The sequence below is a fragment of the Tyto alba genome, unplaced genomic scaffold, assembly GCF_018691265.1.
Source record: "Tyto alba isolate M040663 unplaced genomic scaffold, T.alba_DEE_v4.0 Super-Scaffold_2, whole genome shotgun sequence".
In the NCBI taxonomy this organism is placed as follows: Eukaryota; Metazoa; Chordata; class Aves; order Strigiformes; family Tytonidae; genus Tyto; species Tyto alba.
The window spans coordinates 54,708,270-54,780,358 of NW_024881282.1; positions in this window are offsets into that span (position 1 = coordinate 54,708,270).

Sequence of the window (72,089 nt, forward strand, 5' to 3'; positions counted from 1 at the left end):
AGTTGTTGAATTGTAAATAATAATTTCTTGCTCCTTTGTTTGCACTATACAAGAAATCTTTGGGGTTTTTTTGGCTAAGTAGTAATAATATGAGAAGCAATGGGGGTTCCCATTGCAACCAAAGTAACAGGGACTAATAAAAAACACATAGGATTTCTTCAGAGAGATTTAGTAATTAGACTGGAATAAAGTAGGTATCTCAAGTTTGTATTCATAGTTATGACCTCTGATCTCAAGGTAGGTTCCTAACACAGCTTGCTTTTCTGCTTAAAAGATGCGATAAATGTTGGGTCATGTAAAAGTCCAAGGCTGAGGACAATGGTGGTTAGTGTAGTCATGTGTGGGACTGGCTCCACTCCCATTTCAATTAACTTTTTTTTCTTTTTGTTTTGTAAATGCATATCAAAATATCAACAGGAAAGGAATAGAAAATTCCTTCAGGAATACCTTGGGCATACCAGTGGCTGTCTGATACTCTGGGAAGGCAGGAGACACAGTTTCAGATCACTGCTCCAAACTGGGCCAATCCAGAAGATTTGAAGTGGTTTCATTGGTCACCCGTGTGAGTACTCAGCTATAGAACAGCTTGCTTTGTTGGAGCACAGGTAGGTAGAGCAGACAGCTATGCAACTATTAGGTCATACAAGCAAGATAGTTGATGACTGCATTTGATTTCAGAGCCTAAATCCTTTTGATGACTCTGATTCTCTCTTCACAAGTGTTTCCTCTTTTTCTCATCTCCTGTGTGGTCTATTGGCTGATGCTATAGTACCTAACCTTTCAGCTGATGGGCACAGATAGCTGCTTCTAGTGTCCATTGGTAAATACTTAGGTAGACTGAGCCATATGTCTTCAGATGAACTAAAGCAGCACTTTGGTGAATAGGTTCCATGTATTTTTCTTACCCCTTCCAGTTTGCTGTCTGTTATGTCAAAGCCAACTCTGCCTGTGGAACTTATGATCCTTGTTACCAATATGAGTGAATGATCATGCAATAATACTCTTCTCCATTCAGCCTTAACAAAAGCTGACAAGCTTCTTTAAAATTAGCCAAATACTTTGCAGAAGATTAATTCTGAAATGTCTTGGGAAAATAAGAAGATTGTATATGAGTGCTTGCGATGCAAAAACCTTAACAGGAAATGGTGAAGGCAGCAAACAAAACAGAGTGAGGGAAGATAGATCGCTGAGTACAGAATTTGATGGTTTTCCCTTTATTCATGCATTAATGGAAAAAAATAAGTTTTAAGAGTTTGTCCAAAAGGACTGACTTCAGCTTATGACACAAAAATATGTAAGCACAAATTAATCCTGGGAGTTGCTATCAAAATGCAATTTATTATTTTCAAAATTTGGTGGATTTTGTTCTCATTGGTGTACTTGAATTTTTAATTAACTGTATGTAATAAATGAGAAAATTATAATAAGTTTGAGATGGAAAGGATCTAAAATAGTGCCTACATCTATCTTCCCAATTTAGAACTGTTTCTGTATTCTTGTGTATGCTGTCCAGTGCAAAATAAATGATTCCTGTAATGGGGACTTTAATTCTCCCTTTGAAAGAATGTCTTCTGTTTAATAGTCTGGACATTTTGGGTATTTTAAAATCATATTTAGCTCAGATTTTCTATATTCAGTTTCATTTTGACAGTCTAGGATAATTCAGTGGCATTAACTTTTGCACCAATCTTAGAAATCCAACAGTTTTAGAAATCCGACAAATTACCATCCAACAGAGGCAGAAGAGGAGAAAGGAAAATATTCTTTGTGAATATCTGTTATCTACAGTCTCAGAGAATTAATGATGAAATTCCTCTGAAACACTGCTGAGCAGCAGCAGTAGTTGCTTGTTTGCCATATTTTGGCTACAGCCCTTTGGATCAGGAAATATCATCTGAGGTTGCAAGTTCTACTTTATGCCTTTACAGAAAAGCATGTGGCATAAGCCATGAAAAGAGGTATAATACTGCAGGGAATATAAGATCTAAGGATGAGAATGCATTTATTTCTACAAGAGTATTAATATTCTGGAACACAGTGAGAGATCTATGCACTTAGAATAAAATCCTGATCTAAGGAAAAGCAATAGCATATTTTAAGGTAGGTTAATAAAGGATTTTTGTCCTTAAGATAGCTCTTTTAACCTGTTTTTGTTTTGTTCAATGGTGCTACAATTTTCAAACATGAAGTCAAGAGATGATAAGTGTCTGTCAATCTGTCAGGCCTCAATAAAGAGGTGTCAAAATATGAGTGTAACATTTATTGAAATTAGTGTCCAATTTTTTTAAAGTACTTAAACATTTTTTCTCAGTTGTCTTGGTAATAGAAGTTGTATGAACTTTTGTTTAGATAAGAAGATGATTTTGAACTATATATATTATATATAACTTTTTAATTTAGATTCTCTTATTGGGTAATAAGTCATGTTCAGGACAGGTTGGTCATAGGTTACATTTATGTTTATGATTCTATATATGTGCATGAGAAATGTACTTTGAACTGGCAGACACTTCTGCTCTGGACTAAATTTTTTCATTATAGATAAATATAGATAGATGATTTTTTTTCTTCCAGTATTTCACAGTAATATTGAATTTGTTCATTTCTTGCAAGATGCTCATGACAGAAGCAAGAAGTGAGTTCAGATCCATTTGGGGATGTTTCTTAAAGAATTGAACTGTGTTTTTTACCTTCAACTGTGCTGCAATTTCCATTCCAGGGAAATTAGAATTCCCCTACCCACCTCTACATGTGATCACCAGTATTCAGTATTCAGTCATGGAAGAATTTTAGTAGAAAAGGAAAAGGGAAAAAAAATCCAAATAGGTATGTAAGCCCCTAATCTTAAGTATATTTGCAATTTTGTGGTGCAATTGGATGTTAGTAGAATGGGGCATGTCTGGTTCTGGCTAACAGGGATGCATTGTTCCAAAACACATAGCATGCAATTTTCCTTACATAGCTCTGACAATGAAAATCAGCCCCAATTTTCTGTACTCCTGATGTTCAAAGACTGGGGACCAACTTTAAGCAAAGACTGGCAATCATGTTTAGGTGTTTGGTTGTTCAGACAGGTGGAAAATGCCCAAATACTATTTCTAAATTTCCCAGGTGAAGTGCATCATGTCAAGTAATTTTGTATCACATTGTCTAACACAATGTGACTGATGCTATGCATCAGAAATAGGAGTAACTGACAGTGCCTAATCTAATTCATGAAAACATGACCTTCAGAAGATGTACCTTTGAGATATATGCCAAGTAATTTTTTCACATACCCTTTCCTTTAATTTCTGTTGACCTGACTGCAGACTTTTCACAGGGGCTTGTCCCTCATGACTCATAACCTATTTGGTGTCACTCCTTTTCAGAAGCCTTTGCTAATTTCCACAGCATTTGAACCAGGTCCTCAATGTTTTTCCATCTTGCAATCACCTGAACAGCTTATCTATGAATATTTCAGAAATTTGGAAGTGGACTTCTTCATTTTATCTTTGGAATGATAAGAGTTTAGATGTGATAAACTATGCTCATAAAACCATCAAAATACAAATATATACTCTGCACACAGTTTTCTTTCATGCATACTTATAAGGTGCTATATCTTTAAAGAGCTCAGTGAGTGCGGCAAATCAATTCATAAGCTGTAAAAGCTTTCTAATGATTTGCTTCAAAGGGAAACTAAATAAAAAGTCTTGGATAATATATTTGATTCAACTGCATTATCCTTACCTATTATCTTCTCAGTATTTTTTATTTCCAAAAAAATATTTTAAACTATGTGCTGACACTTTACATAAAGTTATCAATGGATATGAGTTATTCATAAATTGAGTTAATAAGCACACAAATATTTCATTCATTCTGTGTCCTTAAGTTTAGTCTTTGACAGAAGATGATCAGTGCGACTGATTAGTTGCAAGTTATTTATCCAGTTTTTCATAATTATGACTAATAAAATTTAAAATTATAAGAAAAGTTTCCACTAAATGACCAAAAATATTAATATATTTTGGACTTTAGTGTAACTTTTTTAATGTGAACATCATATAGTGTCAAGAAACTGAAAACTTTCTATGATCGCAGCTTGTTGTTTTGACAGCTGAACCAAAATACTGCATTTGAGCACAAAAAGGAAATCTATGATTGCTTTGTTGATCTTCCTAAGAGAGAATTATTTTGCTGCATTGCTCTAATCTGATATTGTACATTAGTTAGAACTAAGCCATATGAAACATCACCCCGAAGGTCAAAAATAACTCTGTTATGAATTTAAACCAAGTGTTTGAAGGGAGGAGAAGAGGTTTGCAAACACACAGCTCTGTCTCCTGCAAATCTCATGGGGATTCTCAACTGCTGATTCCTTATCTTAACATGTAACATAATAACCAATTACTGTCAAAGTTACCAGACCCATCAGACTCCTATTGCATTAACCTTATGCACTGATTCAGGAGAAATGCAATCAATCCTCTGCTAAATTAATTACTAATTTTAAAGTTATCATTAAACAATATGATTCCAAAATTGGCATAAATCATGTGGTTAAGTACAAAATTAGGTATCAAGAAAGGCAAAGGAGTGACAAGTCCTATTCAAAGGATTTCATTATATTCATTTGCTCAGATCACTGAGAGGTCATAAGTTTAACCTTGTATGGGTCCAAACCATATGAAAATTACTCATGTCACCAAAGGCCAGCAGTAATTCTTTTAATTCCATGGCATATTAATGACCAACAGCCAATGAGCCCCTTAAGTGTCTCATTTATTGTCTTAAATATGAAAATGTTTTAGAGATTAGAGGGGAAATTGTTTGAATTAATTAACTGAACTGACGCTCAAGGGAACTGGTACAAGATTTTCAGACAAAGGCTGAGAATTTACAATAATGACATTTCTTTCATGGTTAGAAAATATAGTACCAGGGGGACTTTGAGGCACTCTTAACATTTTAGATGATGTCTGTTGAGGGCTTGAGATTCCTCTGAAAGCATTTATTTTATTCATTGGAGACTCCTCTCAATTACGGGATGAAAGGCATCACATTAAAATAGCCATGAGGCCCACAAATTTCACCATTTAAATGGGATCGGATAACTGGCACAATGAAAATTCAGAAAGTAAATGGAGACTATTAAAGTAATAAGATCATTTATAAAAAAATGGGTTTTTTTCCAAAAAGGTAATGTTCAAAAGATAAAAAACAGTACTGTGCTGAATAAGGCTAACAATCAAACTGTGTTGAAGTGGGTTAACTTTTTTTCCTTCTTTTTTATGATACCTATTAAGAGAAATCCCTTGATTCATAAATGCAACTCTACATCTTTATATTTTACAGTTGCCCAATTGCTGGGTAGGACCACAGTGGATGCTTTCAATTAGTTTGAGGTTCTAGCTCATATTGTTGCTACTTTTGAACATAGAATCATAGTATGGTTTCTTCCCTGGTTCAAAGTCTTAATGAGAATACATATATATATATCTCAGAGGTTTTACCCATAAATTAGTTAGGAAAAAAAAAGATACAAAGCTAAGGCAGATAGTGCCTATGTTGATTTCAGTTTATATTATGGTCAATTATAACTTAGAATATCAAGCAAGTGATTTACAGGGATTTTTAGTTTTTATTATTACTCAGCTGAAGGGATCAGTTATACTACTGTTGTGGTTTAAGCTCAGAGGGCAACTGAGCACCACACAGCTGTTCACTCACTCCTTCTCCCTCAGGTATGGGGAGGAGAAAACAAAAGCCTCAGGGATGGAGACAGGCACAAGGAGGGATGACTAATCCATTTGAGGTCATGGACAAAAGACATACAGTTGGGGGAAGAAAAAGAACATCAATTTAATTTGAACACCACCACCACCACCACTACTTGAGTTACCAAGCACACAGAGGAGGACAATAAGAAGTACAACAACATCTTAAAAACACCTTCCTCCCACCTGTCCCTTCTTTCTGGGCTCGGCTTTGCTCCCGATTTCTCTACCTCCTCCCTCCACTGGCACAGGGGTCAGGAGATAGGGGTTGTGGTCAGTTCATCACCCATTGTCTCTGCCGCTCCTTCCTCCTCAGGGAGAGGACTTCTCATGCTCTTCCCATGCTCCAGTTTTGTGTCCCTCTCACAGGAGACAGTCCTCCATGAACTTCATCTGACATGAGTCCTTCCCATGGGCTGTAGCTCTTCCTGAACTGTTCCAGTGTGTGTCCCTCCTGTGGACTGCACTCCTCCCAGCAGCAAACTTCTCTAGCACGGGCTTCCCTCAGAGTCCTAGCCTTCTTTGAGCATACACACCTGCCCCAGGGTGGGGTCCTCCACAGGCTGCAAGTGGGCTTCTGCTGCACTGTGAACCTCCATGGGCTGCGGGGGGACAGCCTGCCCTCTCACCATAGGCTGCAGGGGAATCTCTGCTCCAGTGCACTTCTCGTTCCTCCTCCTTTCTTCAGCTGGTCTTGGTGCTTGCACAGGTATTTACCTCACAACTCCTCCTCTTCTCATGTTTCCCTTCTTAAATACATTACCACAGAGGTGCAACCACTGTCATCAGTTGTCTCAGCCTTGACCAGAGGTGGATCAAACTTGGAGCCGGGGGATCTTCTAGAAGCTTCCGACAGGATATACCTATGTAATCCCCTCTCCTCCTACCAAAACCTGCCACACACAATCCCAACACAGCTACATAATAAAATAGATAATTTTACTCACATTCTCTCTCTCTCTTTTAGTTTTTTCTTTTTTTTTTTTTTTTTTTTTTTTTTTTTTTTTTTTTTTTTTTTGCATTTACTCACCTGTTTATTTATTCAACAAAAAGAAAGCGTAGAAGTTAAAGGCTACACTGAAGATCAGTGAATACTTTTCTGGTCTGATGAATTCTATCTGATGTTCAAGTCTTAATATTTTTGGTTAAAACTTTTCTTCTCAGTGGGAGATAAAAAATTAAAAATTTATTTAAGAAGAGTCATACCTGAAAATGTGCAGCTACTATAGGGTTCTATGGTTTTTGGATTTTTTTTGGGTAGTGTTTTTTTCCTGGTTTTGTTTGTTGGCTGTTTTTTTGACTTGGAATAAACTTAATAATGCAAAATTTTCACTTCAGTTTTATTTCTATAAATTATATTTTGCTGACACTCAGACTTATCAGTACAATATTTTTCCGAACCTTAGCAATGAACAGAGAACCCTAATCCACTTTTACAGTTTTTTTAGCATATCATGAGAGTGATTACACTGTCTAAAAAATGGCTGGAAAGGCATTCCTGGAGACTACATGGCAGAGAATACTGGTCCTCATTCCACTGAGGATAGGTGCTAATAACAACAGAAGCTTTAGGCTATGATATAAACATCAGAAATGAGAGGATAAAGGTGAATCTTCAGGTCTGAAACTATGCTTAATGATGTCCATCTTGCTCAGCATCAGGTAGGAAGAGAAGCATAGTTTTCTTAACTGTAAAAATAGATTTCCCTTAGATATTTTACATACACAATATTCAAGAGAAACATCATTCTTCTTCTCTCTCTCTTCTTACAGCCCTGTTCAATGAACGTGGTCATCTGGCTTATCTTGGACCTATCTGGTTAACAGAGTCAGAGCTAGTACTCTGAATTAGGTGCCTATGCTTTACATATAGTTAACAAGAATAAATGTGCATTAACATGGTCTTTCATACTTGCCACTCTGGGGCCTTGTTCTATCTAAAATGGACAGTACAAAACTATGAGAGGAATCACAAATGTCTCAGAGACATATGAACCTAATTAAAGGGCTCTGAAAGTTGCATCTGCATCCTTGAGGGACAAGAGTTTAGAAACACTCCTTTTTTTTTTTTTTTTTTTTTTTTTTTTTTTCACAGAGGAGACAAACACAATGCCCTGTTCAGCTTAAAAAGTCTCTTCAGCTCTTCAGTCCTCACACACTGTGCAGAGTGGTCTACTGAGTTGCAAGGGAAGTCTGTAGGGTCATAACAAGCTTTCTTAAAACTAGAACACTAAGTTAGGGGATGTCTCACATTATAATTTTTGTTTGTTTTGAGAATTATCATCCACTTATATTTATTGGTATTAATTGTCCCACATAGAGATCACTGTGATTAAGAAGATGTAAAAATATGTAAAATATTCCAAAATGGCAAGGTATATACATTTTGGGAAGAAATGGATTGCATAAATGTTTCTACAATGCAGAGAAACACTCTCTATTGCCTTACAAAGATTCCACCTACTTCCACATGCTCTGCTTTTCAAACTGTATGACATTGCTCACTTTGCCAAACTATTAATATACCTGGTGATTTTCAAGGATATGTAAACATTTCTACCAAGTGCATTAAGTCAAGATTTCTTTGACAAATATGCCTGCTTCCTTGCCAGGTTTTACTTATGAAGAAAATAGCCTATCATTCCTGTTTGCAAACACATTTATGATTAAAGCAACAATATTTTACAGAAACTCCTCACTGTTCATTGCTTATGCATCTTTGGCTTTGGCTGAGCTTCTCTACTATGTTTTATTAATTATAATGAAGCTTACTTCAGGTTTTCAACTAGTAGTTTTCCCAGTGGACACCTATATTTAACTAACTGTTTATTCCTCTTCTGTGGAGAGAAAAAGTTGCATGGTCTATCAAGATACATGCACCTAAGTGTACCTAGACTTAGGCAGGTCTCAGATATCCAACTTAAACCTAAACACTGGAATGTGGAAAGCTAAAAATGAGTATTATACACTTCAAAAATAAAAAATCTACACTGGTCTGACTTCCTTAAGTTAAAATCCTTTCTAATTACCTGTTTATTTGATGAAGATATTAACTGCCATAACTAACTAGAACAGCAGAAAAGGCTCTTTCTTAGCCATTTGTCGTGGTTTGAGCCTGGTCAGCAGCCAAACACCACGCAGCCACTCTCTCCCCCTTCTATTCTGGCAATGAGAAGGGAAAAATAAGCCAGGCTTGGGGTTCAAGATAGGACCGGGAGGGGAAAATCACCCTTTATGGTCATGAGCAAAAGGTAGACTCGTTAGGGGAAGAAAAAAGAAGCATACGTTTATTACAGACACAGACAACACTTTACAGATTAGGACAGTGGGAAGCACTGTCACATCTTGAGAACACCTTCCCCCCGCCCCTCCCTTTTTCCAGGGCTCAGCTCTGCTCCCAATATCTCTACCTCCTCCCCGCAGCGGCACAGGGGCAGGGAATGGGGGAGGTGCAGTCAGTGCTGCTGCTTCTTCCCATCTTTGGTGGGGGGAGCGTCTGGAACTTGTTCCCCCTGCTCCATCGTGGTCCCCCTCTCACAGGAGAGAGTCCTCCACAAACTTTCTCTGACATGAGTCCCTCCCAAGGGCTGCAGCATTTCCCTACACTGCTCCAGCATGGGACACCAACTTTCTCCAATGTGAGTCCCTCCCATGGGCTGCAGCCCTTCCCAAGCTGCTCTGGCGTGGGACACCCCCGCATGCTAAAATCCTCCCAGCGCTGAACTGCAACAGTGGGGGCTACCTTTTCCCATAAGACACCAGCCTTCTTCGGGCACAGCACCTTGATCAACCAGGTGAAAAAAAGAGGCCATAAATCAGTGTTTGCTCCACCGTAGATCTTCATGGGTGGCAGGGGGGGGGCAGCCTGCCATCTCGCCACAGGATACAGGGGGGTCTCTGCTCCGACACACCTCCCCCCTCCTTTCTTCTTCCGTTCCTCCACTGACCTTGGTGTTCACGTATCTGCCGCTGCTCCTCCTCACAAGTCCCACTCCTCTTCACCACATCCCTTCTTAAATAAGTTATTGCAGAGGCGCAGCTGATTGGCTTATTTTTTGTGCAAAGGTGGAGTTGACTTGGAGCTAGGGGAGCTTTGAGAAGCTTCTCACAGGGGGTCACCCCTATAGCCACCTCCCGTGCTACCAAAAAACCCCACCACTCACTCAAACCTAGGACAACTGCTCTTAAAAATCTATAAACACTTGATAAAATGGGATTTTTCCCAGTTACAGATCTATCATAACATATTTTGGAAATACATCTTCTTCTTAGTGAAAACCAAGAAACCTGAGATATATTCAGCTGAGGGCATTTCTGTCTGTAGTCTGTTTAATCTTTACTTTTGTTTCAATGTAGTATGAATAACATCACAAGCATTCACTGTGGCTGAAGTGAAATAACCAATATTTTTGTCCTTAAAAAAAGATTCAAAATCTCACTGTCATAGCTAACAGTAAAAAAAAAAAGGACAAAAGAAAAATAAAATGAGATAAAAAACATACATAAAGCCAAAGAAGTTGTCTTAGTTTGGGCTGAAATAGAGTTAATATTCCTTTTCAGGGACTAGATGAGTGCTGTGTTTTGGATTTAGCTTTGGGTTTGGTATGGGAAAAATGCTGATAGCACACTGATGTTTTCAGCTGCTACCGAGACTTCAGGGACTCTCCAACTCCCCATGTCCTGCCCGTGCACAAGGGCACAGGGAGCAGGGAGGGAGCACGGCCAGAGCACCTGACCCTAACTGGCCGGTGAAATATTCCATATCATGGAACGTCATGCTCGCTATATAAAGGAGGGGTGGTTGGGAAGGAGCTCTCTCTCTCTCTCGCTTCCGGGATTGCGATTGCGGGACCTTGGTATCTCGGGGTCGCTGGCCGGGAACGGGCTGGGGATTGGTCAGCGGGTGGTGAGCAATTACGCTGTACATTGCCTGTTTATTTATTTCTTTTTGTTTTCCCCCCCATCATTGTTATTGTTCTCGTTTTATTGCCATTATTAAACTGTTCTGATCTCAGCCTGCGAGTCTCCCTTCACCCCTCTAATCCCCTCCCTCATTCCCAGGTGGGGAGGGGGAAGGGAGGGTAATTAGCTGCGGTGGTTGGTTGCCGATCAGGCCCAAACCACAACAGAAGTGAAAAATCTTTTGCAAAGGAAATTCCAAAACCAGATCTAATAATTTGTTTATCCGACCTGAATCTTGTATGAATATGTTTTTGTCCTGTTGGGGAAAAGTTATTTTGAAATCAAAGGAATGCCAAACTTCAGGGGTAATGCCTGAGTGACACAGGGAATTCACAGGGAAGGTAAAGATTTTCTTCACAGTATATTCAAATCTGTGAGGACCATGGGACTGAAAAATGAAACCAACCTAGTCTTGATGACAATATTAAGTTAATGGAGCAGAAAGAGATCCTTGCTCAGTATTTTGTTAGAGGGTTATGTACTTAGTCTCTAACGATGTGCATCGCTCATTGCTATGGATATATGTCAGCAATTTTTCCTAAAGACTGATGTAAGAGAATAATTAAATTGTTAATGTGTACAAATACTTAATGTATATAAATATTGAATGTTCATATTGATACATTAGTTAAATGATGATACTTTACTAAGTATTTCTTTAACTGCTTTACTGCTTGTCTCTAGTATTTACTATGAAAAGATTAATTGTTACAGATTATACCCTCTTTTATTTGATTCTGAATTCTCTCTTCCTTTCCCTCTCTTACAACAAAGTGTTTTGATTTATTAAATTGTATCTTACAAATAGATTCAATCATCTCATCAAAACATATTCCCTGTTTAAACTCATCATGGCAAAGCACTGTGCATGCATGATCAGCAGCACTCCCCACCATTTACTATGTGAGTGGATACAGCTATCATATTCATAACTATTCACAGTCAGTGGCTTGACTATGCAAGCAGTGCTAAATTTTATAGACTATTGTTTGAATAATTTATATTTCAGTTTTCTGGACCATCTGAAAAATGGAAATAGAAAACATGGAAAAAACTTAAAATCTGGAGGACAATAGGAGCAGATGTCTAACAGAATCCCTCTTCTATAAGGAAGTAAAGACAATACATGGCATGATTAAAATTTGGAATATATTATAAGTTTCTACCTCACATTGGAGAATTTATGTTATTTACAGTAATGTGGTGTTTTCATTTATTTTTATTATGTATCTATTCCTTTAGTATTATTCATTTTTCAGTGTAAAGTAGATTAAAACTAGATGGGTCCCTGGGATATACTAGTCATCAGACACCCAGTCTCCAGCAGCAATGGATTGGGATCTTTCCAGTAGAAACTATGTCATTGATGCTTCTCCCATTCATGTTAGATGCTTTCTCAGCCAATAAACCTTCTAGCACAGAGGAGCTAAACTTACTGTAAAGTTTTTATTTGGGCTTTGTCTGTCTTTCCTTTAAATTCGGAAGAGACTGGATTATCTGCTGGCACAAGAGTGGTACAAATAAAGCTTGCTCCTGTTTCAGTAGCTAATTCCAGTAAATACTAGTGACCAGTGGCTGGCCACATTGGCCAGTGCTGTCTTACAAGGGGGAATGTCCTTTTAAAGGGGGATGGATCAGAGCAAGAGAGCAAGGAAGTGCTATCTGGAACACAGGAAGGTGTGCTGATGAGAGTGAAAGAAAAATGTATTAGGTACAGAAGAGGTCCTGTTTTACAGTCTTCAAGATTTGTTTTAATTTATTCTGTTGGGGATTTTCTTCTGAACTGTCACAGCAAACTCCATTTTTAAAAGTATTATGTAACTACATGTATGACTACATGAACACTGAAGACCTTATCCTTTGGAGACACCAGTTCAAAGACCACATGGGACAGCCAATAGTGAGACACAGTTGACATAAATTCTTGTTTGTTCACATCACAGAATCAGGACAAAGTTCAGAACATATGGTGATCTCTGCTACATGGACAACCAAGGAAAGATAGCAGGCCGCAATCAAAGGCTGTGAATTCACATAGACCTGCCACAACTTCGGATGGTGATTGTCTCTGCTATTCATGACTCATATTATTTCTACTTCCCCACTACCTTTGGGAGAGTACGTTCATCCAAGGTTAAAGTGCAAACTCTGTGCTTGTCTGTAGCTCAGTGCTGCATATGCAGGTAGCTTGTCTGTGGCTGGCTTAAATGGGATGGTGATGTATCTCATCATTTGTATCTGATGCCTCAGTCTATTATGAAATGTAGCTCAACCTGTGAATCTGAAAGACAGAATAGATATTGTCATTGTTAATATCAGTAATTTAAATATGAGAAAAGTTGATTGAAATGCTTGTTTTCCACTCTTAACAAAATTTTCAGAATCCTTTGAGGAATAATGAGGATAAAAAATGTTCAGTTCAGAACAAGAACTATAAAGAATCATAATGTTTTACTTTTTTTTTTTTTTTTTTTTTTTTCCCTCTCTGAAAAAAGATAGTGTGGAGAAGTTATCCAGATGAAATCAAGACAGGGTACCTTCATTTTCAAGATCCAAATTACAACAGAATTGTAATGGGATTCTAAGCATCTGAATACTCACTTTTTTCCAGTCTTTCTGAGCTCTTCACAGGAAACTGTTCACAGTCAATATTGATGATCTCATTGAGCTGCACCTTTAGTTTTGGGTTTTTTTTTTTGAGGGGGGGGAAAGGAGGGAATGGAAATAACTTCCTCTTCTTTCATCTGTATAGGATCATACTTACATAAAAGTAATTAATTTTTTTTGGTATATTCTTATGTATCACCCTTTGATAATACTTTACAAGAGTCAAAGAAGGAAATTGCATCCAAATTTGTTCTTCCTTGTATACATAAATCTTTTATGTCTTTAAAAGGGGTATGTCTTTTATGTATTTAAAAGGTCTTCTCTGGGCACAGCACCTTGATCAACCAGGTGAAAAACAGAGGCCATAAATCAGTGTTTGCTCCACCATAGATCTTCATGGGTGGCAGGGGGAGGCCGGCCTGCCATCTCGCCACAGGATACAGGGGGGGTCTCTGCTCCGACACACCTCCCCCCTCCTTTTTTCCTCCGTTCCTCCACTGACCTTGGTGTTCACGTATCTGCCGCAACTCCTCCTCACAAGTCCGACTGCTTGTCACCACGTCCCTTCTTAAATACATTATCGCAGAGGCGCAGCTGATTGGCTTACTTTTTGCGCAAAGGTGGAGTAGACTTGGAGCTGGGGGAGCTTCGAGAAGGTTCTCACAGGGGGTCACCCCTATAGCCACCTCCCGTGCTACCAAAAAACCACCATTCACTCAACCTGGGGCAGTTGGAGACGGTTTAGAGGGCCACAGAAATAGTCAAAGAGCTGGAACACCTCTCCTGTGAAGAAAGGCTGAGAGAGCTGTGGTTGTTCAGCCTGGAGAAGAGAAGGTTCCAAGGAGACCTTACTGCAGTCTTTCAGTATATAAAGGGGGCTTATAAGAAAGATGGAGGTAGACTTTACCAAGGCCTGTAGTGACAGGAAAAGGGGCAATGTTTTTAAACTGAGCGTAGATTGAGATTGGACATAAGGAAGAAATTATTTAAATAAGGGTGATGGGATGCTAGAACAGGTTGCCCAGAGAGGTTGCAGATGCCCCACCTTTGGAAATCAGCTTAGACAAGGTTTTGAACAACCTGATCTAGTGAAAAACATCTCTGCATGTGTCAGAGGGGGTGGACTAGATGATCTTTAAAGGTCTCTTCTAACCCTTCAAACCCAAACCATTCTATGATTATATCAAAAATTTAATAGACGGACAGCTAGAAAGTAAGGGGTTTCCACTATTTTTTTCAAGACCGTCTGTTTTTACTTTATTATTTGAGACATATTTTAAATGAAATATTGAAAAAAATAAACATTAAAAGAAATAGAACTGAATGACTGACAACAGAGCCACCAGGTTCCCATGAAATTTTCAAGCCCTGCAGTACACCATGTTACAAAAGGTAGTTAAATCTGTCGCTCAGTGAAATAAAAGGCAGCAGATCAATATAAAGATTTATGTTTTTTTTCCAGAAGACATACTTTGTATAGAGGTGCATCTGCATCAGCTTTTAAATGCTCACACAGCACTGCCTCATTGACATATACTTAAAGATACATCTGCTTTATTTACACAGACTACCATTACATATTTTGTAATTGAAGACCACACTTGCTGATATGTATATGTAGGGTGAGGAATCTTTATTATTACTTTTTTATTTAAGAGGCTGTAATGGACCAGAAAATTAGAGCTTAAGTTTACACCCTTTTTTATTTGGTAAGTGAAGATGAACCAAAGTGATAAATGCAGGTGTGTACTGACCTCAAACTGGTGATATAAGAATGATGGATAATCAGTTTTTTCTGTTTCTGCCTGGTTACAGCAGCCAAGTCAAATCTCTCTGCTTTAAGTGCACTATTGTTTCAGGTGAATAGAATGGCCCATTTTTAATTATTTTAAAGTACATATTCAAATAAAATTCTTGGGTACAGTGATGTAATACATTGCAATATACAACACAGGGTGTGATCCAGGTACCAGCCATACCAACATTGTCAGGAATCTGTGGGTATAATGGTGTCCTGGGTTTGAGTGAGTGTTGGGTTTTTTGGTAGCACGGGAGGTGGCTATAGGGGTGACCCCCTGTGAGAACCTTCTCGAAGCTCCCCCAGCTCCAAGTCTACTCCACCTTTGCGCAAAAAGTAAGCCAATCAGCTGCGCCTCTGCGATAATGTATTTAAGAAGGGACGTGGTGACAAGCAGTCGGACTTGTGAGGAGGAGTTGCGGCAGATACGTGAACACCAAGGTCAGTGGAGGAACGGAGGAAAAAAGGAGGGGGGAGGTGTGTCGGAGCAGAGACCCCCCCTGTATCCTGTGGCGAGATGGCAGGCCGGCCTCCCCCTGCCACCCATGAAGATCTATGGTGGAGCAAACACTGATTTATGGCCTCTGTTTTTCACCTGGTTGATCAAGGTGCTGTGCCCAGAGAAGACCTTTTAAATACATAAAAGACATACCCCTTTTAAAGACATAAAAGATTTATGTATACAAGGAAGAACAAATTTGGATGCAATTTCCTTCTTTGACTCTTGTAAAGTATTATCAAAGGGTGATACATAAGAATATACCAAAAAAAATTAATTACTTTTATGTAAGTATGATCCTATACAGATGAAAGAAGAGGAAGTTATTTCCATTCCCTCCTTTCCCCCCCCTCAAAAAAAAAAACCCAAAACTAAAGGTGCAGCTCAATGAGATCATCAATATTGACTGTGAACAGTTTCCTGTGAAGAGCTCAGAAAGACTGGAAAAAAGTGAGTATTCAGATGCTTAGAATCCCATTACAATTCTGTTGTAATTTGGATCTTGAAAATGAAGGTACCCTGTCTTGATTTCATCTGGATAACTTCTCCACACTATCTTTTTTCAGAGAGGGAAAAAAAAAAAAAAAAAAAAAAAAGTAAAACATTATGATTCTTTATAGTTCTTGTTCTGAACTGAACATTTTTTATCCTCATTATTCCTCAAAGGATTCTGAAAATTTTGTTAAGAGTGGAAAACAAGCATTTCAATCAACTTTTCTCATATTTAAATTACTGATATTAACAATGACAATATCTATTCTGTCTTTCAGATTCACAGGTTGAGCTACATTTCATAATAGACTGAGGCATCAGATACAAATGATGAGATACATCACCATCCCATTTAAGCCAGCCACAGACAAGCTACCTGCATATGCAGCACTGAGCTACAGACAAGCACAGAGTTTGCACTTTAACCTTGGATGAACGTACTCTCCCAAAGGTAGTGGGGAAGTAGAAATAATATGAGTCATGAATAGCAGAGACAATCACCATCCGAAGTTGTGGCAGGTCTATGTGAATTCACAGCCTTTGATTGCGGCCTGCTATCTTTCCTTGGTTGTCCATGTAGCAGAGATCACCATATGTTCTGAACTTTGTCCTGATTCTGTGATGTGAACAAACAAGAATTTATGTCAACTGTGTCTCACTATTGGCTGTCCCATGTGGTCTTTGAACTGGTGTCTCCAAAGGATAAGGTCTTCAGTGTTCATGTAGTCATACATGTAGTTACATAATACTTTTAAAAATGGAGTTTGCTGTGACAGTTCAGAAGAAAATCCCCAACAGAATAAATTAAAACAAATCTTGAAGACTGTAAAACAGGACCTCTTCTGTACCTAATACATTTTTCTTTCACTCTCATCAGCACACCTTCCTGTGTTCCAGATAGCACTTCCTTGCTCTCTTGCTCTGATCCATCCCCCTTTAAAAGGACATTCCCCCTTGTAAGACAGCACTGGCCAATGTGGCCAGCCACTGGTCACTAGTATTTACTGGAATTAGCTACTGAAACAGGAGCAAGCTTTATTTGTACCACTCTTGTGCCAGCAGATAATCCAGTCTCTTCCGAATTTAAAGGAAAGACAGACAAAGCCCAAATAAAAACTTTACAGTAAGTTTAGCTCCTCTGTGCTAGAAGGTTTATTGGCTGAGAAAGCATCTAACATGAATGGGAGAAGCATCAATGACATAGTTTCTACTGGAAAGATCCCAATCCATTGCTGCTGGAGACTGGGTGTCTGATGACTAGTATATCCCAGGGACCCATCTAGTTTTAATCTACTTTACACTGAAAAATGAATAATACTAAAGGAATAGATACATAATAAAAATAAATGAAAACACCACATTACTGTAAATAACATAAATTCTCCAATGTGAGGTAGAAACTTATAATATATTCCAAATTTTAATCATGCCATGTATTGTCTTTACTTCCTTATAGAAGAGGGATTCTGTTAGACATCTGCTCCTATTGTCCTCCAGATTTTAAGTTTTTTCCATGTTTTCTATTTCCATTTTTCAGATGGTCCAGAAAACTGAAATATAAATTATTCAAACAATAGTCTATAAAATTTAGCACTGCTTGCATAGTCAAGCCACTGACTGTGAATAGTTATGAATATGATAGCTGTATCCACTCACATAGTAAATGGTGGGGAGTGCTGCTGATCATGCATGCACAGTGCTTTGCCATGATGAGTTTAAACAGGGAATATGTTTTGATGAGATGATTGAATCTATTTGTAAGATACAATTTAATAAATCAAAACACTTTGTTGTAAGAGAGGGAAAGGAAGAGAGAATTCAGAATCAAATAAAAGAGGGTATAATCTGTAACAATTAATCTTTTCATAGTAAATACTAGAGACAAGCAGTAAAGCAGTTAAAGAAATACTTAGTAAAGTATCATCATTTAACTAATGTATCAATATGAACATTCAATATTTATATACATTAAGTATTTGTACACATTAACAATTTAATTATTCTCTTACATCAGTCTTTAGGAAAAATTGCTGACATATATCCATAGCAATGAGCGATGCACATCGTTAGAGACTAAGTACATAACCCTCTAACAAAATACTGAGCAAGGATCTCTTTCTGCTCCATTAACTTAATATTGTCATCAAGACTAGGTTGGTTTCATTTTTCAGTCCCATGGTCCTCACAGATTTGAATATACTGTGAAGAAAATCTTTACCTTCCCTGTGAATTCCCTGTGTCACTCAGGCATTACCCCTGAAGTTTGGCATTCCTTTGATTTCAAAATAACTTTTCCCCAACAGGACAAAAACATATTCATACAAGATTCAGGTCGGATAAACAAATTATTAGATCTGGTTTTGGAATTTCCTTTGCAAAAGATTTTTCACTTCTGTTGTGGTTTGGGCCTGATCGGCAACCAACCACCGCAGCTAATTACCCTCCCTTCCCCCTCCCCACCTGGGAATGAGGGAGGGGATTAGAGGGGTGAAGGGAGACTCGCAGGCTGAGATCAGAACAGTTTAATAATGGCAATAAAACGAGAACAATAACAATGATGGGGGGGAAAACAAAAAGAAATAAATAAACAGGCAATGTACAGCGTAATTGCTCACCACCCGCTGACCAATCCCCAGCCCGTTCCCGGCCAGCGACCCCGAGATACCAAGGTCCCGCAATCGCAATCCCGGAAGCGAGAGAGAGAGAGAGCTCCTTCCCAACCACCCCTCCTTTATATAGCGAGCATGACGTTCCATGATATGGAATATTTCACCGGCCAGTTAGGGTCAGGTGCTCTGGCCGTGCTCCCTCCCTGCTCCCTGTGCCCTTGTGCACGGGCAGGACATGGGGAGTTGGAGAGTCCCTGAAGTCTCGGTAGCAGCTGAAAACATCAGTGTGCTATCAGCATTTTTCCCATACCAAACCCAAAGCTAAATCCAAAACACAGCACTCATCTAGTCCCTGAAAAGGAATATTAACTCTATTTCAGCCCAAACTAAGACAACTTCTTTGGCTTTATGTATGTTTTTTATCTCATTTTATTTTTCTTTTGTCCTTTTTTTTTTTACTGTTAGCTATGACAGTGAGATTTTGAATCTTTTTTTAAGGACAAAAATATTGGTTATTTCACTTCAGCCACAGTGAATGCTTGTGATGTTATTCATACTACATTGAAACAAAAGTAAAGATTAAACAGACTACAGACAGAAATGCCCTCAGCTGAATATATCTCAGGTTTCTTGGTTTTCACTAAGAAGAAGATGTATTTCCAAAATATGTTATGATAGATCTGTAACTGGGAAAAATCCCATTTTATCAAGTGTTTATAGATTTTTAAGAGCAGTTGTCCTAGGTTTGAGTGAGTGGTGGGGTTTTTTGGTAGCACGGGAGGTGGCTATAGGGGTGACCCCCTGTGAGAAGCTTCTCAAAGCTCCCCTAGCTCCAAGTCAACTCCACCTTTGCACAAAAAATAAGCCAATCAGCTGCGCCTCTGCAATAACTTATTTAAGAAGGGATGTGGTGAAGAGGAGTGGGACTTGTGAGGAGGAGCAGCGGCAGATACGTGAACACCAAGGTCAGTGGAGGAACGGAAGAAGAAAGGAGGGGGGAGGTGTGTCGGAGCAGAGACCCCCCTGTATCCTGTGGCGAGATGGCAGGCTGCCCCCCCCCTGCCACCCATGAAGATCTACGGTGGAGCAAACACTGATTTATGGCCTCTTTTTTTCACCTGGTTGATCAAGGTGCTGTGCCCGAAGAAGGCTGGTGTCTTATGGGAAAAGGTAGCCCCCACTGTTGCAGTTCAGCGCTGGGAGGATTTTAGCATGCGGGGGTGTCCCACGCCAGAGCAGCTTGGGAAGGGCTGCAGCCCATGGGAGGGACTCACATTGGAGAAAGTTGGTGTCCCATGCTGGAGCAGTGTAGGGAAATGCTGCAGCCCTTGGGAGGGACTCATGTCAGAGAAAGTTTGTGGAGGACTCTCTCCTGTGAGAGGGGGACCACGATGGAGCAGGGGGAACAAGTTCCAGACGCTCCCCCCACCAAAGATGGGAAGAAGCAGCAGCACTGACTGCACCTCCCCCATTCCCTGCCCCTGTGCCGCTGCGGGGAGGAGGTAGAGATATTGGGAGCAGAGCTGAGCCCTGGAAAAAGGGAGGGGCGGGGGGAAGGTGTTCTCAAGATGTGACAGTGCTTCCCACTGTCCTAATCTGTAAAGTGTTGTCTGTGTCTGTAATAAACGTATGCTTCTTTTTTCTTCCCCTAACGAGTCTACCTTTTGCTCATGACCATAAAGGGTGATTTTCCCCTCCCGGTCCTATCTTGAACCCCAAGCCTGGCTTATTTTTCCCTTCTCATTGCCAGAATAGAAGGGGGAGAGAGTGGCTGCGTGGTGTTTGGCTGCTGACCAGGCTCAAACCACGACAAATGGCTAAGAATCATCATCTGTAAGTATAACAATCTGATGAGTCTTATAATTTTCCTGCAATATATTATTCTGAAATAAGAACATCTGCCCTACCTGGTCTCCTTAAAGGGTCAAATACCGTTCTTATGTTACACCAGCATAAATCTGGAATATGTCTCCTGAACACAGCAGAATTTGCTTTTGTACATACAAGGTAGGACATACCATGTTTTCATAGAGACTTCTGTAGGCTTGTGGATAAAATATGGAAAAGTAGTATTCAAACTTCTCCTTTTTATCTGTCTCCAAGACTCTTATAACTGTGCTGTATCACAGCAGCAGAGTTTAGACTAAGAAGATATTTTGACTGTTGACAGAGTTGATTGAATACATTTGCATTTCCAAGATACTGCTTGCAATTCCCAGAAGTGTGCTATTAATGTGGTGAGTTATGTTTTGATCCAGTTAAGTTCATCCATTTTCTGCATATGTGACACTGATCATATCTTCCCTCCACTCTGCTCTAATACTAAAAAAAAAATAGATTTTAAGAATTCTATGACTCTTAGGACATAGCACATAAAACAAATGATGCACACCTTACACAGAAAAAATAAGAGCTAGAAATATATGTAACAGAAATGGCAATTAAAAAAAAAAACAAAAAAAAAACAAAAAACAACAACAACCAAAAAAAAAATAAAAAAACAACAACAACAACAACAACAACAAGATTATTTGACTCTATTTTCCTTACCTGGCCACAGGAAGGCTTAAGTTTCTTATTATCTACATGAAGCTTCACAAGACAGGGTTTCATACCTAGAAGTTAGATCTCTGTTAAGTCTGTTCCCCAAGACGTTAGCTTGATCCCAACCTACTAAAATGCACACAATAAAAAGTGATTCAGCATTCAACAGGCCATAAGTCTCAGACAGGCCTTTTTAACTTTCTGATATTAGTTTTCTAAAATATTTCCCACGTATGAGTCAAGTCTTTAATGGGCATAAGCCATATTCTCTCTGCTCTTTGGAGTTTTTCTTTTCTCTGACTGGGAGTTATCCCTATACACATAAACAATGGAAGTATTATGTGTCTTGTGAGTTTCAAAATTTGAACTATTTTTCTGCAAAACATAGATGGAAAGGGAAGAAATATATCCCAGGCTCCTTTTTTCTTCTGCTTGACTTAGAAAGTAGAAACTTAAAAAGTGATCTTAATAACAAGAATGGGCTCATGTTCTGTTTCATGCAACTAACCAGTGTACACAAAATCTTATGGTGCTAAGTACAAAGACGCTTTCAAATTATGTATGTCTTTCCCATTTTCTTTCTTGAAAACAACAAAAAAATCACAGTGATTACAGAATCTTTGGTATAAACTACTTTGAATACAGACTTAACCCATCTATTGAGATCCAATTCTGTCATAAAACTGTAAATGTATGAAAGATTGAACTGAATTTACATTTTCTGCAATATGGTCTTCATACCCTACTTTTATAGAATGAATTAATACATTTAAAAAGCATCCATCTCTGAATGAATTATTTTGGACACATCAATTTTTTTATTAAAACATGAAACAAAACCTGAGCTTGATGACCAGAATAGTAACACTGATTCTATCAGCAAGTCTGCATATGTGTTCATGTACATACATATGTGCATATACGTAATCAGTGAAATTACAATTTCATACATATTTCTTGGTTGTCTGCAAAGCTTCATTACAGGAATGTTTCATCCTTAGCCCATATAATTATTTTGTACATATGTAGTATAAGAAAAGTGTATGCAAAGCATACCCTTCATAAATATGAGCTCTTTTGTAAAACAATTCACCTGCATTAAACTTCAAATGCTCTGAGTTTTCTCAGAGAAGTCAATAAGATTGTACACAGACATACAAGTATTATTGGGTGTGTAGGTAAAGGTGTACAATAATTTTAAAAGATAATAAAAATGTGTATCTGATTTTTCACAGAAGTAATTATTTTAGTCAAGTAGCTATTACAAGAAAGTATCATAACTCCCTGGTAACAAGAGACCAGAATACCTGCTGTCAATCTGTGTTTAGACTGGCATTAATATGAAAGTAACTTTAAAAATACTGTTATTACGGAAGCAACAAAGGACTATACAAATTCCCTGTCACTGAATTAGTCCCTTATCTTCATACTTTCTTCAGTTTCTATATCCTTTGTTTTATGCAAACTCTGTTTCCAAGTATGGAAGGCTGATCTGGGAAAAAAAGTTAGAAAGCTTTGTGTTGTTAGAGTTTCTTCCATGTGGTACCATTACCCACTTCAAGAACTCAAGATGTGAAGTCTCTGGAGCCACATCTGTGTAAGATCTGCATTTCCACACATGTCTTAGGTGCTTTTTTGCCTCTGTGCTTGATCTTCTAGAAACATGAATTTCCCTCTGCTGTGACAGATGTACAGAAAGCAATCTGTACTACCTGGTTTCTTGTTGTTATTAGATATCTTTTCCCCACCCAGATGCTTCTACATGAAACAGTAGCACGCTGATATTCAGAGTACTGGATTTGATATTAAGTGACTTTTTTCCACCAACAACTTGAGGATATCTTCTTGTTTTATTAGGAGATAAAAGACAAAAAAAAAAAAAAAAAAAAAGAAAACACAATAATTTGCAGAAGTTCCTCTTCACAGTACTACCTGCTTATTTGAGAGATAAAAAACAAGTCATGTTGTTCTATTCCATATGCTATCTAGACACGGGCCTGAAAACACAAGATGAAGGTATTACTCAGATTTTTGCATAGCCACTTTCAGTGTAGAGCCACAGTTTATCCAAATGGTGATCCAAGAGAGACGTGAAAATATTGTGTCTGAGTCTCAGAGATGCTAACTATTTGTTCTGGATTTGCCTAACATAAGATATTCAAATAAATTAGCTTGACAGTAATGCGTTCAGGGATCTCCTGTAATTCGTAGTAAGTCATTAAAGTACTTTACTGAATCAGAGCCATTGGAGTTTAGCATATTTCACAATCCATATTTTAAACTTCTATAAGTTAAACCAGTATACTGAGAAACTACTCAATGCTTCATATACTGTTTTGGTTGTAGTAAGTTAATTTGCACACTGCATATGGTCTTGAAAGTTAAAGACACATGAATAAAAGTGATGGAAATACATTTTTTTTTCATTTACTATGTCCTTTTTTAATGCAATTAATGGAAGAGCATGTTAATCAGTTTAGTGTGCCTTCCCTGTAGATTTTCAAAGCTACTATTTCCTTAAATGTTCATTTCTTATGCCTTAAAGGTTGCAATGATACATTTTGGGAATGATTATTCTGGTTTTCAATCCTGCATCTTTCCAATAGACAGGAATATTGCTTGGGTTTTTCTAGGCTAATCTGATTACACCCTGGCAAATTTACTGAAGATAAAATGTTTTGTAGCACTACTTTCAGGAAACCTGAATATCAGTTTTAGTCCCTGTTACAGCAGGGCAGCTAAAACAATCCTTGCTGGAATGCAGCTTTGAATGTCATCTAAAAGTTGAAAACTGCTCTTAGGGTTTTGCCTTCAGTTAATTTTTCATTTAAAGTGCAGCACTCTCACAAGCCTACATTTCATAGCAGCTGCCATTTGTTGGAAGTAAAGATACGAAAATCAGACATCACTAATATTTGAAGATGGAATCTAATGGAAATCAAATCATCCCACAAAATCCATTTGGTGCTTATTTATAGAGTTGACCATGAGTTTATTGACACTTTGGAAAAAAAGGATTTTCTTACTGCCCTCAAATGGAAACTGAATGAGTATTTACCAGTCCACCCACATATCTCTACTTGCAACTGTATTTTGAACATCCTAGGTAAGGGACTCATAATTTATAATAACACCTTCTTCCTCCTAAAAAATCATTTTAGTGCTTGGAAAAAAAACAAGCTTAGCATTTGCTTTCTCACTTGCCTGATTTGGGCTTGGCAAGTGAGTATGAAAACCTGCCAAGTGTGACTGGCTTGCTAGGATCTTGGGGCATTCAGTACTTACCAAACTGAAGCTGGTATTTACTTTGTGACTCAATAAACTGCTGACCATCTAGCTAGTAGTCAAAAAAGATCACTGTCTTACTACTTGGTAAGAAATAACTCACATCCACTTAAATCTGGATCGTTTTATTCTCTAGTAATTCTGTGTGGGTCTCAAGATTTTTAAATTAATGGAAAATTATATGGATGGTGAAATCCTGATTCTACCCATGTGACAGGACCTCTGTTGTTGACTTCAGTGGGTTCAGGATTTCCCGTGTAATATGCATAGGGCTTTCTATTTCATAGAAAAAATTATTTTGTCCTGGTGACTGACTAGTTTGAAAAGTCTGTGAGGTATCTGAAATTTTCCAAACCCTTATTGAAAAAAAAAAAAAAAAAAATCTAGATTTGATCTGTAGTGTAGGGATTAGATCTAAAAGGTATGCTAGAATGAAGAATTCAAAAAACACAGTCCTCTGCACTGAACTGCCTGGCATCCACAAATGTGCTATCTGAAATTTCATCTGCAGGAGAGTGTTAAGTGGCATAAGATCATGGCAGTGTTCTGCAGATACTCTGGCCCAGGACACTCCTACAGGGATGTGGGGCCTCTGCCAAGCTGATGTACATGGCCTCTGCATTCCTGTTTCAAGGTCCAACATGTAACAAACACGAGCAGGTGTCCCAGAGACACACACATGGCCACAGATGTACTTGCAGCTTTGAGAAAGGGTAAATGAAGCAACATTTTTTACTGTAGAGGTAGGAACTGAACCACTGAAAGATTTTGGTTCTTGTCCTGCATCCTTCAGATCCACACACAGGACATTGACGATGGCCTTCAGCAGCTGTCAAGGCATAGAAGATTTAACCTGTCCTATTCCATCAACAAAACTCAGATCTTCAATAAGGTAGTCCAGTGTCCTAACTATATCATACCTCCCACCTCTCACAAGATTTTCTTAATTACATATTTGCACTTGTCACTCTTGATACCATAGTCCTCATCTTTATTTTCCATTTTACAAAATAATGTATTTACTTTTGGTCTCTGTCAGACACTAGTCTTGTTACTGTCACTGAGTTACAACCGTATGCCCCACTGTGATTTCCAAAACCAGTTTCACTTAGGAATAAAATTGTTTTTCATATTATTTTGTTTTGCTGATGCTAGAGCTTTGTATTATTTTATACATAAAACATTGATTGCTTTTTCACCCTGAGAAGTCAGAGTTTTTTTGATATCACTTTAATAATCACAGACTCTTTGTTTCTGAATTCCTAGTCCTGGGGAAGAATGGCAAGAAAGATTGCCTATACAACAGCTACAGAATATAGGAGCCTCTGTCTGTAAGACAATAGTTTGAGTAGGAATTTCCTTACTTGGGCTTTAGAGCCCTGTAAATCTGCTCCTATGTTATTAATATGTGTCAGTATGTCTTGACCTATTTAGTGCTGTATACCCTTGACAATGTTTTTAAATTTGAGATCTGTGGAATTGTTCAGTCCTGGTCTCTACTTTGTGTTGTTGTATATCTTCTTTTGGACCTCAATTAGGTTTTTGTGCTCTACATTAAAATGACTATGTTCACTCCAGAATCCTCTTCTCTGTAAATAAATAACATTAGGATTTTTCTCAACAGTGATTGAATGTCAAGGATTCACAGCCAATGTGTTATCCTTTTGCAGTGGAGTCTTACGTTTTAGAATTATACCTTCAATTCAGAGTAGAGAACTTCTCTACTGTGGCAAGCTAGATGATTCAGGATGTCCTATGGAAAATTATAGCCATTCATCAACTAAGGCTAGGGAGTCATCTTTTATTATAAAACCTTCAGTTTCTGGATCATTGTAAAGTACAGCAGAGAGAAATACTCCTGTTGTAATCCTAAGGGACTTCTTGCTTCATAAATTTTCCTTTTTTTTTTTTTTTTCTTTTCCCCCTCCTCTCCTCCCCCCTTTTTTCTCACTTTTAAATTCGCGGCCCCCCCCCTTTTTTTTTTTTTTTTTTTTTTGTTTTGTTTGCTTTTTTTTTTTTTTTTCTTTTAAACCAGGATACTTTAAATACAGGAATATGTCAAACATATTCCAGATTATAGTCTGTGCTTGTTCAGTGCCTGCTTTAACTTCTGAAGAATTTGGCAGTTACAATAAATATAGGCTTCCAAATGTATAAGAAGATAGGAAACCGTGTTCTCTCTATTGATTGCTTTGGACAGAGATGGAAGTGTTAGTTGGCTGTAGCTGTTTCATAGTGGGAGGGTGAAAAAAACAGGAAATTTTCTTGACAGAACTGTTTGGTTCACTGCAGGACAATGAAAGAGGTTTGATATCAGTTGAAATATAACATATAGTTTCAATCATCACACACAATGTGACATGATTGCTATTATCTTTATTAACTCTTCCTGTGCTTAATATATTTTTTTGGATTCTTTGTATTTATGGGGAAGATAGCACAGATAAATGGGAAAGCAGACTTTCATGAATTGAATCTCAGCAGTAGTTACTTTAAGTTTTTGTCAGTCTCTTAGCCATCATTTTAAAGATCCTGCTAAGGTATTGGAGGGTTTTTGAAAAAGTGTTTTAAGCAACTAGCATGCTGTTTGGGTAGCATCTTGTGTAGAAATTTAGGGATTTATGACTAGCACTGAGCAGAACCTTAAGTACTTACCGAGGTGTGAAAGTAGAATTCACAAAATTAAAGTCAACAGAGTAGGAGATATGGGCTTGCAGCAGTTTATGTACCTATCTGAGGGTTGCACTTAGATCCTTACATTTCTACTTGCACATAATTGCCTACATCTTCTTTAGTGACATAATCTTCTTGAGATAGAACACATACCCATATTGCAGGGAAGCAGAGGTTAATATCTTGCTTTTTTCCTGAGATGATTTAATTAACTTTTTTACCAGTATATGTTAACAAGGCTTGCAGGAGTGAAACAAACTATTGCAGAGGATTTTGTCCTACATTACATGACATAAATAACTGAACAAGAAAAGAGATGAAGGGAGACAAGTGTATATGACTCTAACATTCAATGGACATGGTCCTCTTTTGGAAGAAGGCACTATTGGGATTTAGTTTTATCCCCATTGTGCACATCATAGTGGAATGCGTAGTAATGTGGGAACAGTCATCTCAGTCTGTAGTCTCTACTTAGAGAGTTCTATAAGCTGGTAATGAAGGCATTCTTCAAAGAGAGGGGAACTGTGGTGCTGAATCTCTGAAGGATAAAGATTTTAATTAAAAGAAAAAGAAAAATAAATTGTTCCTTCAAATGACAAAAGAGTTAAAGCAGAAAAAGCAAATTGTTAGGAACTTCTTCCCAAGAGCTAGGAGAATATTATATTAAACAACTCCATAGAGATGAAAAATACCTTCTAATTTACTTCTTCTATAAGTCTATGATAAAGATTAGAGAATATGTTACATTAGCTATATCTCTTTGCAATTCTGTCAACGAAAGGGTAGAGTTTTTTCAATGTTTCGGAGCTTTTTGGGGTCGTATTTTTTTTATTTTTATTTTTCTGAATAGAGCTGCATCACATCAATGCTAGGTCAGCACATTCGTTAGGTAAATGGACCACACAGCTGTTACAATTATCCTCAAACTGATCTTGTAAGTTAAGGAAACTCAGACTTAAACTATGCATATGAGAAATCCTAATGTCTTGATGTAGAAAAAGAACACTGTTAAGGTAGTGTACGTGACATCAGAGACTTCAGTAGTCATATAATTATGATGAATGCATCGGAAAAAATTAAAGTTTGAGCTTTGACTTTCCAATGTTCATACTTTCCCCATTACATGAACAGTTGTAACTTTTATCGAGTGAAAATCCACTCTTTGATATCACTAGTATTATTTTACCTAAAGTGCAAAGACTATTTAAGAAAGGTCTGTTTGTGTATATGAAGAGACTTGGTTTTCCTTTTTCTCTCTCCCTTTTATTTCCCTCACCCCCTCCCCAGTGCAACTATGTAAATGCAAAACATTCTTATTTTCATTTTCCATGAATAGCATTTTTTATCCCAGGTTTCATTCACAACTTTATTCAACAACTGTTCTTTGCTGATGTCACATAAAAGTCTTTAAGAAAGAAGCAAAACAACAGAAAACTGCCCTAAAGCTTCCAGATGTCATTTGAAGTATGAACTGCAGCTGAAAAATTCTCCTAGACACATATTAAACCTGCTTGTGTTGCTTTGTAATTATAAACAGTGCCTCCCCCTTGTTTAGGTGAAATGAAAGCTTCTCATTTTTATTTGCAGCTCTGAAATAAAGTCACTCAATATATGTTTAGAGATGTTCTTCTCTCAAAATGTGTTTGCGTGTTTATGTTTTGACTGCATACCTTTCCTCTAAAGCATGACGATTATAAAACAAGAGAAAAAATGATCAAAGCATCACTGAGATATTTCTAAGGTGAAATGAATTTCCTAGAAATGAAATTATAACCAGTTACTTTTTATTAATGGAAAAGTAGGAAGATATTTATCTTCAACTTTAGTAAAAGCATTGTTTTATTTAGAAGCTTTTATGCTCAAAATCTTGTTTATAGGCAAAGAGGCAGCACACCTTATATATATTTAAGCAAAGACGATAGTTTATTATGAGTATAATGGAAACCTTAAGAATCTAATAATTCCTAGTCCAAACTGAGTTGTTACAGAAAAAAGAAATAGTAATAATGTACTTACAGTGGTTATACAGACATTCAGTTTTTGACTGTTTTCCTGATGAGCTCAGCCTTCCCCTTTTCCTCTGGGCTGTGAGGTTGGAGGTTTAATTCTTGTCATGGGGGTTTCATAGAATCATAGAATGGTTTGGGTTGGAATGGACCTTAAAGATCATCTAGTTCCAACCCCCCCGCCACAGGCAGGGACACCTTCCACTAGACCAGGATGCTCAAAGCCCCGTCCAACCTGGCCTTGAACACTTCCAGGGAGGGGGCAGCCCTTCATCTGGACAAATTGTTCCAGTGTCTCACCACCCTCACAGTAAAGAATTTCTTCCTTATATCTAATCTAAAACTACCCTCTTTCAGTTTAAAACCGTTTCCCCTCATCCTATCAGTACAATCCTTGATAAAGGGTCCCCCCCTCAACTTTTCTGTAGGCGCCCTTTAAGTACCTGAAGGCTGCTATAAGGTCTCCCCAAAGCCTTCTCTTCTCTAGGCCGTGTGACCCCAATTCTCTCAGTCTGTCCTCACAGGAGATGTGCTCCAGCCCTCTGACCATCTTCATGGTCTCCTCTGGACCTGCTCAAGCAGGTCTATGTCCTTCTTACTCTGGGGTCCCAGAGCTGAACACAGCACTTCATGTGGGGTCTCACGAGAGCAGAGCACAGGGGAAGAATCCCCTCCCTTGACCTGCTGGCCACACTTCTCTTGATGCAGCCTAGGATACAGTTGGCTTTCTGGGCTTTGAGCCCACATTGCTAGCTCATAGTCAGTTTTCCATCCACTAACACCCACAAGTCCTTCTCTGCAGGGCTGCTCTCAGTCCACTCATTGCCCAGCCAGCATTTGTGTTTGGGATTGCCCCAATTCATGTGCAGGACCTTGCATTTGTGTTGCAATTACCTTAATAAAATAGACTGAATCCTAGGATATTATTTTGATTTTAGTTTAAAATATGACTTTGATTTAAAATGAAGTTATAGTAGCCATGAGAAAATATGATATGTTAAGATCTTAGGAGCAGCTAGCATTGTGTTTGCCTCAATTACTCTGGAAACCGTTATGGACTCTGGATCAAAACAATGGGTACTGGTTATGGATCTTGATTTGATACAATAGGTACCAAAAGAAACTGGTTTTGGTTGGGAAGACCAGCCAAAGATAAAATGAGCATGCGCAGGGATGGAGTTCAATCAGCGGACACGGTGATGAAGACTATCGACCACCCCCAGAGGACCTCTGTCCAACATAACCACGCATGCGTTAGAGACATTTGCATATGATAATGATTTCCAGGAAATAACATGAATATGCTGATCATTACCCTCCCTCCATTCTATTGAAATCAATCAGTAAAGATGACCAATGATTTCTGTAGAATAAGAATATAGGTAAGGTGAGGTAACTGAAAGCCAATCATTATTAAGGTCAAACTAAACTTTATGAATTTTGTTGATGTTATGTAACCATGACTCTGCTGAAAAAGTGTATGAATATGTTGTGCATTGTACCTGTTGGGGAACACATTTTTTGGTGGAGCTATCCCCCGTGTTCCCCAGTGCTGGAATAAAGAAGTGCCTGCTTATCTGCTTTGTGTAGATAAGTTCTATTCGCGATTGTGACCGCTAACACTTGGACTTGTTGAACTTCATGAGATTTGCATGGGCCCACCTCTGAAGCCTGTCCAGATCCCTTTGGATGACATCCCTTCCCTCCAGTGTGTCCACTGCACCACACAGCTTGGTGTCATTGGCGAACTTGCTGAGGGTGCACTCAATCCTACTGTCCATGTCACCAACAAAGATGTTAAACAGCACTGGTCCCAACACTGACCCCTGAGGAATGCCAGTCCTTACTGCTCTCCACTTGGACATCAAGCCATCAACCTCAACTCTTTGAGTGTGACCATCCAGTCAGTTCTTTATCCACCAAGTAGTCCATCCGTCAAATCCATGTCTCTTCAATTTAGAGACAAGATGTCATGCCAGTCAATTTCAAACATTTTTCCCAAGTATAAGTAGACGATGTCAGTTGTTCTTCCCTTATCCACTAATGCTGTAATGTCATTGCAGAAGGCCACCAAATTCATCAGACACAATTTGCCCTTAATGAAGCCATGTTGGCTGTCACCAATCACCTCCTTATTTTCCATGTGCCCTAGCATAGTTTCTAGGAGGATTCACTCCACAATCTTTCTGGGCCTAGAGGTGAGACTGACTGGCCTATAGTTCCCCAAGCCTTCCCTTTTTTCCCTTTTTAAAAATGGGAGTTACATTTCCCCTTTTCCATTCAATGGGAACTTCACTGAACTCCCACAGTTTCTCAAATACGATGGATAGTGGCTTAACAACTTCATCCACCACTTCTCTCAGGACCCACGGATGAATCTCATCAGGTCCCATGGACTTATGCACCTTCAGGTTCCCTAGATGGTCAGATCTCCTACATTGGGTATCTCTTCATTCTCCCATTTCCCGTCTTTGCCTTCTGTGACATGGTTGGTGTGGCTGGAGCACTTGCTGGTGAAGACTGAGGCAAAAAGGTCACTGAATACCTTAGCCTTCTCCTTATCCAAGATAATCAGGTCTCCTGTTTCCTTCTGCAGAGGGCTCACATTTTTCCTAGTCTTTCTTTTATCACTGATGTACCTATAGAAGCTTTTCTTCTTGCCCTTGATATCCCTGGACAGATTTAATTCTATCAGGTCTTTGGCCTTCCTAACCTGATCCCTGGCTGCTCGGACAGTCTCTCTGTATTCCTCCCAGGCTATCTGTCCTTGCTTATACCCTCTGTAGGCTTCCTTTTTTGTTTGTTTAATTTTTTTATATTTGTTTATGTTTTTTAAAGTGAGTCATTGGTATCTGGAAGTCATCTTCAGCAGGAAGAATGTGATATTCTGGTTGACGATTATTCCTTCTTCACTCTAGGATTCACTTGGGGTCATTTTTGTATGTTTGCCCACACATTTTCACACCTTACTCTTTCTTCTTTAGTTTGCAGCTCCAGGTTACATCCAGATTTATCATATGTAGTGACTTTAGTATATTTGACATTACTTCTTTGTTCTCCTTGTAACTCCTGAATGCAGTTTTGTGCAGCTCCAGGTTTGCATTTCTTTAACTGACCAAGGTTGAATTGTCTATAGATGTGTGGTCTCCAGTGCCAGCCTGTGCCCATCTTGTATCATCCCATGCCTGTCCTCCTCTGTGCCACACCCTGCATCTGCACTTACTAAGGCTCCTGGTATCCAGGTCTGTACTTCCTTACAATATAACATCATGTGAGAGTCATAAGCATCTAATTATAAATGGAATAACTGCTTATTACTGCTATCTATATAAAAATGATTTTATGATTCTATGATTGTACCCTACAAAGATAAACAACAGTAAAACAAATTAACCATAGACACTTGCTCAGTTAGAGAAACTACAGTCACAGATAAACCAAGTAGAACAAAGTTGCAGGTAGGTCAGGGAAGGTTTAGACAGAGAAAGCCTGACAAATCACAGTCCTGGAGCTTTGCAAATTCAGTACAACTCATATGGCCTGTTATTAGCTACAACAATACTTTATTACAGGTTATATTGTTACAAAATGAATGGTATTTGGTTTTGGACTACAAATCAGTAACTGACTTATGATGTACATCGAGTATTTAGAGTACAAAGTGAATAAAATAACCACTTGTAATGAAACTGCAGAGGAACTATAGGAAGGCAAAATGTTTTTTTCCTCCTAATATGCTTGCTTTTGGAAACAGTAGAATCGTGCTTGAAATCCTTAGAAATGAACCCAATGCAGATATTATACATTGTCCAAAAGAACAGGAACCTTGCAGAAAGGAGTAATCTTAAATGTCATCATAGTAAATGGATCGGTGCTGAATAATAAAGTGACATAGCAGCACTGTTTACTGTAACATTCTCGACATTGTTCTTGTAACCTTGTCAAATGAATATTAACCAAATTATGTTTAATAAACAAGGTCTGATAAGTAGGCAGCTGATGAGACACAGTGTTCTTTCCATAACTGCAAGGTGTAATAAGAAAAAACCTGTAGGACAAGAGGAAATTTTCATGACAATTTTTAATGGTTAAGGGTAAATGGAAGATAATCTGAGGCTTCTTTGATGTAATAAATTGTAGTAGTAATATGTACATGTTTTTTTCCAAGATATCCAGCAAATCAGTAAGAACAGACAAGCAGTTTTCCTTTTCAATATTCTCTTTAATTTGGTGTGCTCAGAAGATATGGTCTTCAATATATGTCTTGCTTTGATGCACACAGCAAGCACACAGGAGAAAGACAACCTAACAGCAACAGTTTGTAGATTTAAGAAAACTAAAGGAGAGTTACATTGGTACTGATGATTCATACTTAACCTTCATAGTTTGCTTTCTTGCCATATGCCAGAATGACTAACCCAAGGGTGCCAAAAATTACCATTGATCAATAGTTTGAAATTGCAGCACTTGAACTTTCACCTTTAATTCTGCTGTGCTGTAGTATGTGTTCAAACATCAGTCTTTTAGAATTATTCATTCTGGCTGCAGATCAACTTTACATAGACAGCTGCAGAATGTTAAACATACATTTATTTTCTTAAACATACATTTATTTTCTAGCATAGAATAGCAAAGACAATTTCAGTATAGAAACATGGTAAAGCTCATATTCTCAGTTTAAGCAGATGGTCTGGGGACATATAGTATCTCTGTGCAGTCAATTTAAATTTTCTTTCAGTTCTGATATGACAAAACTCTTTTTGAAATAAGCACAGTTATGTATATGAGAGGTGGAGTGTGTGTGATTTGATCCAGAGCCTTTTGAAGCACGTGCAAAGAGTCCCACTGACCCCAGTGGGCTCTGGAAAGGGGTCACCAGACCACATTTTCAAAGATTCTTCAAATCTTAAAAGACTCCAGACTTCTCTCTGCAGTTCTGAAGTGTAATGCTGGGCTTTTGCAAAGCCCTGCCTAATGTGTGAATAAAAATAGTGAGTAACAAAGGAGTTTACATGACTAAAGAGAAATCTGTTTTTCTCAGTAAAGAAATGTGGACAACTCTCAAAACAAACACCCCATGTAACTACATAGTTCTAGCTTTATTGTTAGAAGAAGTAATGGACAGAACAGAAGGTGCACAATGCAATAAAAGTAATGTTCTTCTTTCCATCATTTCAGATATGTGGAAGAGGAAAATGCTCTCACTAAATTTAAGCAAATTTTGTCACAGCAACACTGACTTTTCAACTTAGTTTTTCCTGTTTAGTGCACGTACTCAATGTGAGATTTACTTAAATTTAATTGTCTAAGATTTGCATCTGGTCTAAGCTATTTAGCTTATTTCTTTCTCTTGTCATTTGAAACAGTGAAGCATCTCTAAATGATAATTTATCCCCCCTGTTTTAGACACCTACACAGGAAGGCTGAGTTCCCCTCTGGCAGTATTTGCCTCTTTCCTCTGACTCTGTAAATTGTTTAGATTACAAGCCTAGACTGAACACCCACTAAATGGCTAGAAGTAGATAAAATGGTGACTCACTTGTTATGACACTCCACCTTTCATATGCATAGCTGAAGTGATTTCAGAAGAAGTTTTGTAACATTCAAATGCAATTTAAACTGTGTACCTCTATTGATAGAGAGATATTCATATCTCTAGGCTTTTCATTTTATATCAGTGCTTGCTCATTAAAAAAAAAAAAAAAAAGAGAAAGAAAGAAGTTGTGTGTATCTGGCACATGGTAGCACCTACAGTAAGGAATGATTGATTATTCCAGTCAAAGAAAACTTATGTGCATAGCCAGTACAATAAAGGCATCTAGTGACTATCTTCTGTGGGTTTTTTTCAGTAGTAAAGTTGGAGCAAACTTTTTCTCCTTGAATGATAATTAATTTTGTATCATGTTTTAAATTATTTTGTTAGAAAACCTGCAGTTACATCAGTGTTAAGTAATTGTTGGTAAACTTCTTTTCACTGTCATCGTAATAAAGAGCCAAAATGAATTGTATTAAAGAAGGACACTGAAAAAAATAAAAAAGGCTATATATGTACCTTTTGTATATGTGTGGATATCATTTTTTCTGGATGTCAGGTTAACTTTCCAATCTATTCTATCAGGTAATTTTTTCCCTCTCGTTCTTTAAGAAAAAGTAATTGGCACAACAATTCATTCAGAAGACTGTAGTACAACTGACAATCAGAAATGCTGTCTGTGATATTTTATGATAAAGAGGTAAACATTTTTGTTCATTTGTTGCTGTAATCTTTTTGTGTTTGTCTTATGTATTCCACCTGAAGTTATTTCTATATCTGGACACCATGCATCACATTATAAATAAGGTAAGAAAATGGTATTCACATCCTGCAGGGCAGCCTGAGATGTGAAAATATTGTCCTACTCAGAAATTTTGGCTAATAATGAATATTTTGTATAAAAAATATTTGGAAATGTTTTTATTTCTATAATAGCAATATATGGATAGCATGTTTGGTTCAGTCAGTTTGAGGAAGGAAGTGATTAGGGTGAGGCATGCATACCTGTTATGAGCCAGCCAGCCAGCTTTCCCCAGTGTCAGTAAGAAAACATAGAAAGAGAGAGAAAGTGAATGAGTGAATGGGACCTCCTGTGTTTCCCCTGCTTTGTCAGCTGTGCTAGAAAGTGCTGAAGGTGGTCCTGTCTGTGTCTTGGTGGCCCAGGGAGCCTACCTGGCTACCTTAGACTAAATGATTAACTTTTAGACAACTAAACGACTAACTTTTAGACAACTAAACATGAGAGACACACCAATCTGAATGGGTGGCTCTCTGGGTGAGGTTGAAGAAAGGAATAGGTGAAATCAGTCTGTGCTTGAGAGGGAAATACTCCTCTTGGAAGCATTTCTCACCTGTATGAGGACAGCCAAATATGTCTGTCTGCAGTCACAGTGATGGGAGACCATGGTGAGGTCTAAAAAGTGTTGACATTTTCTCCCAGGGAAGCACCAGAGATGCTGGGAACATGCTGACAGGTTGGCAGCCTGTGTTAATTAGTCTCCATTGAATCTTGTCTGCCACTCCAACTCTTGTGTTACAGTAGTCTTCTGTACTTATTTATCAATGTAAGTACTTAATTACTGATGTCAAAAGGAGCCAAAATAAAAATGCTGCTACAGATAAGTTTCATCATACTGTTTCTCAGTAGTAATATGAGACTAGTGTAGGTTTATGTCATTCTCATAAAGAGCTCTTCTGATGTAGTGTTTGAAATATATATTTTGCATTATTTATAGATCATAATGTTATATAGTGTATTTTTAGATAGGTATAACTATATGTAAGTTATATATTATTGTAAATAATATATGGCTATGCTATTGTATAGTACAGTATTTTATCAATGTCAGGTACTTATTCATGTGATAAAATAACTCGTACTCTTGGTTACTTCTCAAACCTTTTTAAGTGTCAAGAAATAAAGTTTTCGGACATACTTCTATTGGTGTCCAGTTTTCTGACTGAATGTACTTTCACAATCTTTCATATCTCACGGCAGTCATAAGCAGAATAAACAACTTAACTTCTCTGAACTTTCAGAATTGTGTGCACTCCATGATTGCAAAATAAAGTGAAGAAAGATGGCAAATTATTTTATGTATAAGAAAATATATTATTTGTTGCTATATTTCAGTTATTATGTCCCACAAAGCAGGAAAATAGGAAAATTTGTAGGCTAGTTTTGCTCTGTTACTGATACCTTTACTCCACAATGTTCTCAGGAACCCTCCTGCACCTTGTCTCTTTAAACCTTGCTGTGCTTCATTCTGTAGGATTTCAGGAAATGCTTTGAGAGACTAACATCTGGGCATCTGTGTATGATTTAGTATATTAATTTTCTGAGCTTCTGAAAATGGCAGATACCATACTGGTGCTTCCATGTCTGTAAATAACACACAGTACACTGTACAGGATTCAACCATTTAGAGAGAATTAGTGGGAACCTCAGAATTTATCCATTATTGTAGTCTCCTGTGATAAATTACACAAGCAAAGAAGTAAAATACATCTTTACAATGATCTCAGCTTGAGTCCCAGCTCATAGTGATCTGGGTTTTTTTCCCATTTAGTTCCCTGGCTGGCTGATTTCTTTAACCTGCTGTGTATGTCACTGTATTAGCCAACCACTCTTTTCTAGAATTAAGACAAGGGTAAACCTGATTATGATGTGTGAGATAGGTATTATCACAGGAAAGAAGACAAACATCCTTACACTTAACTTACTGAATAACAATCTTCAGAGTCAAAGGTGAAGTTCACAGACCGAATAATCAAAGAACATTTCCTATTGAACCCATTTAATAGAAAAATAATCTAGATGTACAGATGTGGTAATAAATCTATTTTATTAAAACTTCACAGATCTGCATTGTGGAAGTGCACTCTATACTTGAACTTTGGTATCTTTCTTGTATGTACTTCTAAATTTTTTCTCCCTTCATTTATATACTTTTTTCATCTCTTAATAACATGCATTAAACATCATCTATAACATTTTTCAACATGAATCTTCTTTCTCGACTTATGTAAAAAAATGCTATTATTTGCAAATCATGCAGAGACTGAATGATCAAATATCTTATTTTAAATTACTTAATATATTGCAGTATTCCCATCCTTTTTTCATAAACATAATAGTATTTCACAGCTACTCTTTAATAAATGCTTTCAAAATGACTATTTGTCTTATTCAGACTCTCTATCCAGATGTAAATGGGTTCCTAATTAGATGCCTTTGTAACTCAAAAGACTTAACCCTAACTACATTGTTAATTTAGGTGTCATTGGCTGGAGAAACTAGTATACCCTAACAAACATATCCTATTGAACAAACTAGACTTGAAGAGGTTTGAAGTTGATTTTTTTTTTAGAGAGCATTTGAACATCTTTCCTTTTAGAGGCTTTTTTTTTTTTTTTCCTCTTGAATGTCATATTTATGTTCTTCTTTCTTCCCAGCTGTCTGTTTTCTTTGGGTGTTATTTTACAGTGTAGATTTATTTTCACTGCTTCACCATATGCTTTGTTTCTTCTTTTTTTGTGCCTATATACTTATTCATGCCCTTCATTTCCTTTCCTTTCTGAAGCCCTTTCACCTCTGTCATCCCCTGAGACTGACTGGTAAGTAAAAAAGCAGTTTACTGACAGTACGGGTGATACATTTTGACTTCTTTAAGAGCCCTTTTCTGCTTGGTTTTCATTCTAGCTTTTATGGTGGAAACCCATCCTAAGATTCATTTGGATTATTAATTTTCTATGCTTGTACTTGCATGTTGGGGTTAGGTGAATAAGATCTGCAGCTCTAGGTTTGTAAAAGCAGTGACCAGTGACTGATGCAGTGATCAAATATATTTACACACACCCAGACACACACACAAAATTTACCCCACCCCCGTGCATCCGTTGTTTTTCTGAATACTGGTTATTCAAATATAAAACCAATTAGCAATGCTTGGCATGTCTAGATTCCCAGACCTGTCTTTATCTTTCACATGGAGATTTGGATAGAACTTAATATCTGCACGGCTTTGCCAGCTCTAGGATGTGGATGTCATAATAATGAAAAAAATAGTTCAGTTTTATTTCAGAAAGAATTTTTAACAAGATATATATTCCATTTCAGTGTTCCTCCTTCCCAGGTAATGTTTCAAATGTTTTTTAGACCTCTGACATACAATTTCCACATGCTGGAGAAGGAGATGTTGAGGTTGGAAGAGACTGGTTGTGAAAATCCCAAAGCTAATGATTTGCATCATTTTTCTGCAAGTACTTCCCAGTATGTTCTTCACTGGGGTATGTTGCTGGTGTTTCTGCTTATTGGGCTCCTCTTAAAGGCTTTTTTTTTTTTTTTTTTTTTTTTTTTTAAGTAGAAAGTCTAATAGACATTCCAAAAGACCATTTAATTGATTAGTCAAACATACAGAAAACCTGCAATTCACATGTGACATCTCTATCTTCATTCTGACATGTATTTATCCATATTTTGCTCTATTTTCTGATCATTTTAATCTCTTTTGCAGCCTTGTTAGCTAATAATTGTCTCTGCAAATATAGAGTCACTTTCTCTGGTGCACCTAACTTCTCCAGTCCAGGACCTCTCTCAATTTTACCATGTTCTGGGGTACTGCCAACTGTTCTTTCTGGGCCTCACTTTTAAAAGAGAAGCAAAAGCTGATGCTGAAAAACACTGACAAGAGAACCTTTCTGACAGAGATAAGCACCAGCTGTTGCATTAGTCCACTGGGTTTTTTTTAAAAGGTTACCTCTGTTGGAGAGCTCAGAAGCTGACTAGAAAATATTGGAAGGAATGATGATTCTGTCAGTCTGTCTGTTCTAAGGAGTGGTGCAAACAGAGGGTCTTTTCTTGCATATATTATCTACCCCAGTGGCAATACCCTTTCTCGCCTAATCAGATCCTGCACTTGCACTAAATCACTCTATAAGGACCATGATTTGAGGAAAATTTTCAAGATTGAAGCTACTAAGCTATTGTATAATATTTACAAATTATAAACATGTTCATTATTGCAAGAGGGAAAAAAAAAAAAAAAAAACCAAACATGGGAAAATATGACGCAATTACTTGCAATTGGCAATTTAGATGTAATTAATCTACTACACTTTTGCTTGCCTGTAGTGCAAGGTCTTGACATTTTAATATACAAAACCATTACTTTGGCAGATGAATTTAATGCATTTACCTGCAGCTGCCTCCTTTCCTAAAACACTCAATGGTAGGATATTATGGCAACATTCTTATTCTTAATAAGTCTCACTAAAGGATGTCATGAAGAGATAGTGTTCTCAGTGCATGCAAGTTCCCATTCCCCTCTGACAGAGAAGAAATAGAGTTTTTAAAGTTTTAATCATGTCTGAAGATGTAGTTTCAAATTATTCTTATTATTTGTTATTCTGGAATTTTAAAATATCCTTTCAAAATTTTATTATTTTTTTTTTTTCCCCAAAGAAGAATTTAACCATGCTAGTTGTTCTAGATGCAGATTTAATTTTATTCATCACTCTTCAGATTCACACACTTTATTCCATTTCTATCAAAGAGTAGTTATACATATGGGAGACTAATCTGTCCGTGTTTCTATTCATGATTGCCTCCAGGAAACTCCCTTTACTGGAATGAGCAGATTTCAAGTAGTGAGAAATTGGAAGCTTATGACCCAGATGGCATTCCTATTGGGTCAAAAGCCCAAATACTCTTACCAGCTGATGTGATAAGGAAAGACTGTAGTGAAAATGTTAACAACCAAAAAGAATATGAACTATTTCTATGCATGCTGTTGCTCTGTGCTGAAATCCTTCCTGGTTAAAGTGTTCCTAGCTGCTGAAAGGAGTTGGTCTGATTCTGCGTATTTATCCTGAAGCTATGAACAGACTTCTCTTCCTGTTGAAATACATATAGAATATTCTTTGTTTCTCTATTTATTTATTAATCTAGAGTTAGATTTTCTACACCTTCAATGTCTGTCTCTCTAGTCCCAGAAAAAAAAAAACCAAAAAAACAAAAAAACAACATTAAAAGAAACATCAACCCATAAGTTCAGTTCTCTGAGATGTGTTTTAGGGCTTATAATGGTGAATATACATGTAGACATGCTACCAGTGGTAGGTTTGGGTGCTGTCAGGGCAAGATCCCTGGAGCTACGATTGATCTGTTCATATGTAGCAACTTCAGCCTCTGCAGAACCTCTGTAAACCTAATATAGAGTTTCTCAGCACTTATCTATTTTGGTCATTTTTTAAACAATTTGGTAGCTTACCTCCCAGTCTGGTAGGGAAAAAGGTTTTCACAAAAAGTGGCAATTCCCACCACTGTTTAAGAAAGTTGTCAGATCTTCTAACCAGAAGTGGTTAGATGTGAATCTAGCTGTGCTCTGTGATGGTATAAAAGGTAGGCATTTCTCTGGTGCAAACCTTAGAAGTTATAAGATTCCGTAGAAGTGGGGAAAAAAAAAAGAACAGGACTATGAGTTCATTTAAAAGCTTAACCTGAGGCACCAAAATTACTGAAACTCAAGTAGCTATTTATCCTTGGGAGCTTCTCCATCTACTTTTCACTAATGAAGGTACTCACTCTATGATCTAATTCAATAAAATGCATGCCAGAAATCCAGTAGTATAACAGTTATTCGCTGTTGTTGCCAAATGAGAGCCATGGTGTATCTTGATAACCACGCAAGACAATCCTGCTACTCATTGTGGCTGGCTCCATACATTTTATTTCAGATGGTTTTACAGGAAGCCACTGAATCTTTGTTGGCTCAAGAACTTGCCCTATTAAGTTTCAGTGGAATGCGGTAGGAATATCATTAGGTAGTCTACAGTAGCTCATTTGTGACTTCTTTTACTACAGAAATAAATTCGATTGGGAGTCAAGTAAGATGGCTTTTCACCTCCCTCTGCTTTCTTCCTGAACTTCTTCTTGACATTCGTCTGACAAGATCTTGTCAATAAGTGTAAATATGGAATAATAGTTCAGTGACCCAGTTTCCACAGTAATCTCTATCATGTGAGAATAAATCTCTTTGTTAGTGTATGTTACTATAGACATTAAAAGTGAGTTTTGATGTATAGATTAGAAAGGAAATGCAAGGCATAAGGAAATATTTGATTGTCCCAATTTTGTGGTTATAATGCTTAGATCTCAACAACAGTTGCTTGTTGGGGGGATAAATGTACAGAGAAAATTTAGAAATCTTAATTTTTTGGAATAGCAGAAAAGATATTTTCCTTAAATTGGAAGGTGATTCAGTGGATATTAATAAAGTCTGTCCACAGCAAGTCCAGATTGATTTTTTATTTATTTATTTTAAGGAGTACCTGTGTACTGCAAGCTGGTTATCCCAGATGGGAAACATTTTCTATTTGACACTGCATATTTATTTTATCTAATTTTTATGTTATGAATAAAAATTTTAAATATTTCAGATTTGTGCATTAATGGACATTCAAAGTTTATGTGAAAAGATGTAAGCATCCTCAAAAATATAGACTTTCTTTTTGGGTTATGGTGTTTGACTGCAGAATAGTCTAGATGTTGAATTTAGAAAGTCATCATACTTAAGTGATGGTGCGAAGATCACTTAGAATTTTCTAGCTACTTTGTGAAGATCTAAAAAATAAGCAAGGTACATCAAAGAAAGAGTACAGAAATTCAGGAACAAATTTGACAGGAAGACTTCCCTTGTGTGCAAAAATTGCAATAATTCTGCCATATTTCATTGTAGTAATGAATTTTATGTGCAAGAATGCTTGAACATTCTGGAGGCAATGTATGTTCTTTAGAATGACCTTAAATGGCATACAGAAAAAGTTATAAAGGTGAACATGTGAAACTGGATCAGGTAAACTACTGCCTTGACAGGCCAATGGAATATTGCTAGGGTACTCGAAAGTTGAAATGGGACATATTCCTAGGAGTATAGGAAAGGAGAAGCAGAAATACAAGGGCATGTAGTGATAAGACAAGGGGTAAAGGATTTAAAGTAAAAGAGGGTAGATTATAGATTAGATGTAAGGAGAAAGTTCTTTCCTGTGAGGGTGGTGAGGCACTGGCACAGGTTGCCCAGAGAAGCTGTGGCTGCCCCCTCCCTGGAAGTGTTCAAGGCCAGGCTGGACGGGGCTTTGAGCAACCTGGTCTGGTGGAAGGGGTCCCTGCCCAGGGCAAGGTGTTGGAACTAGATGATCTTTAAGGTCTTTTCCAACCCAAACCCTTCTATGATTCTATGATTCTATGAAATAACAGTATGTTCCTTGCTATGTGGTTTCTGATAAGGGTGAAATATTTTGTATATTTTGTGCAAAATGACATATGTTCTACATGCAGTTTTTGGTGATTTCTTGGATGCTCATAAAATATATCTAAAAGATAATAGCATAACACAGACCTTGTATCCATTTTATAACAAATTTATACATTTCTAAAGCTCTAAAGGCTGCTCACAAGTTCTTAAGAACACTAACTGTTGTTGGTTTCAGACTGAGAAAACCCGGATTTTTATGAACTCCTAGGAGGTTGGAGCCCAAATGTTTATTTTCCTGGTATTCCAAATTGCTAGATACCTAGCTGGCTTCTAAGTCCACTGTTTCAAACAGTGATTGCAAGGAAACATGTATCACAAACTGTTCCTCAGAGATCAAATATATATTTCTTCCCTGAAAGCCTGAGAAATCTACACAGCTCTGGAGATGTTATCAAGAAACAAAAAGGACATATTTCAGTTCTAAGTAGGATCTTGTCCATATATTTGTAGGTAGTTCTAATGTCGAAAAAAATCTGTGACACAGATGAGATTTAAGAATATAACAAGCAAAATTGAGTATCTGTGAACACATAAAAAGAAGAAAAAAAAAAAAAAAAAAGAAAAAAACATGCTACCCCAAAACAAAACACACACACCCCCCCGGAAAATAAAAAGGTGTAACTGGATACATCAATAGGATATGACAGAGAAGGATGGTTAATGTTTCATTGCCACTATAAAGTTGCCATGAAAAAAGGAAATGTAGTGTGAGGAGTTAGCAAGTAAATATTTCTTGGTGAATGAAAACATCAATGCAGTTGCAGGAAGGAGTGATAAGTGCTCACCTGAACTGCTGTTTACATAACATGTAGTAAATGTTCAAAAAAGCAGACGGTTACCCTTCAGCATGTGTGCAAATTAATTTTAGGAAGACCATTTTAGGACACTTTCTGTTCCAGTTTTCAATCCACCAGTTTACCTGCAACTTCCTGTGCTGTCTCTGCAATGCTCCTTCAGAGCTCCCACAGCTCTTTCTGTATTGTTCAGAACATCTGTGTTTGGGAAGGCAAGTCTGACAACTGTAGAGGTAATACAGCTTGGACAGATATTTAATTTTTATAAAGTTCAACAAAAGTCTTGGTAAAGAATCAATCCCAAATCTGCTCTATTCAAGCTAATTTTGAAACTGATAGCTAGTGCTTTCAGAGTGATTCTCAAAGGGGGCAGTGGTTACTTCATACATTTTTTGTGTGTGTTTTTTGTGTGTATGTAAAGGTAGTAGGAACACAAGAAAGTGTCTTGTTCAACATTACATAGCAGATCCATAACAAAACTGTGAATAGTTATCAGGAGTGCTAGTCTGGCACTCCAGTCTTCAGACTTCACTGTCTTTAACAGTTTGAGTTCATACATTATTTATACTTATCCACAAAATAACAGTATTCTGCAATACTGAATAATAAGATTAGGCAACTTCTTGCATTTTGCAAAGATCATTTTGAAGGGGCAAGCATTTTGCCAGAGCCTAGAGATGTTTTCCTAGCCTTAACTACTAAAACAAGCAGTTATTACACAGCTACACTAAAGTGCAAAAAGGCAGACTAGGCTACAAAATCTTCCCTAAATCACAAATTTGTGGCATTTAAATTGCAATATGTTGATTCTTCTTTCAGCTTGTGGTGAATGTATGAAAAAAGTATTAGCTTAATGTTTCAGTGCAATCAAGGAATAATAGTACAAATAGTGTAAATAATATAACACCATCAATAAATCTTGTGAGATAATCATAACAATATTAATGGAATAAGAAGGAATTGAGATAACTTCTGTGAGCTCATACTTGCATGACGTTTCAGTAATGCCCTTTGAGGTGCATATCAAATGTGCCTTGGAGAAATAAAATGGACTAAATGACCAGTTTTTCAGGTACAACATAACACAACAACATAATATATGTATTTATTACATATTATTTATAATAAATAGTAATGTATGTAACTAAGAAGGAACATTTTGAGGTTCCAAATGAAATGTTTTGCCTGATTTGATATCTTATGTTTTGGGAGATTTTATTTTTCTGAAGTCCTGAAGAAAAACATTGACTACAATTCAGAATGGAAATAAACTATAAGTATGTGAGTTTCCTAAACAGAAATCCAATTCATCTCATAACTCACCATTCAGTTACGGAATTGCATTTTGCATTTTTCCACTAGAAGATAATATATTTCATACCATTCAGGAGAAACAAATAAAAATTGAAATAGCCTAACTGAAAAATGTATCAAGTAACTACGGACAAAGTTACTTACAGCCTGCAGAATTAGAGAGATTTTGAAACATTAGTAACCTTACAGAAATCATGAAAGTGACTAGAAGTATTTTTGCCTAGGTTCCTTTTTCATAACGACAACAAAATTAAATTGACCTTGACAGGAACTGAACATTAAAAATGTTAACACAGTTCAATGTGTTCTGGGTAAGGAAGAAACATCACTGATTCTCCCACTACCATTTTTTATTTTGTTTTACTGCATTTCATCATAGAGTGTTTAAAAGGAGAGGCTTTTATATTGTAAGAGAAGGCAATGGTTTATAGCTTACTTTTACTGCTATTAAGATCTAATCTATCACTCGTTCAGTCGATTGTATTTGACAAGCAGCTTCTTAAACTTGAACTTTGTCATGTGGTGACAGATAACTCTGCCTGTTTGCGCAATTTCCTTCTTTGCAGAGGCTTCACTCTGAAGTGTCTCATTATTAATCACTAGCTTTAGATATGATTTATGGTACCACATAGGCTTAAAGAAGGGAAAAAAAAAAAACAAAAAACAAAAAACAACAACAACCAAACCTTTGAAAAGACACGGTATGAAAGGAAAAAAGTCTTTATAACATCACCTTGAAATGATGGCAAACCTTATTTCCTGAAGAGACAGAGAAACAGCAATTTGTTGGAAGCAGGAATATATGGGAAAATAGATTACCTACTTTCCCCCTTTGTTGACTTGTGCTCCTGTAAGAATTGTGGAGATAGTGAGCACCGTACGTTAGGTACATTGTAAGGACCAGAAAGTATCACATCTGAAAATACTACTATTTTTGTGGAAAATAGTTCTTGATCCACATGGTGAAACAATTCATTATTGTTGGTGAACTTCAAACTAAGGAACATGGATATGTTTGGGCTTGTGGATTTCTTTGTTTAGAACTAAGTGTCCCAGAGCCCTAAAATCACCTTGCAGGGAATCTGCCTCAAATCCACAGGGCCTGTTGTCATTCCTCCAGTGAGCCTCAGCCTTGTCTTGATCAGGCCATCCATCAGTGAGAATAATCCCTGTGCCTATTCAGTTTTTTTCTCAATTTGCTAGCAATATCATCACAGAAACTGGCTGTAATCATATTTCTTTCCTTTCTACTTTACCAAACAAAAAGAGTTTTGTGTGATTTTCTATCTGTGTGGATTTCAAGAACACTGCAATCTAAGAAAAATGGATTTTTGTATCCCTTCTCTTTTGGTATGAGTGGCTAGACAGAGCCATAGAGGAAAGGCTTTATGCAGGAAAAACTACCAAAGCCTGATATCATTCTGTTACTGGGTTTGTTTTACATGACAACTCACTTGACATTTTATATAATTTTGTTAAGGATGTCTTTAAAACACTGTTATATTTAAAAAGGAGGTAGTAATACTGAAAATGTTTCATGGATATAATTGGAGACAGAAATGTTTTATTGTATTCACAATGACTTAAAATTATTGCAGCATGAATGTCACTTCTTTGGTAAATGAAGATGTGCAACAAGTTCACGTGAAATATAAAAAAAATCCATTATTTTATCAATATATCTGCAAGGAATGGTTTTACAGTTGTTTCATTAATCAATTGTTCTTTATCTACTGTGACTGTGGGGAGGACTGAGAGCTGGTCTAATTTTTACATACAGATTGAGAGAGGGAGAGTAGACCTTCACCAAAGCACATAAGTTTGCATGGAGGCAGCATGCTGTTGAGGTGGAAGGCCACTCAGACTGTACATTCCTCAGAGAGGTTATAGGTTCATGGGATAGTTATTGGAAACGACCGTCCAGGATTAATTTGCAGACATTTCCTATCCCAGACCTTGCAGTTAGTCTACAGAGAAAGTTCCTATTCTAAGCCTTGATGTTCAAATGGGGCTTTTTCGTTTGTTTTTTTGTTTTATTCTCAGCAGGTAAAATGAAATTTTTTATGGTTTCATGTTATAAAAAGAACTGAGATCATGATTTGAGGTCTTAGCAGTGGTCCAATGGGCTTAATTGGTTTTGGGGTGCAAATAAAACCGTTTTCCAGAAATCACTAAACTGGGGCAGACAGTGGCTTGGGGGTGCTGGTGCTGGTGTCCACCTGCACTCTAAGTATTGTAAAGCTTTACATTTCATCAAAACCAATAACAATTTTTTATATGAATCTGTTCCCTATGTATCATGAATTTGCTTTTCTGATGATGGTGTGGTATAGCATGGACAAGTAATATGATGTGGTTCTGAAAAAGTTTTAGCAACGCAGCCTTCTTATTTGATGACTATAATACTAGAAAAGTGCTCATTGTGTCCATAAAGCATCTGGTAAGTCTGTTGGCTGATTTTCCTTTTTAATTTTTTCAGGTGACTCTACAGTTTGTAACAAAATAAATACACAAATATCCATAAATTTTGAATTAAAAGACATAATCTAAGACCTAGTTTGTCTCATATGTTCCAAGCTGCTTCAGGCTATAGACAGCTCATGCAAGGATATCTTATTCACTAAACATGAGCATTGTCATTATAATTGCATATATCCCTACAGTAGAATTGCCCTAATACCCGATTTGACACTGGTTTGACATTGCCTGCACATGGAACACACACTGATTTACAAAAAATTGCAATAGCATGAACTGTCATAATGCAGTAGTGAATTACACCTGCTGTAAGCCTTTGGTAATAGAAAAGGTAGAAAGACATACATGCATATAATTCAATGTAAACAGACTTGTATGAACAAAGTCCTGAATGATTTTTATTTTTATCACAAAAGTTTGTCCAGCTATCGAAATAATAGCTTGCCATTCACATGTCTAGACGTTTACTAAGAAAATGAAGGAATTTAATGATTCCCATAATTTGGTTTAAAAATCTCTACTGATATATTCAATGATAGGCATGGAGCTGGGTGAAATATCACTACTAGGACCCTTTTCATTTTCCACCTATGTGGTATTAATTGGAACTTAAGATACAGCACAATGACTCTCTGTTCAGGCTTTTTAGACCAATTTCTGTAGTGGTTGCAAGGAAATTATGTTAATGATATACACTAGAGAACACCAGTTAATCTGTTGGCAAAGATGAGAGACATTTTTGGGGTTTACAAAATGTATAATGACATGGCATTTCTGTACACTGAATCTAAAACTTGAAGAGCATCACATTCTTTTGCAACTTGGATAATGTTTCAGAGCTGAGATAGTGCCATTCAGAGGAAGAATAAGAAGTATAACAACCTTCACAATATAATTTCTGCTGAGATTTAACACATGTGGTCAGCTGGTACTCATGTACTTGAAGATGATTCATCTTTCTGCCACAGTGCAACAACCATGTCTAGAAAGATGCTGCCTATAATTTTATTGTATTTTCTGATACTACCTCCAGGGGATACAAGCCTACTAAGAAGAGGCAAATGGAATGAAGAACACAAGAAGACAAGAACACAAGTTCTTAAAATGATTTCCTCTGGTCCTTCATGTAAGATTCTCTGTGGAATGTGCATTCTGTGAGTTAGAAAAGAAAAGCCAGTGATTCAGCCACTGCTATGACTTTTTTTTTTTTTTTTTTTTTTTTTTTTTTTTACTCTATATATTCTATGCTCTCTGGATTCACAAGTCTCTCTTGTAGTAAATAATGCACATCTGGTATTTTCATCTGTTGTGAACATTTCTTTGTGCTGTAAAATTGCCTTTTTGCTACTCTTCTAACATTAGATCTTTTGGATCATGCCCTGCTAAACTTTTTTCTAAATACTGAATTATTAGGAGAATCATAGAATAATTTTTGTTGGAAGGGACCTTACAGATCACCTAGTTCAAACCCCATGTCATGTGCAGGAGCACCTTCCACTAGGTCAGGTTGCTCAAAGCCCTGTCCAGCCTGGCCTTGAACACTTCCAGGGAAAGGACATCCATCACTTCTCTGGGCAGTCTGTTCCAGTCTCTGTGAAAGCAGTAAGAAATAAAATTCTTTAGCATAAAATATTTGGTCTCTCTTGTAGGTATGAAATTTAGTGAATAGTCTCTACAGTCACCAGCAAAAACTATTTTGCTTTTTAGGTCATTCTCTTAATACCTCCCAAAGGTAATCTAGGCAAATGTGTGAAGATATGGACACAGAGAAAACAATATGTCCATCACTTGTGCCCATTTAGAAATATCTGATTAAAAAGACCTGATTGAGTACCAAAGGGTATCCAGTGACTGTTTCCATCATTAAATTATTCCACAACGATATTTGGTATAGCCATGAGGACTCCATAACATCTCTTTCCTCCTGCCCTCTAGATTAAGTTGTCATAAGGCAAGTTTGTGAGCTAAACATAAAACCCTAAAGAAGAGAAGATACTCTCAAAAATCAGGAAGTGATTTATAGTTTTAAGACTGAGAGACCAATCTTTGTTTCAATGGACTCGATGGGTATCCTGTCAGTTGCAGATTTGGTGTAAGTTAAAATCTTAAGACAGACTGTTCCTTTCGAAACACAGCTACAAACTGCTGAGGTGCTTTAAGACACTGAAATACTGAAATAAATTGAATTCTTTAATATTCAACACCGAGATATTTATTTTTTTTAGTGCCTTTTAATATTCAGATCTATCCACAACCTATACAAATGAAGGTAATAATTGTAGTTATGGCATGAATATTTCCTTGTTTTTTTTCTTCTCTTCCATTTGTGCTATTGATTTATTCCTGTACCATGTTAAACATTTTTAGCCTTTTTGAGTCCAGTCCCAGGAATATCTGCTCAGACAAAACTTGGGATATGAGCAAAATACATACATTTTGCCTAGAACAGTACTTTACCCATAGAATTTCAAAAGAATATTTGTGTCTTAAACAAGACCTGCTGCAAGACATGTAAAATTAATTCTGACCATATTCCCAGGTAACAATGATAATGACACCTAATGACCACTTAGGTTAATAACAAGGTTGTATTGATTTTCCAGACAATATATTTCACGTAAATACTTCTGATTATAAGATGTCAGTGGACAATTTGTGTAAAGACAGACATTTTATGCATCTTTCTAGTCCCATAATGGTTAATGTGTTAGTTATTTTGGAAACCATCTAAAGCCATCGGATATTCACAAAGTGGGTCACAAGTTAATTAACAGTCTGTAGAAGTGGCAAATTTAATTAACACTAAGGATATTTTTTTCTCCTGTAAATACAGTTATGCAACATGAGATCTGTAGTCAAAGAAATGAATGTATGAAATGTATCTCTAAGCCAGAAGCAAAACAGTGAATTATTACACACCTTGCTAAACAGTGGCTTATTAAACAATTTTCAGATTGAAATGATTTTGGAGACATCCTACATTGAAAATATATTTGAATATCAGTATTTTGAAATGTAACTTTAGTGAATGAGTTCAGTGGTAACTTTAGCCAGAAAGCAGAGTGGAATCTGATTTCGAAAAATTCAGAGGCAAGAGAAAAGATGCTTTACCCTGAATTTTATGTTATATCATAGGGCTGGAACTTCTTATGTGTAAGTAGAATTGGAGACTGTTCTTCTACTCAAAAGGAAAACTGTGGCCTGATATAAGCCATGTGTATGTGTATGTTTTATTTTGGAATTTTTTTAGTACTCTTGCAATAAGGGTCACGAGAGATCGGAGCATGATTTAAATAACAGTTCCCCATTGGCTTAATGATGCAATTTTTTTCAATGATGTCACACATTCAAATTGATTAAGAAGTATAGATTGGTTAATTTAATGTCTTGGTAAATAAAAATGTGATATTTCACTTTTAGGATTTGAAACTGTGGTGTTTTCAACTTAAGATTGACCTTTCTTAAAAGGACTTCACCATGTGTAGACTTGTTGCCTATAATTTACAGTTGCATGCATAGTCAGATGGAAAGCATATTTTCTTTGAGACATCTAAGGTGTATGTTGAAAGCTGTCAAAAAAACTTCTTTTCCCTTATTTGTCCTTTTCTTCAGTATTTTAACTTCCAATACATATGATCAAAACGGCACTTTGGAACCATGCATTAAATGACTTAATGTAAAATTTAAAGATTTAATACAGCACTGCATTTCTTGTCAGAGACATGGCAGAGAGCTTGTTGAGTAAAACACAGCAAGAGGTCTAATGCTGTTAATAATGTAGAAGAGTGGGAAGAGTTAAAAAGAATTGCTTTACTTTTCTGAGGCAATATTTGACAGACAGATACAGGAGGTTAACAAATAGATGGGTACCTTTAGAAAGCTGTAAGGAATGGACAGGAATGGACTACAGGAGGTCAGAAATGTGATCAGTCATGAATTACCATTCATAAAATGGTACCATTCATAAAACAGGGATTATTGTTCTCATGTTGCTAAAAATCCTGATGTCAATTTTTATGGTAACTTCTTTAGATCTACTTTAGACAATCCAAAGACAGATGTCTTGCCTAACAAAGTCAGAGCTCAACTGCACCTGTCACAGTGGAAATGACAATGGGGACTGAAAATCTTGCTTGTCGGGGGAGACAAAATGGAAATGCATGCTAGGCCTTGGAGAAGGCCCCTCAGCCTGAACATGAGTATTGATAGGCTCCTGCTAAGTCGATCCTGTGAAAAGTAGAGTTAATGTTTCTTTTTAATAGCTAGAAGAGTGATGTATTTTGGTTTTAACATGGGGTTTGTTATGAGAAAAATGCTGATAAGCACACTGATGTTTTCAGCAGCTGCTGGGAAAGAGGGAAGCAAGAAGACTGCCAAGACTGCATGGTTAGTGCATAAACATCTGGTTTTGTTAAGCTAGTAGGAAAGTACTGTAACCTGATGGAAAAGTACTGTAGCTTTCAAAAGGTATATAATCAGACTGCATGCTGAAATAAAGTGTCTCAGCATCACTCATGATCTGAGTCTGTGCCTCAGCCGCCACACTTGCTCCCCTCCTACACAACTCAGTCTTCCTGACCAAAGTAGGTTTTCCTATGGGGCAGAACTAGACTCCGGACAAGAGATACAGATTGTCATTCAAATGAGGTGGTTAAGGTCATTAGGTACTTGATTCAAATAAATGAATAAAGCATAAAGTTGTTATCCAGTTATTATGCATAAAAATTTGTCATACATCAGTTGAATACAACCAATAAGTGCACAGTTTTAGTTCACTGACTGTGGAGTAAAATGTCTTAATTTAGTTTGCAATGAAAGTGGACCAAACAACAATAATATGACAGATCCTTAAATACTTTAGTTTACGTTGCTGCAGAAAAAATGTGTCCAAATGAACGACTACTGCATATCAGACAAAGTTAAGCTGCAGTAACTTGATCAGGAGTTTAAGCCCTGGAATTTGTGAACAAAGGCTGATGTCAATAGATTGAAAGATACAAGTTAAAAGAGGAACTAAAGAAAAAGGGTAGAAACCTAATGGCAATTTCAGGTCATGAGATTTAATGAACAAGGAGTTTGCTGTTGGAAATAAAACTTGTGTCAAATTCCATGCCTTGGTAGGGAGAACTGAGTGGCAATTAAAGAAAAGTTTGAGGCAGAGTTTGAGTTGTAAAAGTCCTGTAAATAGATTGTGTTGATTATAACTCAAAATGTCCAATTTTGGCCTAGGTAGAAGAATATTACTGAAGTTAAATGTGACAAGCTTTCCATTAGATTCCAGAATAAAAGAATGTTATTAGATGATCACCAGGTTATATTGATAACTTGAAAGAAATGGCTACAGACCTTATCATAACTGTATTTTCCACTATATGTGTGGGGGAAAAAAAAAAATCAAAAGGTACTCAAATATTGCCATTATATCTGCTAGTGGAAACCTCATATTTTTATCTGAAAGAACTTCTTCTGGACAAACCTTCAAATAGGAGCTCTGCAGTTCCCCTGAGATGCCTAAAAGGGAATTACAGGCAGGGAACTTTCTTCAAGGTAAGGTGAATTGTTATCAATCTTGCCACCTTGTCAAAGGCACTGAGAATAACCTATAGAGATATGCTGGTTATTATTTCTCTGAAGTACTTCTAATTGGAATTAAATCTGTTTGTGAAATACAAACCTGTTAATGTACAACTAACCATACTTCCCTGCCAGAGCTATTAGCTAACTCTACTTCAGGCTACATGATTTCTCTTCTTAATACTCTATAGAGGTGTTTTATTCCCTGTGTGTTGGTAGTTCTCCTAGGCTCAAGACAGAAATGAACACAGTTCTGGAAGGAAAGATAATTATCATAATTATTTACCACTTATCTGTTTTCTGTGAGAGTGAACAGCTGATATGTTACATATTATAGTTTTCCAGATGTTCTGCCAGTTTTTCTGCCAAGACTTAGTTGACAAATCCTTCTGCAACATTAGGTGCAGAAATATGAAATATATCAAACAGTATGTACATCTCTCAAGCTATTTTCCGTGTAGGTTTCCAATTGATCTCCTACAAGTACAACAAAAACAATAAATTACTTATTGCTTCAAGGTTGAGAGTGACCTGAAGACATCTCTGTTTTATTTAAAAAATAATGTCAGTGACAATGTGTAATTAAAAAAAAATTTTTTTTTTTTTTTTTTTTTTATATCTTCTACCACCGTTTACTTATTTGAATGGAAACTGGAGGTTCTGTACAAGGAATAAGAAAGGATTGTACTGTCCTTTCAGCACACCAGAAAGCATACTTCAAGAAAATAATTTAAATCCACAGACTCAGTGCTGAAGGTTGTTGCAAGTTTTGGTATCTTTCCAAAGATTTGGTGTAAGGTCTTCTGGGTTTTCTTTGTTATCTGGAGTCTCAGTAGCATAAGAGGGCTGAGTGATAACTGTATTCTCTCTAGCCTAATTCCCTCTCAAATATCAAGCCATGTATTTAAGAAGCAAATACTGCTGTACCTCCAGTTAGGCAAAAATCGTTCCTGAGGATGTATGTCATAGGCATTCTCAAGTCAACAAGTGAAGACAGAGACATTGTTGGGATTAGATGATACAGGTCCAGGACACTCTTGTTTCCTTCACTCTGAGATAAGATGAATGGTAACTTCGAAATATTTGAGTGAATCTCTTTCTTTCTGAGGGTTGTTTTTTTTTTTTTTTTTTTTTTGAAAGGAGCCTACACACAGGAAGCTTTGTCCCTTCTTATGTCAAAAAAACCCCCATCTTGATTAATCATCAGGTCATGTAAAATCATGTAAATTGGATCAGTCAGTGGCTAGTTTCTAGAGCTGGGTGACTTAGTCATGATGTAGACTAGATAATTCCACCATCTCACAGGCCCTTGTCCCTTCCATTTTCTTGCTCCCCTACAATGCTCCTAGTACCTTCAGGTCTCTCCTGCACTTATTTGCTACCAAGTTTTCAAAGGGCAGGAGGATCTGTGTCAGGTACCACTGATCCAGAGTTACACATACTAACTGACCAGCTGCAATGGGCCTGACATCAGATTGATATTGTGACTGTTTTATTTAGACCATGTTGAGGACACTAAACAGATTTACAGGTTACAATAGGTTTTACGTCAACACAATCTGTATTTTGAAAAAAATCCTCCCATGTCCTACCAGGTCCTTGAATAGTTCTTGAAAATGGTTGCAACAATTTTGCAGTCACATTTGGATTTTTGAAAAACAACCTCTTTTCTGTTAGTGTTAAGTTAGACCATATGTCTGCTCTCTGATATTTCCAGAGTCTCTTGGTCTGTGCTGTGCTGGAGTCTTCTGGTTTGCTTTGTCTCCCCATTCATTGTTCTCAGGGAAAGACCCATCTCCAACCAGAATGGATCTCCATCACTCGAACCACATATCCTTCATCTAAGACAAACAAGAAGATGCCCTTTTCCTGCCCATCTGACTATTTTAAAAGGACGCAATCTACAATTCTCTACTAACAAACAAAAAGGTTGTGCTACTGGACACACCAGCCAGCAGGCTAAGAAAATAAAATTGTTAATTTAATTCACTGTGCTGTGAAAAAAAAGTACGAGAATTTAATATCTTTGGGCACTTAAATGCCTTTCTTGGCTTTGTTTCCAATGGATCAGCAGAAGTTATTGACAAAGGAGAGCAAAAGACAGAGACTTAGCCAAACTGCTGCCTAGAACAAGTCTGGAGTAACATATTGAATTATTAAGCTACCCTTATATATATTTTCTATATTTTCAATATTTCTATTCATACTTATTGTCCTACAGCTAATGCTGAAATGCATTTTATTCAGACTTTACACTGTTTAATTATCTATTGGACACTAATATATTGCATATATGTTTTTTATATCATGAAGTTATCATTAAAGATTTGCTGTTTAGGGAGAAAAAAAATACTGATCTATATACACACACACATCAGTTATCTTCTTTGTATACACCAGTTAACCACACACAGCTACCACAGAAAAGTCTTTTTCAGTTTGTATCCAAATCATTCCATTCACTTTTTATGTATAAAACTGCATCCATTCACAAGGAATAATTATTACGTTTCATTTTCTATATGGAAGCTATACGTATTTCAATCTCTCAAATCAGTCTACCATGAATAATCAGTTCATTTTTCTCACACAAACCTACAACTATGTTTTTTTTTTTTATTTTATTTTTTCTTTTTTTTCCCCCACTCCTTTTTATTTTAACTGTAGCTCAGGTGGAGAAACAGATAATGCACTGAGTGATGGTCAACCTCATCCATGAAGACCTGAGTCCTAGGACGCTGTCAGGGCAAATACAAAGGATGATTGACTCATAAAAAACCACTAGAAGCTCTACACTGACACTTAACTATTCCGTATTCAACTCTACTATACCAGGAGAAACTGGGGCTTGCTTTCGGTCAGTCTGGTACAGATTTCCTCTGGTCCATCATTGCAAACAGATTAAATGCTAATTATAATGCCTCCGGTCAGTTTGTCTAAGAAGGTGGAGAGGAAAAACAAACTTGGACGTACAGAAAGCTCATGAGCTACTCTTACTTGACAGGACTTTTACTCTCTGCTTGATCATGTCAGGGTCCATAAGAACTTGGGGTTATTAACTATTAACTGAACAAATACTAGAAAGAGATTTTGAAATACATGTGATAAGGACTAAATCCAACTTAAAATGTAAGGACCTCTTTTGCAAAACTGCTGTTTTGTTATAAGGGCATATTTGCTAAATGAGAAGAAAAAGGAGTCAAAGAGCTTCATGTGTCAACCCAGTTCAGAACTCCAGATATTAAATGTGCTGCTCAGTAGGCCACTCTTACTGCTTACTTTCTCAAGTCTTTAGAGGAGTGTGAAACAGGACAGACAAGTGTGTATTAGTGACCGAGACTCAGAAATAAGATTGAAGTTGTGCTTCTCTGTGTAGGTGTATAGACCAGGAATCACCTCATCCAAGACACAAAAGATTTTTCCTTGGATACTGTTAAATAGAGGTGTAAGTTTTCCTTGCACACTGTTAGATAATCCTTCAACCAGATGTCATCAACAGCATAGATTCAAATGGGTAACGGCTCATCTAAATTCACAATCAGCTGTGGATTACTTACCAGGTAGCATATGAAAAAAATCTACACATTAAGTTAGAAAGGATGAGGTGAATCTCTCAGTGTTTATGCTACAATTTTCACAAATGCATAATACTAAACTTTCCCAATTTTGTATTTTAAAGCCATATAAATTGAAAAGGTTGGTTAAACTGATATAACTCCAGATGTTTTTGGTCTGAGTATGTTGACCCTTTCAGTACAAAACACTGGAGGTGTCTAAGAGCACTGACTCAGGAAAACTCACATGAGATAGTGGGATACAAACTATATTCAATTCCAGAGACGTAAGGTCCCAAAAGACAAAGATCTTTTGATCTGCAGCCTTTTGGATAGTAACATAATGCAGCTTACTCCATACTGCTGAGTTCCACATGACATTCTGTTCTCATGACTTGTGTTCAAGGTGTTTTATCCTTTACCTAAGGGTAGAAAGGAATATTCAAACCACAAAAACAAAACCAAAAACAAACCCACAAACCACTTTGTGTGTTACTTTTCCCTGGAACAGACAATACAACTGAGCTGCTTCCACACAGTCTGTGTTTCAGTCTACCGAGGTCTTATCATCTCTTTCTGTGAAAAGGGCAGGCTGTGCTCTTTTGATGTTGTTCTCACTGTATCGTATTCAACTCTTCTCTGGAAGGAGAAGGTAATCCGTGCTTCTAGTCTCATAGAAAAGGCCGCAAACTTCTGTGCAAATCATGCAAGGTCAGACACTCTCTCACTGGATGTCTGTATGGTGAGATAGTTGCAAGCTAGAACTATTAATTTTCCGAGCTGAAAGGGAATGAGTCCCTACATGGTCATTCTGGAAGCTGTTAGTGCATGACTGTTTCTAGTAAACTAGCATTTCTAAATGATTTCAGAGTCACAGGTTGTTTCCATCTTTTGTCTCTCCATGCCTGGGAATGGTGACATGTCCCCAGGGACTTCAAAAGCCCAAGTACAAAACTTATCTACTGCAGTGTTTCTCCCAAATGAGAACTTAAAAGTTCACCAAGACGGCAAATAACAAAAAGTGTATTTTTTCTGAACATTGTTTCTTGAGCTACATAAATCTGTCATGATTGTTGAGCCTTTAGCTTTGAAATAAAACCTCAGCTACATCTTCAAATATATTATTAGTTGAAAAAAATCACTTTAACTAATCTTTAGACTTTGAAGAACAAGCAGAATACCAATGGGCAAAGCTTAAATCTTGTACCGCTACATCTGCCAGTTCTATGATTTCATTTTCATAAATGGAATTCTACTCAGTTCAACAACCTCATTCAGATTCAGTCAAGGATTGCTGTAATATTGATTGTCCTAGTCCTTCCCCCACATCCAAAAAATAAATAAAATACATAAATTCTGGAGTGTTTAGCTCAATGTACAAAACTACCTATGATATTGTTTCTTTTTAGGATAAGATTAGACTCAGAATTTTACTCTTGAAAACTTTGCTTTTTATTACTTAGCACTGTGCACATATTCACTCCTTAGAACATGGAAGTATTAAAAAATATTCAAATACCATGTATGATTTAAGACACACATCAATGTTTCTTCAGGAAAAAATATTCATACTTTTGTGTACCTTCTCAGTCCATGACAATAAAAACAACAACCCATAATGTTTATAATATTCTAGCCATCAGTAATATTCATCTGGGCTGCTTCCCACAATGGGTTTTATTTTCCTTCTGATATTTGAGAATTTTTTTTTCGCTTGTACATTTATTATTTCCCTACAGTTGTCATTCTTATTTTCTTCTTACCTTCTAGGCATGGTGAATGTTTATAATTTGCTAACATGGTGGCTTTCAACTTTTGTAGAAATTGATTTATTAAAGGAAAAAAAAATAACCATGCTAGTTACATACAATGTCTTTTGTGTAGTTCTGTTTTTGTTTTTCCCTCAGGATTTACTTCACGGTTAGGAATTTGATAAGGTTTGCACAACGAGAAATGGAAATATGCTGATTTAGTTCATAAATTATATGACAGTTACTTGATACTTGGCAGCTTCATGAGGCAGACACTGCCACATCACATCCAAAACACGCAATATAACACACTAGATTAAAAGCTGTATACTTTTATGAAACCACAAAATATGTGGCAGAGAAAGCATTCCAGAAAATACAACAGCATTTCTTGTTTGTAGTTTGTGGGGACCTGTTATAAAAGCAAAAAAACATACCCTGTGGCTGAATTTTGCGGACCTTTCAGTGCATTATATGAAGCTCAGCAGTGTCTTCAGGTTATTCAGCCTGAGCGTCTGTGACAGAGACATGTCTATAAGGATGTGTCTTTACAGTTGACCAACTAGGACAGCATGTACTTTGTGTAAGTGGTGTCCCTTCTACGCTGAATATTGATCTAGATAGATCCTTTGTCTGGAGCTATGTTGTAGTTGTTTTAATTGATGTTTGGACATTGATTACAGTATAAAATTGCAGACGTATACATGATGCCAAAAATTGTGTTGTGATGTTCATCTATATGGTATGTGTATATATGGTGTTATGACATGTGATTTGTTGTGGACAGTTTATCAGATTTTCAGCAGTAACCCATGTTTAGATATGTTTAGAAGAAAGAAGGATCACAGAAACTCTTTAAACCTGTTGGATGTTCAGTAAAATGCACATTGACAGCTAATCTGTACTTGATTTCAGTGAGGTCAAAGGACTTTGAATAGACCCCACTGCATTTTACAGTTCCTGAGATAAGCTGTGGTAGGATTTTTGGGGGATCAGGGTCATGCACTGATCCTACAGGGTTTGGACAATCCAGGCTGGGTCTCTGAGCAGAAAAGTGCCACGTGGTAATCCTGCCCTTGAGGTCACATGGAAGGGCAAGAATGAGGAAGTCAAGCTAGTGTTTCCTTCCTATTTGAATGCCTGGATGCACTAACCACAAAGTAGATTTAGTTTGTACACGTGTACTAACGATGCAGACCTATCACAGCACTTCCGGGGGCGTGATAAGTGCCTTTAGCCAATAGATTGTAAAGCATAGAGTCCGTGACCGTCTGGCTCTGTATATTTTGACGTTGTTCGGGTAAATAAAGGAGAACGACTTTCATCGCATCGGTGTGAGGTCCTAACTCCAGTCTTGCCCTCCGTATGAGGTCCCTCCTACAATAAGCCAAATTCTGATCTTGTCTGATTATAATTTCATTCACTAACTTAAATTTTCATTTCATTTAGCATTTTTAATTTACATGATAAAATTGGTAGTTCTCCATCTATGTGGGGCAAGTGACACAGACAAAATTGGATTTCTTCAAACACTGAAAGATTTGAACATAAATTTTAGTCTATGGTTTAGTGCTTTACTTATGTTTAAAATAACCTTTTTCTTAGTAATATAAAATAGAAAAAGCTTTCCAGTACTAGTTATGGTAGTATGTGTGACATACTTTTTATGCCTTATTTATAAATATGGGCCTTCAACTTAATGCATATATATATAAATATGAATTTCCACAAAATAATATCCATCTGTACCTAACATATTTTAAGAGCTGACTTTGAAATAGTGAGAACACTTTTTGGTCATATGTCTAGAAGTTAATCTCATACACATCTTCCATATATTTTCTAGCATTTTTTATTCTGAATAGCAAATGGGAGGATTCTAAGTTAACATTTAATGCTATAGTGTTATTTAATTCAAAGTATATACTAAGTGATCAGTCTGCAACTCATAACATTCTTTAAAAGTAAGACATAGTGTTTGCCTTCCCATTTAATATTTTTCATATTGCCAGTAATGTATTCATTACTTCTTTCTCTGGAATGAATTCAGTGAAGTATTTGAGAGGATAGGCTATCACCATATGATTAACATTTCCTTGCTTTGTGCAGTAGTACCTACTTCCTTTTAAGTCAAAATTCAGTATTATATGCTTCTTTGATTACTATTTTTTAAAGAATCTATTGGTGGTTTGATCTTTTTGTGATATGTTAGGCCATGCCACATTCTGATAAGAATAAGAGGTAATGATAATTGTAGTCTGCAAGGATCACCATTCTTCAGTTCAATTCTTACCTTTTCTTTTCAACAAGAATTACATAATTTTTTATTTCTCAAAAAAACAACAAAAAGATGTTCAAAATTAAATCACTTCAGTGTTCTTTCCAGCATTGCTCTGATAAGCTATTACAATAATATAATCATCTGAATTGTCAATCTTTTGATCCATTTTAGTACTAAGAAATACATCAGGAGATGACAGCACCTGAGACATCCCAGAGACTTGATTGACCCTTATAAATTTTATTACAGCAGCATTTCTATAGTAAAGGTTGTGTCAGCATTTTCATTATAATGCTAGTCTTCAAGGGGTGATAACTCAGCTGTAAAAATTGCTATAAACTCAGACTTGGCATGCAGTGTCACAGTTCTGAAAGCCAGTTTTTCTAAGTGGTCAAAATATTTTACAAATTAAAGAAAATAATATAAATTATAGAAATGTTTATATTTGCTCATAAAGAACATGAATATATAGTTAGGAATTAAAAATCACCTATTGTACTTTCTTCTCCATTTTCTAATCTAATCACTTTTCAGATGTCTTTCATAACTGTGATATTGTTCCATATTTTAATTCCAGAGCCATGCAGAAAAGTTCACCTGTTATTCTCAGTATCACCACTTACAGGCTTCTATACAAAAAGCAGTTTGGAATGGCAGGGTACCACTGGTGTTCATACTTTGCCACAACTTCTGATGTAGTAAACCTACCATTCATCGCATTATCATCTTCCTTGTACAACAGAAATTTAGTCTAGTGCTTATCTGAATACTCATTGTGGACTGTGGGGAGTATGGACATTATAACATTCCATTGCTAAAAAGAACACCAACCAAAATCCCCAAAGAAATTTGAAATCTTGGAGAACACCCATGTATACATTTACAAGATTCTGTGGTCTGCATACATTCCTTACCCACTGCTGAATTCTGAAAGCAGTCTATCCACATCCTTGGAGGCATTCCATAAAACACATTAAAGGCTGTTTTCCTCTAATGTATGTAAGGGCTGCATCATCTCGTAGCCACTGCTCTATCACCTCTGAAATGAGATTACAGAGGAGGCTCTAACCATTCCTTTCTGTTGCTGAATGCATGCCTGACCTTTCTGTGTGCAATCATTTGGCCAATCTTTATTTGTCTATTTTAAAGAAATAAATTGTTATTTATTGACAACATTATTTTGGGGAAGCCTGACTGTAAAAACAAGTGTCTTAGAAATTTTATTCCCACACTAAGGAAGATTGGCATGGCTTCTCCTACTATAGGCTAATAGATTTGTTTGTTTTCAGAGTATGGAAGCTATAGGAAAATTTGATTTTTTTTTTTTTTTTTTTTTTTATATAAAGAGGAGCAGGGAAAAGAGGGAGGAAATGAAAATATGTCTTCATTAGTCAAAACTAGGAATATTTTTACAAGCCATATACTCTTCATTATAGCATCAAAAAGCATAGGAAGAATGATTACATAGTACTGAAATGCTGTGGTACAGAGAAAACAATGACAGCAGAAGAAAAAAGGGAGAAGAAAAAGACTTGACTTTAAATAACAAATTGTCCATTTACCAGCTTACATAGCACTTTAGACATTTCTAAATTTTGATTGTTGACTATTTGTTCTGTTTCAATTATATTTGGCTTATGTTTAAGCATAGAAGATAGGAGTACCGTGATGAAGTAGCTTGATATATTTTTCTAGCATATGTTGACTTGAATGAGATTCTTTGTGAGTATGGGCAACATGAAAAACATTGCATCAACTTTTTCTATCTTTATTTACAAAAATTCGATTACTAGTTCTGATTTTTCTAATTAAAATTAAAGGCCACAATTGCAGTTTCTTATATTACAGGAAAAAAAAAAACTTCAATATAAAGCATGTGATACTTCCAAGTGCCTGATATTGTTCATGCAGAAGTATTTATTTCTGTCTCCACCTTTTCTAATCACATAACTACTGTAAGAATATTTTTGTTGATATCTCAAGGGGAAAGATGTATCCCTTGAATTTTGCAATAAAATTTATTTTGGTAAGCAAAAAGACAAAATACCAATCATGGAAACTTTAGAGTAAAACTTGTTTTCTGAAAAAAAAAAAAAAAATAGACTTGAATTTAGAAATCTGAGTTCACCATTGCTTAGCTAAAATAAATAGAAACAAATCTCTAGCATGTTTAAAAAGTAAAGTACAAAACATACAAGCGGATCTAAATTTTATACCAGGAACCACAAATATAATGTAAGTCCACATATTTAATCTGAAAATCCACAGATATCAGGGAGTTTGGTGTATTGAACATCAGGCATCTTTTTCTATCTTTGGTCCATCTGAAATATCCATATTTTCTCTGTTCCAATACATGCCAATTCCTGATGCAAAATTCTGTCATAACCTTTGGTGCAAAAGTCACAATAACACAGCATAACGTTTCTGTCAGACAACATTAATTATTTATTTCAATTTTAAGAGAACCTTATCCATATTGTACATTACTTTGTCATTTTTTAGTGATAAAATGAGTTGCCATAAAAATATGTAACAAACCACACTCCATGTATTAAATACTAACAAGTGTGGTACTGGTTCTTGAAATCTGAAAAATCTCTGGGTTTATATCCATCAAAAACATTGACTGTGTTTTATATATTTTTTTTTGTGCTGAATGTGAGAAGTCTGTATCTGATAGGCACTAAATACATAGACTTTTTGTGTGTTTTAACCTCCCAAACAGACTATTGCAGAGGATGGCAAAGACAGGTTTTAAAAGTGAAATTTGATCCAGTCACTGTTGATTAGCCATCAAATGTCCTGCATCAGATGCTAACGATAATGTTAGTAGAAAGAGATGAAATTTGAGTATTTTTTTAATATGTATCAAGATACAGCCAAATAAATTATTTTCTATGGTTGAAATCAGTTAAAGCTGAAGTACTTCCATGAAGCTCTAAAAACTACCTCAGAATGGCATATACTTTTAGAAATTATTTTTATGAATGATATCTGACACCTGGAAGAGTTTTATGTTATTCAGGTGTGTTGTTTTTATTCTTGCTTCATCTCTGAATTGATCTTCAAAGTAACAGTTACATCTAACTTCTGCTCTCTGAGAAACACTGCGTAGGTCTTACCTTGTATTTCAAATAAGCTTCTGAAAAGCTAATGCACTCTTTTATTATGTCTCAGTTCATCTATTGTAACATTCTCAGCAGGTCTGCTTGTCAAATTGATCAATAATCTTTAGATAGTTCAGGACTCAGCTGCAGAGCTAAGAAACCAAAAAGCATGAGCATATTACTCCAGTTGTCGTCTTATTACATTCACTTCCTTCTGAGTACATCATAAACTTCAAAATCTTACTGCCCATGTTAGATGTATTAGACAAATCTGACTGTAGACAATAGGCCTGATTTGATCCCCCACTAGCTACGTGACAAGTGACTACAGTTAAATGATGTAGGAAACAACCTTTTTTTTTTTTTTCTTAAGACAGAAACATCTACCTCTGCTAAATAAGCTTTATATGTATCATGCAATGAGAAATCTTACCTCTTTATACCCATAGTAAACTTCATTGTCTGTTAAATCAGTTTAGGGTTTAACTACTCCATTTGTCAGGACTGATTGTATGTGTTCACCTCCTTTTCCTGTTATTAAGGTCTTGATTTTAATCAGTGTTTGTTACCTCTACAGTCTTTTATATGTGCTATTTTTCATGAATCTTCTGATAATTTTTAAGTTATCGAGTACCTCCAGTTCCACATTTGCAGTGTTATCTGTCAGGAACAAACATCAATAGTCTGTGATGAAATGTTGGAAGGATGTGGATGGGTTGGAAGTCATGTGTGGAGAAGATAGAGAAGTAGCTTATACTGCTAGTGTGAACTTTGTCTGTAAAATATGTTACAGCTTTAAGTGGATGAATAAAGAAGGATGACAGTTTAGGCAGTTTGATCCTGTTACCACACTGGATCCTGGTTAAGAAGCTCAGTATACCTGCTTGATGTGGTCTACCCTACTTATTTTGGACAACTTCTGTGGAGGATCTTTTGCCAGGTCCTCCCTCGGGAAATTCTTTGAGCTGGGTAATAAGTTTTGAATGCTGGTCTTACAGTACTGAAATTGCCAAAGGGAGATTAAAAGAAGAAATACAGATCAAGTAGGTAAAATAATTCCAAAGTGAATTAAATATGCATATTCATTATATAACCTAGTGTGACATTTTACATTTAATTTTTTTTTTTTTAATACCAATTAATAGATGTGATGGAAATGTTGATAGGTTGATTGTGGGCTAGCTATGCCTCCACAGAAGCTTGGAATGTGAACCTGTGCACACTGCATGGATTTGCTTTTAGATTAATTAAAGAGATTATCAAAGGTAGGCAGCTGACTCCTATTGAAAGCCATTGGGTCTGACTGCCTCACTTCTAGTTAAACCATCAGAAGCATTTTCCCCTCAGAACAAGGCAGAGACCATGTCAATTTTTTGAATCCAAAAATCCTGATTGTTTCTGCTTCCAGTTATGTCTAACGCTGTAAAAAGATGAATACCCTTACCTTCCATCAATTTTATTTACTGCTTCAGCCAAGACAGTTCATTATCTTATTGGAGACTTTCACACACAAGGAGGTTAAAACATTTAAATTTTGAGCAATGCTTTGATTGCGTTTTATCTTTTATTCTCTTTTCCAACAGTACCTCAATGGCCCCATCTGACTGTGCTAGACAGTTATCAACAATATTAACTTTTACCCTTGCCTTTATTGATTATACATCAGAGCTTACAGCATCCATAATAAGAAAAAAATAAATCTTTATGAAAGATAGTTATTTTCTACGGTTAAGATCCTTTTAGAATAAACCACTGCATACACACTTCAGCATTTAAGGATAGCCATAAAGCACAGCACGAAGGTATAATGAACCCAGAAAGAACATCTGCTATGTTTGCAAACCTCAGTACCCATATACACACAGACAACTTCTTGGTATGTACATAAAATATTTGCTTCTCTGAATGCTCAAGTCCATTATTTACCTAACATTTTTTTTTCCTTTTTATTGGGTTATTTATTGGATTCACTTCATTTTTTAATTATTATTCTAAAACTATTTTAATGCATTTATGGGAAAACTTTGTTTTTTCATTCCAGGAATTTTGCTTAATATTGATATTACCTCAAATAACAACTTTTTTTTTTTTTTCTTAATTTCATTTAGAAGAATAACTTTTAAAGGAAGTGAATATCATCTAGCCTCCATGTCCATTTAACATTGAAAAAGCATTTTAGTTTTTCCTCCATAAATTATTCATTTGATGAAAAAGTAATTAACATATATTTTAAATTGTAATAATAATAAATTTTAAAATATTAAATTAATATTTTATACATAGCACACTTATGGTCTAATAAAATAGTAAAACAATCAGATTTTTTTTGTTCTACTTGGTCCAACACACTTCATATAATCTTTATGAGGAAATAACACATATTTCTATTTGAAAAACTTTCAGACAAAATTAAGTAATCAGGTTTTGCTTAACAAAGGCAATATTGTTGTTTAAGAAAAAAATTTTTGACAGTTATCATTAATTATTCAATCAATGAGTAATATTTAAATAGAATATAAATGAAAACTAAGAAGTTCAACATAACAGAACTGGGCAACAGATTATTTTGTTACTGTATTATACTAACATTGAACACTATCGTCAGTACAGATATCTTGTATTTTGTTTCTCCTTCTTTGGTAGTATCAAAATAACTAATGTTCAACCACTCTTTTTGAATGAGAAGTATGATAATTTAATTAAAGTTTAAAGTCTAGGAGCTGCTGATGATCATACATAATCCAATTACTTTTTATTCAATTAGTTTAATAGCAAACCACTTTGCTATAATTACAGTTAATCCCCTGATTTTTCTCCTCAGCGGTTTATCAATGGCCTGTATGATATCTTTGAGGACATCATACTGGGATATAATTATCAACAATCCCCAATGGAATTAATGCACTAAATAGTTCTTAATTATGAGCAGTATTCCATTGCTGGATGGTTTATATTTGAAGATGGTAAGAACACAATACATAGTCTGAAGTTTCTAAGCCACTTTCCCTAGAGTTTTTGGGAAGAGGAGACAATATAGTTAGTTCTCCCACTTGCTAATACTGAACAAAGAAATGCCAAGACATAAGCTAAATTGAATCAAAGGAAAGAAGAATTGCAACCAGGCCCTTCTAACCACTGTGGCTGTTTACTGCATTGTAAATATCAGAAATTACTTTCAGCAGTATCATAGTGTTTTATGCATAGAGCAAATTGATATTAGTGACTGTAATGTTGGGTCCTTAACAAACTAAAGCCACAATTTTATTGTTTTATGGATAAAAGAAAAAGTACATGCATAATCCATTAACTGATTGTGTCAGAGTCTTGGAATTTCTCAAAAAAATTAACCGAATTTCCTTTTCTCCTTGTTTGTTCTTTTTAAAAAGAAATAGATGATTTTTATGTAGGATGCTGTATCTGCAGGAATGGCTTTAATCCAGTACTTATTCACAGAAATTCAGCATTAAATATAGCATTAGATTATTAGGGTAATCCCATTAATAGGTTAAACACTAGCTTCCTCTGCAGTCCAGCACAAGCTCAGCATTTTGCTAGTCTTTGAATTATAAAACACAGAGAATGAAAAAACTGAAGTTCTAGACAAAACATGAAAATAAATGCCTATTGTTGATATCCTTGCATTTCTGAGAAAAAGTGTATTATCATAGAAAGATGTTAATCAAATCTTACACAAAGCTATGGTTTTTCCTGCCTGAATTAAAGTTTCTCTTTTTAGAGGCATTAATTCTTGCCCAGCCATGTGACAAAAGGTGTAATACAGGTGCCTAATAATCCTTAAATAAAAAAGTAAAGGAAAAAAGTGAAGAAAAAAAAAAAAAAAAGATGCTTTTTAAGCTCATTTGTATGTGTCAGAAAGAAGTTAAGGAAGAAGGAATGTAATATTCTTTTTACTTTGATAACCTAACTGCAGTTTTGTGATGTAATAGAAAGGAACTTTTTTAGTCTTCTAAATGTAGCAGAATAACATGTACTTGTTTTCAGGTATTTTTTTTTCATGGCTGAGGTGAAGTAGCCTGGAAGATCAGGTCATGAGGAGGGTTTTGAATCTGCTCCCTATTCTTCAACTGCTAGAAGTAATATGTGGTGAAGGAGGGAGTAAACTCACTGCTAATTTTATTTTTCTTAAACTTAGGTTTTCCTGCCAAAACTGAATTACAGACCCCCACCCCACCCCCCCCACCCCCACCCCAAATTTGCAATTGGTGAAATGGAAAAGCCTGGATTCACACATCCTGTCTGAAGTAAGTTGTGTCAAGGTAGGCTCTTTTATTAATCAAGACAGTCAAGAATCATGGGTATCTGTTTGGACCAATACACATTTTCATCATTCTCCACTGCCACCAGTGAGAGCTGGGTGGGAGCTAAAGTTAATTTTAACTTTAGGTTTCAACTTTAGATATGTCCAGGATGAATACAGAGACAAAAGCCATGATTTATCAACCAATTTGGCATAAGTGCTTTAGATGAAACTTAGAATCTGATAGGTCATGTGTCCTGCAATGTTGTTCTTCAGTCTTCGAGTTTCTGATGGATAGTGGAAGGGCTGGATGTTACTGAGTCATTTCATTACTTTTGCTTCAGGGACATAATCTACTTAAAAAGCATTCCTGGATACAAGTGTGTTTATCCTGAATTTCATGTTTGGGTCAGGAGAGATAATACGAAATTCTGAAGAAAAAATACTTTTTTAATGTTTAAAACATTTTAGCAGACATTTACTGAGGTAAATTCAGAATTAATTTCTCAGTCATAAGTCATATATACCAGTTTCACTCCAATCTGTATATCCTGGAAAAAGGGTTGGAGACATTTTTCCTCGCTCTTACATTCATAAAGACATATGACTACTTCAGGAACACCCTTTTACTACTCTCCCTTCCCCCTATCTATATCTGTATTTAAAGGCAGTCCATTATCAATTAGTGTAGTACAAGTAAAATTCATAGTCTTTCATTTGTTCTTCATTGGGCAAAGATGCCAAACTGCTGATGATTTTACTGTTCTGAATTTTACTATTGAAAATGCATTCTCCTTTTTTTTTTCCATATAGGAAACTGAAGCTCAAGAAATTATCTGAAGTTGAAAATAAAATCAATTTAGGACATAAAAAAATACACAGGATAAAAGACTGAGCTTTCACTGAGTAAAAAAAATGAAGCTGATTGATAGAAAGGAAAAGAGGCACATGTCACTTCAAATTTCAAACTTCCTAATGAGGTGATATCAGGGTCTGACTGTCAAAGTGGTAATAATATCACCTGCTTGTTTGATGTCGTCCATGTCCATATTTTATTGAAGGAACTTTGAGCGTGAAAGAAGTAGACTCGATATCGATTATGATCAAAAATCTTCTGGCCAGGGTGGTATTGGCTGGCTGTGTCACAGCACCAATTACACAGCACTGCTCCTGGGAGACTTTCACCTACTTGTTAGATGAAATCAATAATACCCAGACAAGCACTGAAATGACATTTTAATGTTCACAAAGAGCATTTACACTTCAGGGCTGCCTTTGAAAAAGTTTCTAACAGTGATGGAAGGGACAAATGGAAGGTTCTGTGTAGTAAGTAAAGATAGTTGCTTTCAAACAAAGGTATTATCTGTTATGAGAGGAGGATTTGCAAAGACTGTGTAAATACTTAGGGTAACAGCTAATTTGACAGAAACAAACTGTTTGCAAGGAGTTTTGGGAGAGGCAGTACATACAACAATGGGGTGATAATGAATAGAAATGAGAAAGGAGAGGAGCTGGAGGGAGTTTTATTTTCTCACCCCATGAGATGGCACAACCCAACACAATGGGGCCAGACTGTGAAAGGCTGTAGGTGGGAGCAGTGAGCTACATTTCCCTCAGTGCTGTCTCTTCGTGCCTTCATACATAACAAGCCTCAATAGGAAGTTGCATCTTTGGGAGAATTGGGCTGAAAATTACTTTTTACTCGGGCTTTACAGGAGGCATTTGTTGTTTTGGCTCAGGGTGCGTCAGTGAGAAGTACAAGTGTACATACTATATGTATTGCTCATACAGGGAAAGTGAGGATGGGGTCCCTCTAGCAGTCAGGCCTTCTGGGCCATTCTCAGTTGGTCTTTCCTTACATTCTCACCATTACTGCCACCCCAGCTTATAATTGAAGTGAGGTATGTGCTTTATATCACAATCAGCTGTGCACCTACGGTGCTGCAGCTGATGGGGCTGGGGGTTTTGTAGAGACCCATGAGGTTGATGCAGTGTTAGACTTCTATGGTAATGCTCACAGAAAAAAACTATGTGTGGATGCACTTGGTGTCTTTATAGAAGGTACTGGTTATTCTGTTTGCAGTGAATTGCTTCAGGAAGATCTGGTGCTGGCCCTTCTCATGGTCAGCGTGTTGAGCAAGGTGGACCGCAGGTCTGTGCCAGTAACACTAACCTGTAATGCTTAGTACCAGTAGCTACTGTTTTCTAAGGTAGACAACAAATCTGTTACACCAAATGAAAAAATGAATAAACTATGATTTTAACAGAAGCTACTGGTTTGTAAAAAGACTAAGCTATCATTCAGGATAGGAAGAGTGTGGTAAAAAATAATTAAACAATAATTCTCCAAGAACTATTGGTTATTTACTCTGGTTTTGTGTAACATATGGTTCTTTATTCAGTAAAGCACTTAACCATGTCTTTAAGCTAGCCATAACATTTCAAACAAAAGATGTAAATTGAGTAAATTAAATAATCTTAAAATTCAAATTTTGTTTAATTTCTTACTAGAAAAAGACTCATTTTAATTTAGTTTAAATTCCTTTAAACAGGGACTTAGAGGAAGATGCAGAGTGAGAACTGGCAGATAAAATCTGAGTTAGGCTGTTTTTAATGCCTTTATTTCAAGACAGCAATAGCTTCTGCACTGGAGATTCAAAAATTCACAGAGCCACCTTCATGTTTTTTTTCTGAAAATTCTCAAATGCCTAGATTCATATAATCATACTTAAGCATCCATGCCTGGCAATCAAGGTACTCCCTTTTCCCCCTTTGTGGTTTAACCCCAGTAGCAGCTAAACCCCACACAACTGCGTGCTCACTTCCCTGCAAATGATTGGTAATCGGAAGGGAAAAACTGACAAAACTCGGGGGTTGAGATAAAGACAGTTTAATAGATAAAGCAAAAAAGCTGCACTTACATGCAAACAAAACAAGGAGTTCTTTCACAGTCTCCCATGGGCAGGCAGGTATTCAGCTATCTCCAGCAAAGCCAGGCTCCATCATGCATAACAGTTATCTGGGAAGACAAATACCTTAACTCTGAACGTCCCCACCTTCCTCCTCCTTCCTCCAGTTTTATCCATTGAGCATGATGTCACATGGACTACCTCTTTCAGCAGTTGGGGTCAGCTGTCCCAGCTGTATCGCCTCCCAGATTCTTGTGCACCCCCAACCTACTCGCTGATGGAGTGAGGTGAGAAGCAGAAAAGGCCTTGACTGTGTAAACACTGCTCAGCAGCAACAAAAACTTCCTTGTCTTATCAACACTGCTTTCATTATAAATCCAAAACACAGCCTCATACAAACTACAGTGAAGAAAATTAACTCTATCCCAGCCAAAACCAGTATATCCCCTTCAGTTTCATCGTGATTTGGGAAGCAGGCTGCTAAGCACTTGTGTTTTGCCTCAGTGCCTGTGGGATGCAGGAATCAAGAGATTCTTGCAACCTAGGAACAATTGTCTTTTAGTATAGACATGATCTAAACCCATATTTCTTATTTATTAAAGAAAATTATTTCAGTACCAGGATAATGACAAAACCCAGCTCAACCTTCTTATTGAATCTAGGCCAATAAAGCCTTTCAAATTTTTTGGCATTACTGAAGTGAAAATAATTTAATTGTAATTATTTTGATTGTTGTAGTTAAAAATAATTCACTACTTATTTCTTCTCTTGCAAAAAAGATAATATTAAAGTCAAGCACATGGGTGAGATTAGCAGGATCTTTCCTATTGCAGTGTAATATTATATAAGTAATTTAATTCCCGAACACCAGGAAAATACCAACTATCTCTTTTCATACTTATACATCAGTGGATACTCTATAGCCCATTTGACAGAGTGATTATTCTCTGATATATTTCCTTTCTTCTTTAGTTTGAAAAA